At 32.6% G+C, this 72,089-nt stretch overlaps 3 protein-coding genes across 3 annotated transcripts; 1 reads left to right on the top strand and 2 right to left on the bottom strand.

Moving 5' to 3' along the window:
• The first annotated feature begins 2,445 nt into the window (after positions 1 to 2,445).
• Positions 2,446 to 4,044, top strand: LOC139851879 (uncharacterized). The gene is made up of 4 exons (XM_071841067.1): positions 2,446 to 2,623; positions 2,848 to 2,911; positions 2,977 to 3,745; positions 3,859 to 4,044. Exons 1-4 carry the CDS (start codon positions 2,446 to 2,448, stop codon positions 4,042 to 4,044), a joined length of 1,197 nt encoding a protein of 398 aa, XP_071697168.1.
• Positions 4,045 to 28,625: 24,581 nt separating this feature from the next.
• LOC139851864 (G-type lectin S-receptor-like serine/threonine-protein kinase SD1-1) lies at positions 28,626 to 61,114 on the bottom strand. Its single transcript, XM_071841048.1, is given in 8 exon segments — positions 28,626 to 28,931; positions 30,668 to 30,818; positions 30,914 to 30,952; positions 56,226 to 56,238; positions 59,696 to 59,755; positions 59,758 to 59,880; positions 60,419 to 60,629; positions 60,814 to 61,114. Coding segments are annotated over 8 exon segments (1,020 nt in total). The 5' UTR covers positions 60,931 to 61,114.
• Positions 61,115 to 61,149: 35 nt separating this feature from the next.
• LOC139851854 (S-locus-specific glycoprotein S13-like) lies at positions 61,150 to 62,449 on the bottom strand. Its single transcript, XM_071841036.1, has one exon. It carries the CDS (start codon positions 62,447 to 62,449, stop codon positions 61,445 to 61,447), a length of 1,005 nt encoding a protein of 334 aa, XP_071697137.1. The 3' UTR covers positions 61,150 to 61,444.
• Positions 62,450 to 72,089: the final 9,640 nt, after the last annotated feature.

Below are 72,089 nucleotides of genomic sequence, written 5' to 3'. Positions count from 1 at the left end.
TAACTTGTTATAACACGTAACCTTACAGGTCACATTTCCAAACATTTACATTATTAGTCCTTCATATTTGTAAACCCTAATTTCATTGGTCCTTCATGTAACTTCCCAAATTTCTTTAACCTATTACCTTCATCCATCTTCATCCATTCATCATTATTTAGTATAAATTCATATCTGTAAATTCTTTAACTCAACATTATAAAATATAATTCATATACGCTTAAAAAATCCACCCAAATTCACTTTTATAAATCCAACATATTTGAGTTTACGGGCATAAATCCATCAAAAATCATACATCACAGATTTAAATCAGATTTCTACTTCATCATCATTCATCTTCAACACTAGAACGAAGCAGATTCTGAAATCGTTCATCATCATCATCATCTTCGTCGTTCATCATCATTATTAACAGATTTAGGTGTTTTTGATTTTGAAGTTATATCAACAATCTGATATCAGGATCTGAGTTCCTAAAGCTAAAACACACCTTCTTTAACCATCAGATTCATTTAACAACTCCAAAGTTGTTTTAGATCTAGAAGTCAAATTTGATTGTTCTTCGATCAACAATTTAATTCGAGTAGATTGCTTGCTGAGTTTTGGATGCTATGATTTAGTTTCGCGTGTTTATCACTGACTATGAAGGCTTGAGGAACTGATTTTCATGATTAATTTCATCAATTGAAGATTTGATGTTCATAGCAATTTTTGAATGAACTCTTGCAGGAAAAGAATTGAAATTTTTAATTTCATCAATTGAAGATTTAATTTCATCAATTGAAGATTTAATTTCATCAATTTCTAAATTGGTATGAATTAATCTATGTATTTGTTTTGATGGTTTGTGAGTTTGACTTACCAGTATTGTTATGAGACCCATTGAAGTTCCTTCATAATCTCCTGAAACAATTAGAATTCCCTCCACAAACTATGAGTTTGGTGTTAACTTTATAGACTCAAAGGTAGTTTATTTAAATTACTATATATAATTAATATAAAAAAATGACTTTCTCTCTCCTGGAGGTTAGGCGATTATGGAGAGATATTCTCCTTCCATTTTTGCCCTAATTTCAAGCTTTTTTCGTTCAATTTCCTTCGATCGATATGATTTTCTGCTGCTAATTCAATTATTTCGGCTCTATTATACTAGTATTTCATCAAATAATGTCTCCTAATCGTAGATCGCGTAGAAAAATCAAAGTTACGAATAAATTTTCAAATTCTGTTCATAACCTAAAATCTTCTACGATTGATAACAATACAAGTGATGATGATCATCAAGCGGCATCAGTTCATGCATCTGAAGGTGATGAAGAGAGTTACATGGAGGAAAAGTGTGATAATACTGATAAGACAAATTATGCGCATAATGATGATCAATTTCCACCGTTATCTCCGATTACTGTTCCATCCATTGAAAGAGGTAAATGATTCTAAATCCTATGATACAGTTGAGAATGATGTGAATTGCAATAAAATGAATGACAAACCAGTTACAATTTCGTATGCTAAGGTTGCTAATGATGATATAGATAAGAAACTATCGTTTATTCCTTTAACTGTTAAGGATGGTGATGAAATAGTTGTTTTGATAAGGCTTATGTGGAAGAGAGTAGTAATAGATGGAAAACACTGCATATGGTTATGTAATAGGAGGTAATATGGTAATATGTCTGTGGGAATGTTAAGGTTCAATTTAAGGAAAATCTGGAGTAAGTATGGTATAAGAGATATCATAATGGATGCTAAACAGATATGTTACTTCACATTTAAGGATGTTGTAGGAATGAATGTTGTTATTGATCAAGGACCATGGATTGTTAATGGCAAACCATTATTTGTTGCTAAATGGAGTCCAGACTTGAATATTGAAAAGATTGAACCTACTAAGATTCCTGTTTGGGTCAAGTTGTCAAATGTGCCTCTTGAAGCTTGGAACAACAAAGGTATAAGTGCCATTGCAAGTAAATTGGGAAAGTCAATTGTGATGGACAAGTCAACTGCCACAATGTGCCAAAAGGGTATTAGCAGGGTTGAATATGCAAGAGTTATGGTAGAAATGGAAGCAGGTTATACTACTGATCATGTAGATATACATTACAAAGATAAGATGAATATTACAAAAGGAATTAAGAAAGTCAAAGTTGACTATGATTGGAAGCCTGCCCTATGCTCTCATTGTGCTGTATTTGGGCATAATCATGATAAATGTGTGGTTAGGCCAAGAACAAAGGATGAAATAGAGGCAAAAAGTGTTAAAGAAGATCAAGATAATGAAGGCTTCAAGCATATTCAGTATAGGAAAAAAAAACCAAATGTGATGGTGGCAAGCAACAAGTCAAGCAAATTTATGTTCCTAAAAAAGTCAATAGCCTGAATGCATCAAACCAAAACCAATGGAAATTGAATGAGCATCATAGCAATGAATTAAGGAAAAGTATGAATAAGTTTGCTGTTTTGTCTGATAATGAGAATGAAAAGGATCCAAGTGACTGGGAAGATATTGATAAAAATGATAACTCATTAAATGATGAGGATGTATTCTCAACTGAAGATGATACAACTAATAAAGCTAAAGGTAATTTGTGTGACAATGAATTGCAGGGGCTGGATCCAGGTATTCTGGGCAGTAAATACTAATTTTCCATGGATCTTAAAATAGCCAGCTGGAATATAAGGGGTATGAGTACGGTGGATAAGCAAAGTGAATTAAAAAAGTTTATTAGGGAATAGAATATTAGTGTATGTACAGTCCTGGAAACTCATTTAAAGCCTGGTACTATTACTAAGGAATGCAATTATGTGTTTGAATCATAGAATTGGCATTCAAATATTAACCAGCAGTAATAGCTGCAGAATTATTATTGGATGGGAACATAATGTGGTTAATGTTATGGTTATTCAGGTGTCTAGACAAGTGATTATGTGTCTTATTAAGACTGTGCATTCTAAAACAAAGTTTTATTGCAGTTTCATCTATGCTAGTAACGTTGGCAAACAAAGGCTTCTTTTATGGAAAGAGTTACATGTTCATGCTACCATCACTAATAATTTGCCATGGGTTTTGATGGGGGATTTTAATGTTACTAGAGCCCTTAATGAACATAGCTCTGGGTGTTCAATGCTGTCTAATGAAATGAAGGATTTTAATGATTGTGTCAATGATATTGAAGTGGAGGATATTGGAAGTTCTGGATTTCATTATACATGGACCAAATCCTTGAGGAATCCCCAATGTAATACTCTTAAGAAGCTTGATAGGATTCTTTGCAATGAGGATTTTATTAATACTTATCATGATGCTAGTGGTACTTTTATGCCTTATTTGGTATCTGATCACAACCCTGCTATTCTGTATCTTCCTAAGGGTTCAAAAAAGAAGAAAAAGTCATTCATGTTCATGAATCATATAGCTAGGAAAGATGAATTTCTTCCTATTGTTGTTAAGGGATGGAATGTTATTGTTAATGGGTACAAAATGTACCAAGTTGTGACCAAGATGAAGCTATTGAAAAAAGATTTGAAGAATCTTAATTGGTCTAATGGGAATGTGTTTGACAAAGTCAATGATCTTAGGGTCAAACTTAAGAAATGTCAAGCTGACATTGATTCATACCCTCATGATATGAGTTTAAGAAATGAAGCATCTTCCATATTGAAACAATATGAATCTGCTAAAGTTGATGAATTGATTCTTCTGCAGCAAAAAGCTAAGTTACATTGGCTTACTTCTTCCACAGTATGCTAAAAAGTAGAAAACAAAGAAGCGGGGTGGATAGCATATGTGATGAAAGTGGTACCAGGTTCAATGGTGACCAAGTTAATGAGCAATTTGTCAAGCATTTTCAAAAGTTTTTGGGTCATAATGGTAACTGCAGGCCTATTGAAGATCTTGGTGATATTTTCACTAAGAAGCTTACCAGTTTGGAAGCTAAAAATATGGTGACTCCTATTACTGATGATGAAGTCAAGACAGCTTTATTTGACATTGATGATAATAAGGCCAGTAGCCCAGATGGCTATTCTCCTGTCTTTTAAAAAAAAGCATGGAGTATTATTGGGTCTGAGATATGTGGTGCTATCAAAGAATTCTTTGTTACTGGCAAGCTTCTTAAGGAGGTTAACAATACTTTAATTGCTCTTATTCCTAAGCTTGATACCCCTAATAAAGTCTCGGATTTTCGATCTATTGTGTGATAACCCATAAATTTCCAACCAAATTTAAACTTTAATCTTTATATGTTTCCGACACGATAAGCAATATTTGTTAAGTTAAATTTTAAGAATTTTAAACTATGTTCATACATTCATTCAACCTCGACCAAGTTCCAACGATTCACGAACCATTAAACGAATATGATTATATATGTATATGTGTATATATATTATAACTTGAAACGTAAACAAAATATTAGATTAAATACTTTATATGATTGTATCTGTTTCAAAATGTTTATCAATGGAATTGGAAGATAAGATAAAATGATTGAATTATCAGATATATTGAATTATGATTACATGTCTCTGTTGAAAGGCCCACGTTGATTTGAGAAATCTTTCCATTTTAACAATATTCGGAAAATGGTAAAGTGATTTATAAATAAGAACAAATTGTCAATCATTGAGAACTAGACAAAAGATAGTGGAAGATTGAATCTCATAAAGACTCGATTGATCTATTTAGTTTCAAACGTACAAAAACGTTTTCAGTTTAAAAAGAACTTTATTATTAAAACGTATATAACTTTTATAAATATCTAGAACCACTTTTGACAACTCATTACTTAACTAGTATGATAAAGATAACGATATTTATATTTTATTTTATTAAATATATATAACGATTTAAATTAATATTATATATATTTATACGCGTATTATATGTACATAGTTTTATACTTTTACTATACTTAAACTTTACCTTTACTTTATTTTTACTTTACTTTAACTTTAATAATTCACTTTAATAATTCATACTTTAATAATTCACTTTAATAATTCATACTTTAATAATTCACTTTAATAATTCATACTTTAATAATTCACTTTAATAATTCATACTTTAATAATTCACTTTAATAATTCAAAAATCTATTATAAATAGAATTCAATAGGTTTCATTATTTCATAGAAACTTGAAAATTTTTTCTCTAAACTCTCTCAATCGATTTACATATATATATTTACTCCGTATTATTTCAAGATATTATTAGTATACATAAAATATTACGATGGAGTGCTGTCCGAGTGGTTTCGAAATTGTTTTTCGAGTAGGATAGGATTAAGGAAATTATAGGTTATAGCTATGGAGGTGATTGAATATGGTTCATGGGTATGCTCGTGAGGTCAATATAGTGTTTATCATTTCCGTTGCGTCTACGTACCTTTCCTGCAATATTGAATCTCAATATTGATACGTGAGTACTCATAATTTAACTTTTACATACTAATAGTGTATCCCGGACTAGTGCTCGAGTATTTAGGATTATGCATGCTTGTACTTTTAATATTGCCCTTAGACAGGTTAGGTTGAATCTTGAATTAGTTACACTTGCGGTTGAGATAAGGTATAAGATATGCATGTCCTTGGAAACCTAGCGAAAAATTAAGAACATTTTCCTTTAGATATCGAATGGTTTCGATGAACGGATTAGAAGTTATAATCAATTGAATTTTCGATATTTTTATTAAAAATGATTATTATTATTATCGTCATTTTTATCGTCGTTCTAGTTTTATCTTATTATTATGATTATTATTATCTTTATCAATAAAAGAGATTTATCATTAAAAATTGTTATTTTTTTTATTATTACTATCGTTATTATCGTAAAAGTTATAATTAGTATTATTGTTATTATTATCCAATTATTATTATTATTATTGTTATTAGTATTATTATTATTATTATCATTATTAATATATATATCATTATTTAAAAATGGTTATTGTTATTATTATTATTACTATATTATCATTAAGATAATTATTAGTATTATCGTTAATAATGTTATAGTAACTATCATTATTAATATTAGTGTAATTAAAACAAATATTTGTAACACCTAATTATTTTGATTACTATTATTATCATTATTATGAACACGATATAAAAGACGATTAAAAGCTATTAAATGAAACGATTAGGAAATAATGAGTAAGAGTATCATGATGAAATTAAAATATTATAAGATATTGATTTAGATAAAATTATCGTTCTTATTATTTTTATCATTACTATTATTATTAAAAGTATCGTTAGTATTAAAACTATCATTTTAACAAAAATTATCATTTTAATAGAAATGTCATTGTTACTATAAAATATCATTATTATTATTATTTTAAATAGAATTATTATTTTAAAGATAATATTAAAAATTATCGTAAATATTAAAGTTATCATAATTAGAATTATCGTTTTATCATAATGTCATCTTAGTAATTATAAATATTGATATTTTTATAATAATAATTATTATTAAAAAATAATACAACTTTTACTTACTATCATTATAGATATTATTTTATCAAATAAATATGTGATACAAACATATTTTACTACGTGTAATAACTTACTTTAATAATACATATCATATTATCTTTATGATATTAAATGAACCCTATAAATTTTATTACTTAATATATATAAAAGTATATTTTATTATATAAATTTAATATAAAATTTTATTTATTAATAAATAAATTATATTATTTACTCTAATAAATCTTGTAAAAATATTTAAAAATATAAAACGACGATATTTAAACTATATATTAATCATGTATAGATTTTTGGAAATTATTTTGAGTCAAATTTACTTTTGTTGACTTTTGCATATTAGTCTCGAGCATTAGGATTGTGGTACACTATGACTTGACCTAATTTGTTAGACAAATATTGACCAACACATAAATATATATAATTAATTTAGGTTCGTGAATTCGAGCCCAACCTTACACTTGTTCAATGACGTTATATGTATTTTTACTACGAAATACAGTATGGTGAGTTTCATTTGCCTTTTTACCCTTTATATTTTTGAGACTGAGAATACATGCGCTTTTATAAATGTTTGACGAAATAGACTCAAGTAATTAAAACTACATTCTATGGTTAAATTATCGAAATCAAATATGCCCCTTTTTATTAAAGTCTGGTAATCTAAGAATTAGGGAACAGACACCCTAATTGACGCGAATCCTAAAGATAGATCTATTGGGCCTAACAAACCCCATCCAAAGTACCGGATGCTTTAGTACTTTGAAATTTATATCATGTCCGAAGGAGGATCCCGGAATGATAGGGGATATTCTTATATGTATCTAGTTAATGTCGGTTACCAGGTGTTCACCATATGAATGATTATTTTTGTCTCTATGCATGGGACGTATATTTATGAGAACTGGAAATGAAATTCTTGTGGTCTATTAAAATGATGGAAATAAATGATTATGATAAACTAATGAACTCACCAACCTTTTGGTTGACACTTTAAAGCATGTTTATTCTCAGGTGTTAAAGAAATTTTCCGCTGTGCATTTGCTCATTTTAAAGATACTACTTGGAGTCTTTCATAGCATATTTCGAAGAACGTTGCATTCGAGTCATTGAGTTCATCAAAGATTATCATTAAATCAATTTATAGTTGGATAGTGGATATTATGAAATGGTATGCATGCCTGTCAATTTTCGATGTAAAGAAAGTTTGTCTTTTAAAAACGAATGCAATGTTTGTAAAATGTATCATATAGAGGTCAAATACCTCGCAATGTAATCAACTATTGTGAATCGTTTATAATGTATATGAACGAGTCCTTTGAGTTGGTATCAGAGCGGTGGTCTTAGCGAACCAGGTCTGCATTAGTGTGTCTAACTGATAAGTCGATATGATGCATTAGTGAGTCTGGACTTCGACCGTGTCTGCATGTCAAAAGTTTTGCTTATCATTTTGTGTCGAAAATTAACTACTTATCATCCTCAGGAAATTACCTGCTTATCATTTTTAGTCTAAGACACGTCTTGCTGCATTGATTGCATGAATAGTGTATAGACAAAAATTCATATCTTAGCATATCTGCTAAATCATATCTTATCGTATCTGTTACTTTAAACTTTGTCTGACATATCCCGCAAAGTCCTCTGTAATCTACGAAATCTTTTGATCTATATATATATATATATATATATATATATATATATATATATATATATATATATATATATATATATATATATATATATATATTCTATGTAATTAGAATACTATCCGTTAGCCAAAATCATTTCATATCGGAAAAAAAAATCCTTTATCCAATCGTACGAAATGGAATTCGTCATCAGTTCAAGTCACTCAGGTTCCGAAATGGAATCCCATTCAAGCTCCGAAAGCAGTGTGACCAGAATAGATCAACCAATCAGTCATCACCTATTCTGGATGAATTGGGGATGGGTTCGTAGCCTCCTCAATCATTGGAGACAAGAAGAAGGTGATCCCTTCCATCCACCACATTGCCCTCTTGACGAAGAACCTGAAGCACTTACCGGCGAACCTGTCTGAAACACCATTTTCTCGCTCATTTCCAGAGTATCTCGTCACGATTATATATTACATCAAATTTTATTTATCCGCTCGTCCGAACCGACAATCACCCCGGTGTAATAGAAGAAGTCAACGAGCTTCGCGCTCGGGTAGTGGCTTTGGAGAATATGGTGCAGAGATTACAAACACCAGCAGCAGCATCAGCAGCATAACCAGTACCACCATCATCAACGCCAACAGTACCATTACCACCTCCAACCACAACCGCGTCGTAAACCTCAACTTCACAATCTATCCCACGAGAATCAACCTCATACGCACCATAGATACCAAGGAGTACCAACAACAATAACTGACGAAGTATTAATTCATAACTTCATTGGAGAAACATTCTGCGGCGATTATGTAATCTCTAAAGTCTTAGAGATTATCTAATCTAACCCTAACCATAAATCAGTTAAGCAAACCAAAATGATAGAAGGAAGAGTAGAAACCCTGACAAAAATGGTGTGTGATTAACAAGCTAAACTTGTTTTACCAACAGCATCAACAGTACCGTCAGCGTTACAAGCATCGTCAGTACAGTCAACATCCGAACTAACAACACAGATAACATCACAAACTCCGTCAGTTCAAGAATCACTGTGGACATCATTACGAATCAATAACGTGTATATTGTATCATCGAGTTATGAAGAATTAACTCATTCCCTCTGAAGAAATTATATATATATATATATATATATATATATATATATATATATATATATATATTGAAATAAATCTTTCCGTGCTAAGCTATTGTGTGTGAATCTTAACTACTCGGTTAATTCATATTACAAATATGCAATAATGTACGTCCTTCGGCCACAAATTAACTAGCGTTAACTACAATCTTTGTCGCAATTCAACAAATTCCAATTCATAATAAATCAAGTATATATTTGATTTTACACTTTCATCATCGATGTACCCGAAACTTTTCAGATAACATCATTCGTACTTTTCGAAATTCACAAGAATTCCACGAACCGAACATCATACATCAACAAATAATGAAGTATTGATTCATAATTTCAATGTCATTAAAGAAATACTACGTAAAAGTTATGTACTTTTTAAAGCCTTTAGGGATTATTCAATTCTAGTTTCAACCGTAAATCAAATGAGTTTAATTTAACATTAACTCATTAAATCTATGTTACATTTGAAGAAAATATACATATATATATTTTCATAAAGACTGTAATAAAATTCTTTTGTACAAAATATTAATTGTGAAATTTTTTTTAACGGGTAGGTAATACCCGAGAGATATATAAATTCACAATTAATATGTTACATTCTTCGAATCTGATTCAACAAATCATCCATTATACTCCCTACTTTCACAACAATATACATTCTTTTATAGAAATCAAAACAACCATACTCATTCAAAATTTAATTACATATTCTGATTTTGAAATCTCAAAATTCAACTTGAGATATGACCAAAATCATCACTCTTAGATCCTTACATCTTTCACAAGCTATATTTTGACTTCAAAACTGTGTTAGAACATCAAATGTATGTTAACGATTACAATCTGTGTTCAAACCCTTCGAAAATTTCTGAAGACACTTCGAATGATGAGCAATCGAGATGATGATCCAACCACATGTTACCCACAGTTATGTACCCGAAAAACCTCTTGAAACCAAAGTAAAAGTTCCGCGTCAGATTCTTTGGCATTTATTAGCAAAAATAACTTTGCGACTCCTATTCAAAGTAGCCAGTTTTGTCACAGCTCCAGCAAGTCAACTTCTACTTTTTAGTCAGACTAACCTTATTATAACCTTGAGATATACACCATCATTACCAGGGAACCTTTTACATTCCACCACATTATTAGCAGATGTACCAACAACTTCATTACCCTTTGACTTTAGCCTCTCCAAAAAGTCATTATAATTATTCATTAAAACCCCATCATTTACTCATTCGCATCTTGTAATGAGAATTGTCATATGAATCATTGGGAATTAGCAATCAGTATTTTGAAATCTCGCAGCATGTCTACGCCAACAGTTATATGTGTATATATAACGTCTATCTTCTGGAATTATTTTGAATGTGAAGTTTCTGAAAAACACTCCGAACTACGAATTGGTTCTCTGAAAAGAAAAAAAAATGCTGATGAAGCAGCAAAAACTATAAACGACTTTAAATGGTAAAAGCTGGATGATAATGATGAAGTGTGCTGGCAAAGCGCAGAAAAGAGAAGTTTTGGAACTGAAAAATGGATTGAGCAAAGTAGGAAGGAGGATGTGGACAAATTACAAAGACTGAACCTGACTTCAAAGGATCCAAATGATTTAGTACCTGCTGAAGTCATTAACGAATACCTTGCTCCTGACTCTAAACCCTGCGGACAATATTCTTCATCATCCTCTGATATTAGAAATTCTAAAATATTATCATATCTTTCATTATAAATATCCTCCATATTTCTGAAGATATTTTCTTAATTTTTCTTATTTGAAATCATTTACCTCTTCGCGCTATATGTATTACATCATAAAAGAAACTATTTTAGTTTCTAAATTCTGAAACATTCAAGTTTAAAATAGGAATATTTTGAAGTAGTGTTGGGAACTGAAGCATGAATTAGTATAATGACACTTGATCAATGTGATTATATTACAGTAAGTCATGCTGAGTTTCTAAATGGAACGTGATGATTCACAGATCATAGCATCATCATGTGCCATGTTATACGACTCTTGTATTCTATTTAACCTCTAAGATATTAAGAAAATATTTCTTGATGATTCGGTCTTTTCCAAGGTATTCTAGTAATTTGACAAGTCAAGATCGTGCCATCACAATTTCCTTCCTAGAACATTAACAATGTTCATTCCAAAATTCATATCTGTCAATTCTGGACCATTACAAGCGGTGCTTAATCGCAAGAAGAAGAAACAAAAGGACAAAACTCCGAAATAGAAATTGGGGTATAAATTGCAGCAAATAAAAGAGAGCATTAACTGTGAATGATAATGATTATAGAAGACAGAAGCAGAGACTTTGAAATATAAGGGAACATATAAATCTCAACGACAAACCAGAAATTATAAACCATATATATCGATGCATATAGCAATATAAAGACACGGGAGAACTAGAAACACTATAAACCCAAGAGTATAGTAGAAGTAAATAGATTCTTCCAGCGGTAGATGAAAAAGAAGAATGACCGATATGAAAGTTAGAAGTATATCGAGAATCAGAACTGGATAGAGCATATTGATGAATACTTTAAAATATGAGTTGAGGGGGAAAGAATAGAAGGTGATGAAATATGACTAGGAACTTAGAAATCAACAGATTTAACTCACACAATAGCGGAATAAGTGAATCAAACCCTCTAGTGAATAGGTTAAGTTTTTTTTTTAATTAATTTAGTCAAACCACAACTAAATCAAGTGTGATTAGATCAACACCTAGAGCTATTATTCACCACCTGGGTGATTTGGACTGAGAGAGAATCGGAGGAGCTCACTAGATCTGAGTGTGTGTAATAAATGAGAGGCTTAACCTAAAATGAAGAACATAAGACTTTATTTACCCCTGCTGTTGACTCACCCATATGATTCATTCATCACACGTACAAGTTGGCTTCATCAACCGTACGGGTGATCACTCACTCGTGTCTTCTCATTTAGGTTGTAATTGTGACTTAGCTCAGCATTAACCGTGCGTATGAGCTTGTCATCCGTACTAGTGAGGCTTCACTCGTACGTCTGACTAAGTCTAACATAGTCAAACATCTAAATCTCGTTCCTGCAGTTCCTGTAACCACATACAAATACGGATAGGATAATAACGAGCAATCATGGTGGCCTGTAAATTATTGTACCTGCAATGGACGTGGGTAGATGTCTAGGGACTTGCATAAAATGCATCAACAGAAGGAGTGAGTTGTAAGGAAACGAAGGAGGTGAATTTATAAGAAAATCTCCGACATAACAATTAAAATGGACAATCGCATTTAAAGCGGATCCTAATTCCCTTGATTACCGGAGAGTCAAATCTTATTAAAAAGATTTTCTTCAAATCCCTTGAAATCTGGGAATCAATCATATCTACGTCAAATGATAAGATGAATCTACACTTACTCATTTCACTCTTCTATGTTAGCTTCATTCGTACTCTTCATATAAATGGATTGTTTATCCAAATTATTCGCTGATGATAAAACTCTAATTTTCAGCCCGTATATATCATGAAAACATACTTATTATCATTCATGACCTTTCCACTCAAATTTCGGGACGAAATTTCTTTAACGGGTAGGTACTGTGATAACCCGTAAATTTCCAACCAAATTTAAACTTTAATCTTTATATGTTTCCGACACGATAAGCAATATTTGTTAAGTTAAATTTCAAGAATTTTAAACTATGTTCATACATTCATTCAACCTCGACCAAGTTCCAACGATTCACGAACCATTAAACGAATATGATTATATATGTATATGTGTATATATATTATAACTTGAAACGTAAACAAAATATTAGATTAAATACTTTATATGATTGTATCTGTTTCAAAATGTTTATCGATGGAATTAGAAGATAAGATCAAATGATTGAATTATCAGATATATTGAACTATGATTACATGTCTCTGTTGAAAGGCCCACGTTGATTTGAGAAATCTTTCCATTTTAACAATATTCGGAAAATGGTAAAGTGATTTATAAATAAGAACAAATTGTCAATCATTGAGAACTAGACAAAGGATAGTGGAAGATTGAATCTCATAAAGACTCGATTGATCTATTTAGTTTCAAACGTACAAAAACGTTTTCAGTTTAAAAAGAACTTTATTATTAAAACGTATATAACTTTTATAAATATCTAGAACCACTTTTGACAACTCATTACTTAACTAGTATGATAAAGATAACGATATTTATATTTTATTTTATTAAATATATATAACGATTTAAATTAATATTATATATATTTATACGCGTATTATACGTACATAGTTTTATACTTTTACTATACTTAAACTTTACCTTTACTTTATTTTTACTTTACTTTAACTTTAATAATTCACTTTAATAATTCATACTTTAATAATTCACTTTAATAATTCATACTTTAATAATTCACTTTAATAATTCATACTTTAATAATTCACTTTAATAATTCATACTTTAATAATTCACTTTAATAATTCAAAAATCTATTATAAATAGAATTCAATAGGTTTCATTATTTCATAGAAACTTGAAAATATTTTTCTCTAAACTCTCTCAATCGATTTACATATATATATTTACTCCGTATTATTTCAAGATATTATTAGTATACATAAAATATTACGATGGAGTGCTGTCCGAGTGGTTTCGAAATTGTTTTTCGAGTAGGATAGGATTAAGGAAATTATGGGTTATAGCTATGGAGGTGATTGAGTATGGTTCATGGGTATGCTCGTGAGGTCAATATAGTGTTTATCATTTCCGTTGCGTCTACGTACCTTTCCTGCAATATTGAATCTCAATATTGATACGTGAGTACTCATAATTTAACTTTTACATACTAATAGTGTATCCCTGACTAGTGCTCGAGTATTTAGGATTATGCATGCTTGTACTTTTAATATTGCCCTTAGACAGGTTAGGTTGAATCTTGAATTAGTTACACTTGCGGTTGAGATAAGGTATAAGATATGCATGTCCTTGGAAACCTAGCGAAAAATTAAGAACTTTTCCTTTAGATATCGAATGGTTTCGATGAACGGATTAGAAGTTATAATCAATTGAATTTTCGATATTTTTATTAAAAATGATTATTATTATCGTCATTTTTATCGTCGTTCTAGTTTTATCTTATTATTATGATTATTATTATCTTTATCAATAAAAGGGATTTATCATTAAAAATTGTTATTTTTTTTATTATTACTATCGTTATTATCGTTAAAGTTATAATTAGTATTATTATTATTATTATCCAATTATTATTATTATTATTGTTATTAGTATTATTATTATTATTATCATTTTTAATATATATATCATTATTTAAAAATGGTTATTGTTATTATTATTATTACTATATTATCATTAAGATAATTATTAGTATTATCGTTAATAATGTTATAGTAACTATCATTACTAATATTAGTGTAATTAAAACAAATATTTGTAACACCTAATTATTTTGATTACTATTATTATCATTATTATGAACACGATATAAAAGACGATTAAAAGCTATTAAACGAAACGATTAGGAAATAATGAGTAAGAGTATCATGATGAAATTAAAATATTATAAGATATTGATTTAGATAAAATTATCATTCTTATTATTTTTATCATTACTATTATTATTAAAAGTATCGTTAGTATTAAAACTATCATTTTAACAAAAATTATCATTTTAATAGAAATATCATTGTTACTATAAAATATCATTATTATTATTATTTTAAATAGAATTACTATTTTAAAGATAATATTAAAAATTATCGTAAATATTAAAGTTATCATAATTAGAATTATCGTTTTATCATAATGTCATCTTAGTAATTATAAATATTGATATTTTTATAATAATAATTATTATTAAAAAATAATACAACTTTTACTTACTATCATTATAGATATTATTTTATCAAATAAATATGTGATACAAACATATTTTACTACGTGTAATAACTTACTTTAATAATACATATCATATTATCTTTATGATATTAAATGAACCCTATAAATTTTATTACTTAATATATATAAAAGTATATTTTATTATATAAATTTAATATAAAATTTTATTTATTAATAAATAAATTATATTATTTACTCTAATAAATCTTGTAAAAATATTTAAAAATATAAAACGACGATATTTAAACTATATATTAATCATGTATAGATTTTTGGAAATTATTTTGAGTCAAATTTACTTTTGTTGACTTTTGCATATTAGTCTCGAGCATTAGGATTGTGGTACACTATGACTTGACCTAATTTGTTAGACAAATATTGACCAACACATAAATATATATAATTAATTTAGGTTCGTGAATCCGAGCCCAACCTTGCACTTGTTCAATGACGTTATATGTATTTTTACTACGAAATACAGTATGGTGAGTTTCATTTACCTTTTTACCCTTTATATTTTTGGGACTGAGAATACATGCGCTTTTATAAATGTTTGACGAAATAGACACAAGTAATTAAAACTATATTCTATGGTTGAATTATCGAAATCAAATATGCCCCTTTTTATTAAAGTCTGGTAATCTAAGAATTAGGGAACAGACACCCTAATTGACGCGAATCCTAAAGATAGATCTATTGGGCCTAACAAACCCCATCCAAAGTACCGGATGCTTTAGTACTTCGAAATTTATATCTTGTCCGAAGGAGGATCCCGGAATGATAGGGGATATTCTTATATGTATCTAGTTAATGTCGGTTACCAGGTGTTCACCATATGAATGATTATTTTTGTCTCTATGCATGGGACGTATATTTATGAGAACTGGAAATGAAATTCTTGTGGTCTATTAAAATGATGGAAATAAATGATTATGATAAACTAATGAACTCACCAACCTTTTAGTTGACACTTTAAAGCATGTTTATTCTCAGGTGTTAAAGAAATTTTCCGCTGTGCATTTGCTCATTTTAAAGATACTACTTGGAGTCTTTCATAGCATATTTCGAAGAACGTTGCATTCGAGTCATTGAGTTCATCAAATATTATTATTAAATCAATTTATAGTTGGATAGTGGATATTATGAAATGGTATGCATGCCTGTCAATTTTCGATGTAAAGAAAGTTTGTCTTTTAAAAACGAATGCAATGTTTGTAAAATGTATCATATAGAGGTCAAATACCTCGAAATGTAATCAACTATTGTGAATCATTTATAATGTATATGAACGGGTCCTTTCATATTGCTTGCTGCAATGTTCTGTATAAGTGTATTAGTAAGATTCTTACTAATAGAATTAAAAATGGGTTGGATAAGTTGGTTGGATGCAGTCAAAGTGCTTTCATTCCAGGCAGAAATATTCATGACAACAATCTAGTGGCTCAAGAGATCTTTAAAGGGTATAATAGGGCTGCTGGTCCTAAAAGATGTGCATTAAAGATTGATTGCAGAAAGCTTATGATACTACAACTGGAAATTCTTGGATGATATACTCAAAAAAATTGGTTTTCATGAGATAATGGTTAGGTGGATTATGGCATGTATAACAAGTGCCACTTTTTCAATATGCATCAATGGTGAAATTCATGGTTTTTTTAAAGGAGGTAGAGGTTTGAGGCAGGTTGATCCCATATCACCATATATCTTCACTCTGGTTATGGAGGTTTTATCTTTAATCATGGAAGCTAATATTAAGGAGAGCAGGAGTTTCAAGTATCATCACAAATGTAAAGAGATGAAGTTATCCCACATGTGTTTTGCTGATGACTTGTTAATAATGTGTCATGGTGATGAAGATTCTATCAAAGTGATTAAGAAAGTGTTGGATGAATTTGGGCAAGTTTCAAGTTTGTTGCCTAATACGGGGAAAAGTACTATATTTTTTGGAAGTATGCCATTGCAGATTCAATTGAAAATGATACAAATCATGCCTTTCTCTCTTGGTAAATTTCCAATGAAATATTTAGGAGTTCCTCTGGTTAGCAAAAAACTAGGCAGAAAAGATTGCAGGAGCTTAATTGATAATGTTAAGAACAAGGTTTTAAATTGGAGAAACAAAAAGCTTTCTTATCCAGGAAGATTACAACTTGTCACTTCTGTTTTGGCAGCTATGCAAATTTACTGGATGTCAGTTTATATTTTGCCTCATGGAGTTATACAAGATATTGAAAGGGTCTTTAAAGGTTTTTTATGGTGCCAAGATGTTAATTCTAAAGGAAAAGCTAAAGTTTCTTGGAAGAATGTTTGTAGGCCAAAGGATCAGGGTGGATTAGGTATCAAAAACTTGATAGAATGGAATGAAACTTTGATAATCAAACATATCTGGAGAATTCTTACCCAAAAAGACACCTTGTGGGGTAAGTGGGTCAATTTAGTTAAGGTTAAAGACTCAAGTTTTGTGACGACTCGGAAATTTCTGACCAAATTTAAACTTTAATCTTTATATTATTCCGACATGATAAGCAAAGTTTGTTAAGTTAAATCTCAAGAATTTTAAACTGTGTTCATACATTCATTATAACCTCGACCAAATTCCGACGATTCACGAACCGTTATATATAAATAGATATGTATATGTATATATATATTATAACTTGAGAATATTAATAAAGTAATAAACGTATAATACTTTACACGAACGTATTTGTTTCAATATGATTTTCGACGAAATTAAAAATAATATATTAAATGATTGAATTATCAGAAACATTGAATTATGATTACAAGTCTCTGTTGAGAGGTCCACTATGATTTGAGAAAATATATTCCTCTTAACGATATTCAGAATAATTTGTAACGCTATTTATAAATAAAAACAAAAAGTGTCATTTACGAAAGTTAGACAAAAGTTAGTGGAGAATTGGTTTCCATAATATTCTATTAATCTATTTTCAAACGTACAAAGACGTTTTCAGTTTAAAAAGAACTTTATTATTAAAACGTATATAACTTTTATAAATATCTAGAATCACTTTTGATAATTCATTACTTAACCAGTATAATAAATATAACGATATTTATATTTTATTTCATTAAATATATATAATGATTTAAATTAATATTATATATATTTATACTCGTATTATACATACATAGTTTTTATACTTTTACTATATTTTAACTTTAACTTTATTTACTTTAACTTTAATAATTCACTTTAATAATTCATACTTTAATAATTCACTTTAATAATTCATACTTTAATAATTCACTTTAATAATTCACTTTAATAATTCACTTTAATAATTCACACTTTAATAATTCACTTTAATAATTCACTTTAATAATTCACTTTAATAATTCACTTTAATAATTCATACTTTAATAATTCACTTTAATAATTCATACTTTAATAATTCACTTTAATAATTCATACTTTAATAATTCACTTTAATAATTCATACTTTAATAATTCTCTTTAATAATTCAAAAATCTATTATAAATAGAATTCAATAGGTTTCATTATTTCATAGAAACTTGAAAATATAATTCTCTAAACTCTCTCAATCGAATTACATATATATATTTACTTAGTATTATTTCAAGATATTATTAGTATACATAAAATACTACGACGGAGTTATATTCAGACGATTTCAAAATAAATTTTCAAATGAGATAGAGCTAAGGAAATTATGGGTTATAGCTATGAAGGTTATGGGTATTGATCGAGGGTATTGCTCGTGAAGTCAACCTAACGTTTATCATTTTCGTTACGTCTACGTACTTTCCTGCAATATTGAATCAAAATATTGATACGTTCGTGAATCCGAGACAAACCCTGCACTTGTTCAGTGCCGTCATATACATAATTGCTACGAAATACAGTATTGTGAGTTTCATTTGCTCCTTTTTTAATTGCTTTTGCAATATATATTTTTGGGCTGAGAATACATGCGCTGTTTTATAAATGTTTTACGAAATAGACACAAGTACTAAAACTAATTCTACGTGGGTTTAAACCAGAAATATACCCTTAGCTTGGTAACATTAAACTACTTGTCTATGTACGGTAGGCGTGAATCCTAAAGATAGATCTATTGGGCCTGACAAACCCCATCCTGACTATGGGATGCTTTAGTACTTCGAGGTTATATTAAACACACCTGATCTGGTGTACTTCAGAGGGTACAACATGAATGTTAAGGCTTGTTACCGGGTGCCTACAACTTATAGAATACTTTTATACACTTGCGAGTGTACGGATATTTATAGAAACTGAAATCTTGTGGTCTATTACTATTACGAAAATGATGGATTATGATAAACTAATGAACTCACCAACCTTTTGGTTGATACTTTAAAGCATGTTAATTCTCAGGTATTAAAGAAATCTTCCGCTGTGCATTAGCTCATTTTAAGGATATTACTTGGAGTCATTCATGGCATATTTTGAAAGACGTTGCATTCGAGTCATTGAGTTCATCAAGATTATTATTAAGCCAATTATAGTTGGATGTATTATGAAATGGTGTGCATGCCGTCAACTTTCGTTGTAAAGAAAGTTTGGCTTTTAAAAACGAATGAAATGTTTGTAAAATGTATCATATAGAGGTCAAATACCTCGCGATGTAATCAACTATTGTGAATCGTTTATAATGTATATGAACGGGTCCTTTCAGTTGGTATCAGAGCGGTGGTCTTAGCGAACCAGGTCTTGCATTAGTGTGTCTAACTGATAGTTGTTAAGATGTATTAGTGAGTCTGGACTTCGACCGTGTCTGCATGTCAAAAGTTTTGTTTATCATTTTTAGTCTGAAATCATCTACTTACCATCCTTAGGAAATTACCTGCTTATCATTCTTAAGTCTAGACGCGTTTTCCTATATTTATTGCATAATAGTGTATAGACGAATTCTTATCTTAGCATATCTGTTACTGTGAACTTTGACTGACATCTTTCAAAGATTCCTCCGTAATTTATGGGATTTTGGTATTATATATACATATGTAAATTATGTATTGAAGAATACCAAATCTAAATTCTACAATCTATTTCATATCAAAAATTCTTTTCCTGATCATACAAGATGGATCCCTCAACCAGTTCGAGTTCCTCGGATTTCGACAGCTATGCCGATATGGATTTCCACATGAGCTCCGAAAACAGCGTGACCGGAATGGATCAATCAATTAGCCATCATCTATTCTGGATGAATTGGGGATGGGTTCGTAATCTACTTAACCATTGGAGATAAGAAGAAGGTGATCCCTTTCATCCACCACATTGCCCTCTTGGCAATGAACCCGAAGCACTTACCGGCGAACCTGTCCGAAACACCATTTTCTCTCTCATTTCCAGAGTATCTCGTCATGATTATATACTACACCAAATTCTAGATCTTATTTATTCTCTCGTCCGAACCGACAATCACCCCGGTGTAATAGAAGAAGTCAACGAGCTTCGCGCTCGGGTAGTGGCTTTGGAGAATATGGTGCAAAGGTTACAAACACCAGCAGCAGCACCAGCAACATAACCAGTACCACCATCAACAACATCAACAGTACCATTACCACCACCAACAACAACCGCATCGCAAACCACAACTTCACAATCTGTCCCATGAGCATCGACGTCATACGCCCTGTAGATACTAAGGAATACCACAACGATGAAGTATTGATTCATTACTTCATTGGGAAAACATTCTACGACGATTATGTAATTTCTAAAGTTTAGAAATTATCTATCCTAGCCTTAACCATAAATCAAGTGAGTTTAATTTAATATTAACTCATTAAATCTATATTACATCTGAAGAAATATACACATATATTTCCATAAAGACTGTAATAAAATTCTTTTGTACAAAATATTAATTGTGACATTTTTTTTAACGGGTAGGTAATACCCGAGAGATATATAAATTCACAATTAATATGTTACATTCTTCGAATCTGATTCAGCAAATCATCCATTATACTCCCTACTTTCACAACAATATACATTCTTTTATAAGAATCAAAACAACCATACTCATTCAAAAATCTAATTACATATTCTGATTTTGAAATCACCGAATTCAATTCAAGTTATCACCGGTATCATCACTCTTAGATTCTTACATCTTTCAAAGATATACTTTAACTTCAAAACTGTGTTAGAACATCATATGTATATTAACGATTATAATCTGTGTTCAGGCCCTTCGAAATACCTGAAGACACTTCAAATAATGAACAATCGAGATGATGATCCAACCACATGTTATCCACAGTTACGTACCTGAAAAACTCTTGAAACCAAAGTCATAATTTAACATGTATCCATGTCAGACCTTTTGGCATTTACTAGCTAAAATAACTTTTCAATCCCTTCTAAAAATAGACGATTTTGTCACAGCTCCAGCAAACCAACTTCAATAGTTCATTCGAATAAGCCTTATTATAATGATTACCCCTTCATCATTATTACCAGGGAACCTTTCATATCTCGCCACATTAGCAGTAAACTTATTAACAACTTCATTGATCTTTGACTTTCCGAAAAATCTTTATATTTATCAAAATCCCATCATTTACTCATCTGCATCTTGTAACGAGAATTGCCATACGAATCATCGGAAATTAGCAATCAGTATTTTGAAATCTCGCAGCATGTCTACGCCAACAATTATATGTGCCTATCTTCTGGACTTATATACTTTGAATGTGAAGTTTCTGAAAAACACCCTAAACTGCGAACTAGTTCTCGAAATACTGATGAAGCAGCAAAAACTATAAACGACCTTAACAGTAAAAAGTTTGATGATAAAGAGTAGTGTGTTGGCAAAGCTCAGAAAAAGAGAAGATTTGGTACTGAAAAATACGGATTGAGCAAACCATGAAGAAGGCTGTGGATAAATCACAAGGACGAAATCTACCTTCAAAGAATCCAAATAATTCCGTGTCTGCTGAAGTCATTATCGAATACCTTGCTCCTGACTCTAAACCCTTATGGACAATATTCTTCATCATCCTCTGATATTAGAAATTTTAAGATATCATCGTATCTTTCATTATAAATATCCTTCATATTTCTGAAGATATTTTCATAATTATTCTTATCTAAAACCATTTACCTCTTCGTGCTGTCTGTATTACATCATAAAAGAAACTATTTTAGTTTCTAAATTCTGAAACTTTCAAATTTAAAATAGGAATATTTTTGAAGTAGTGTTGGGAACTGAAGCATGAACTAGTATAATATAATGACACTTGATCAACGTGATTATATTACAGTAAGTCATGCTGAGTTTCTAAATGGAACGTGATGATTCACAGATCATAACGTCATCATGTGCTATGTTACATGACTCTTGTATTCTCTTTAACCTCTAAAATATCAAGAAAATATTTCTTGATGATTCTGCCTTTTTCGAGGTATTCTAGTAATTTGACAAGTCAAGATCGTGCCATTACAATTTCCTTCTTAGAAATTAACAATGTTCATTCCGAAATTCATATATGTGAATTCTGGACCATTACAAGCGGTGCTTAATCGCAAGAAGAAGAAACGAAAGGACAAAACTCTGAAATAGAAATTGGGGTATAAATCGCAGCAAATAAAAAAGAGCATTAATTGGGGATGACATTGATTATAGAAGACAGAAGCAGGGACATCGAAATATAAGGGAAGATATAAAACTCAACAACAACCCAGAAATCACAAACCGTATATATTAATGCATATAGCAATATAAAGACACGGGAGAACTAAAAACACTATAAAGCCAAGAGTATAGTAGAAGTAAATAGATTCTTCCAGATGCAGATGAAAAGGAAGAGCGACAGATATGAAAGTGAGGAGTATATCAAGAATCAGCACTGGATGAAGCATATTGACAAATACTTTAAAATATGAGTTGAGAATGTGTGAGTTGTAAGAAAACAAATGAGGTGGATTTATAGTGAAATATCTGACAGAGAAATCAAAATGGATTATCGCATTAATTCGAAGAGGATCATAATTTTCTTAATCGCCGAATAATCAAATCCAATATAGATTACAAAGATTTTCTTTTCGGAGATCAATCGTGATGACGTCAAAAGATACGACTAATCACTATTATCTTATTTCATTCATTTACGATAACTTCACTCACACGCTTCGAGTAATCGAATTATTTTATCCATTCTTCTTGAACATGATAAAACTCTATAATCGTTATAATAACATTCTCATTGTTAGTCATGACGACCTCTATCAAATTTTGGGGACGAAATTTCTTTAACGGGTAGGTACTGTGACGACCCGGAAATTTCTGACCAAATTTAAACTTTAATCTTTATATTATTCCGACATGATAAGCAAAGTTTGTTAAGTTAAATCTCAAGAATTTTAAACTGTGTTCATACATTCATTATAACCTCGACCAAATTCCGACGATTCACGAACCGTTATATATAAATAGATATGTATATGTATATATATATATTATAACTTGAGAATATTAATAAAGTAATAAACGTATAATACTTTACACGAAAGTATTTGTTTCAATATGATTTTCGATGAAATTAAAAATAATATATTAAATGATTGAATTATCAGAAACATTGAATTATGATTACAAGTCTCTGTTGAGAGGTCCACTATGATTTGAGAAAATCTATTCCTCTTAACGATATTCAGAATAATTTGTAACGCTATTTATAAATAAAAACAAAAAGTGTCATTTACGAAAGTTAGACAAAAGTTAGTGGAGAATTGGTTTCCATAATATTCTATTAATCTATTTTCAAACGTACAAAGACGTTTTCAGTTTAAAAAGAACTTTATTATTAAAACGTATATAACTTTTATAAATATCTAGAATCACTTTTGATAATTCATTACTCAACCAGTATAATAAATATAACGATATTTATATTTTATTTCATTAAATATATATAACGATTTAAATTAATATTATATATATTTATACTCGTATTATACATACATAGTTTTTATACTTTTACTATATTTTAACTTTAACTTTATTTACTTTAACTTTAATAATTCACTTTAATAATTTATACTTTAATAATTCACTTTAATAATTCACTTTAATAATTCATACTTTAATAATTCACTTTAATAATTCATACTTTAATAATTCACTTTAATAATTCACTTTAATAATTCATACTTTAATAATTCACTTTAATAATTCATACTTTAATAATTCACTTTAATAATTCATACTTTAATAATTCACTTTAATAATTCATACTTTAATAATTCTCTTTAATAATTCAAAAATCTATTATAAATAGAATTCAATAGGTTTCATTATTTCATAGAAACTTGAAAATATAATTCTCTAAACTCTCTCAATCTAATTACATATATATAGTTACTTAGTATTATTTCAAGATATTATTAGTATACATAAAATACTACGACGGAGTTATATTCAGACGATTTCAAAATAAATTTTCAAATGAGATAGAGCTAAGGAAATTATGGGTTATAGCTATGAAGGTTATGGGTATTGCTCGAGGGTATTGCTCGTGAAGTCAACCTAACGTTTATCATTTTCGTTGCGTCTACGTACTTTCCTGCAATATTGAATCAAAATATTGATACGTTCGTGAATCCGAGACAAACCCTGCACTTGTTCAGTGCCGTCATATACATAATTGCTACGAAATACAGTATTGTGAGTTTCATTTGCTCCCTTTTTAATTGCTTTTGCAATATATATTTTTGGGCTGAGAATACATGCGCTGTTTTATAAATGTTTTACGAAATAGACACAAGTACTAAAACTAATTCTACGTGGGTTTAAACCAGAAATATACCCTTAGCTTGGTAACATTAAACTACTTGTCTATGTACGGTAGGCGTGAATCCTAAAGATAGATCTATTGGGCCTGACAAACCCCATCCTGACTATGGGATGCTTTAGTACTTCGAGGTTATATTAAACACACCTGATCTGGTGTACTTCAGAGGGTAAAACATGAATGTTAAGGCTTGTTACTGGGTGCCTACAACTTATAGAATACTTTTATACAGTTGCGAGTGTACGGATATTTATAGAAACTGAAATCTTGTGGTCTATTACTATTACGAAAATGATGGATTATGATAAACTAATGAACTCACCAACCTTTTGGTTGATATTTTAAAGCATGTTTATTCTCAGGTATTAAAGAAATCTTCCGCTGTGCATTAGCTCATTTTAAGGATATTACTTGGAGTCATTCATGGCATATTTTGAAAGACGTTGCATTCGAGTCATTGAGTTCATCAAGATTATTATTAAGCCAATTATAGTTGGATGTATTATAAAATGGTGTGCATGCCGTCAACTTTCGTTGTAAAGAAAGTTTGTCTTTTAAAAACGAATGCAATGTTTGTAAAATGTATCATATAGAGGTCAAATACCTCGCGATGTAATCAACTATTGTGAATCGTTTATAATGTATATGAACGGGTCCTTTCAAGTTTCTGGGATATTACTCCTAAGTATGATGATAGCTGGGGTTGGAAATACCTATTCAGCATTAGATATAAAGTGAAAGTCCACATTAATGTTCAAAGTATAAATGGTGTTAATAGTTATTTGTGGGTGAATAATGCTGGTAAAAGGATGCCATTCTCAATTCAGTAAGTGTGGAAAGATTGTAGAACTAATACTAGTATTGTGGAATGGAGTCATATTATTTGGTTCAAGCAATTTGACCCTAAGATGGCATTTATCCTATGGCTTGCTGTTTTAAAAAGGCTGCAAACTCAAGATAGAATCCAGCAATGGTTGCCAAATGCTAATCTTAGATGTGTTTTGTGTGATAAGGAAAGAGATTCTATCAACCACTTATTTTTCAAGTGTGATTATAGTTTGGAAGTTTGGAAGAACTTGAAGAGATTCCTGGTTTTCAAAGGGATTCCAGACCAATTTTCTCAAATTGTGCAGGCTATGTCTCAATATCCTCATATGAATAATATTTGGAGTATTCTCAATAGAATGGTATTTGCAGCTAGTGTATACTACATCTGGCAGGAGAGGAATCATTGTATATTCAAAAATAAACACACGCCTGTTAATGTCTTGAGTGATGTGATCTTCAAATATGTGCAGATGAAAGTGCAGACCTTAAGTGTCAAAATGTCCCCTGCGGTGATGAAGGTTGCTGCTATGTGGAAATTGAAAATAGTGAAATCTAGATTTGTTGATTTGTAGTGATGTTTAGTGGGTTTTTGTGTATTGTTGGAGTTGTATTTTGTTTGTGGGTTTTGGGTATATCCAACCCTCTGTATTGTTTTGAAAAGTAATATATTTCACATTTCGCCAAAAAAAAAAAAAAAAAAAATTCTATATGATTCTTTTGCACATAGCTATCAGTCTCACTTATGCAGTGGTTTTTGGGTTTCTATAAGAATGTGCTATATATGATTACTACATAAACAATATGAATGTAAGAAGAATTGGAAATTTCCAGATAAAACACAACCCATTTTACCTGAAATGCCACCTGTAGATATGCTCCCTAGGATGGGAGGGCGAATTGACTGTTTTTGTTGTGATTTTCTTCATTTACCTTGTTTATATCTATTGTTGGAATAAGATTTCGTGTTTATAGTTTACCTTCAATTTGGAGGATGAAATTCGAATAATAGATAAATGGTAACTTTTTAATTTGGAGATGAATCAAGATGATGAATTGATGATGATGAAAAAAAATTTCTAAGAAAGGGATCAATGAAATTAGAGTTTACAAACATGAGGGAATAATAATGTAAATGTTTAAAAATGAAATTGAGATGACCTGAAAGATTACCTGTTATAATAAGTTAAATACATACAATAGAACAATTTAAATAGTTAAATGCATACGATAGGAAATTTGAAAGTAGTTAAATACATACAATAGAACAATTTAAATAGTTAAATGCATATAATAGGAAATTTGAAAGTTGATTCATACAATAGGAATTTGGTGAAAGTTCGATGCATTTCGAAACAATTTTCCCATTGGAATACATTCAATTGCATTACCTCAATATGCATTATTCATTGGAATATTATCTTAATAGTATGCTATCAGGCAAGGTTGCAAAAGAGTGAGACGGGATTGAGATGGTTGGGTCCTAAAAAGGTCGAGACGTTCGAGACGGGGTCGAAACGGACGTTGGCCAAAGTTGACTTTTAAATATATAAGTATATAAATGTATATATGTGTACATATTTTAAAGCTAAAAACATTAATTGCCTAATTTGTACTCATAGTCGCTATTACCGTTGATAAAATACAGAAAATTCAAATTAAAATACGAAAAATTTGACCGAATTTCTGGCTTTTCCAAATTTTGAGAGACTTTGACATGATTTTTTTCAACTTTGACCCGAATTTTGACCGTTGACTGTAATATTAGACGGTTTTCTTTGAGACGGGACGGGCTAGTCACCAAACCGTCGCAACGGGTGTCTCGAGATGGGGTGTTTTGCAACAGTGCGCTATCAGGGCTTATTTAGAGAAGTGGCTTTTACGCTGACTTTAGGCAAAATTTTGAGTTTCTAAGAACTTTTTGTATGATCATTTCAGGTCCACCAACATGTACAACATATAAGCTCATGAGTTCCAATTACTCTAAAACCAATTGGTGATAGATTGAGGTTCCCATAAGCTTATATACATACATTTCTTTCTATCTGTTTCCGATGTGGGACCATCGTGCATTTCCTTAACCGATTATCTCCAACAATCACCCCATTAATCGGTTAATCCATGCTGCTTGACGAACATCGATGATCATCCTTGCTCTTACTTTATCATCGAATTTGGACCATTGTGCATTTCCTTAACCGATTATCTCCAACACTTTTGAGTATGAATTTGGACTTATATACCAAAGTCTCATACTAGAACATGCAAGGAAGGGCAACATGCTGGTGCTACAGAGTATATATCAATTATAGTGACAACGTAGACTCGTAGTACTTAGTTGGGTTTTGTTATCATGTGCGGACACAAATTATCATTTTAGACGCTTTGTTCTGGAGACCTTTCCACATAATAATCTTATGTCTAATTTTATTTGCAAGTGTGCAGATTTGAAGATAAGAATATCGCAAACAAAACAGATAATACATATTTGAATTATATTTAACAAACATAAAAACAAACATTCTTTCAGCATACAACTTTCAACCACGGAGTTTTCAACAAACTTAAACGGACATACAACATTTTTAAAAACAAACAACACCTTATTATACTTGATAACCTAATATTTAATTCTACAAAGAGTTTTTTTGCAATTACCCAAAGACAGTTTGCCAGAAAGTGATAAAATCCATTATTTCATTATTAAACTATGGTAGTTGACTAGTTGGCTCTTTAATTATATTGTAAATTCTGCAAACCAAAGGCCACCTATCGAGCATCTAAGTCTGTAATTGATAGACCATTAATTGAACCTGTTGGATTAGAACTTGAAGAGAAGTCATCTTCTAATGAATCCCTTCCGGTGAAAAACCCTGGTTCTTTAGGTGTCGGTAATGCACCCTCGTCATCCAACATCTGAATAACAGATGACATGTTTGGTCTGTCTTCTGCATTTTGTTGCGCACATAACAACCCGATAGTGACTGATCTTATAACTTCATCTGGATGACATGATTCTGTTAAACTTGGATTCATCAATTCAATTGACCTTTCTTCGTTGTATAAACTCCATGCCTAAATATATTACAGAAATTAGTGTTTATTAGTTAAAGAAAAATTGTGAAAATGCTAATGTAAAATCCCCAATTTGTCAATGTGTGGTATATAATAGTCTATCTCTATTGGAAAGGAAACATAAAATCCAATTTGTGTCAAGAAATGAGTCTAAATCCAATTTAAGATATGTAGATTTTGCTTTAAAGATGAATTTTATTCGACTTTGTGTGTACAACAACAACAAAAAAACTCAATCCCACAAAAGTGGGGTATGGGGAGGTAAGATGTAGGCAATCCTTCCTCTATTCTAGAATAAATAAAAGTCATTTCTCCACTTAGAGTGAAACCACCGGAAAGTCCTCTCTCTCAATGTTCTATAGAAGAACAATTTGATCTCACACTCATTTTCTTGGCAAACTTGAATGTTACATGTATTCTTTGGTAAATAAAATTGAATCTTGCAAGCATGTCTTGCCAACAATTGAATATTACACACTTTTTTAACGAAATGGAAAAAAGTATATACCCTAAATTGACAAATCTTGGATTTTGTGTTACCTTTTTATGAAATTGTCCTTAGTGTTAAGTATACCTGACTATTGAAACTCATATATAGTCTTAAAGTTGGGTCAAGCTTTCGGGTCAATTGGATCTTGAGAGACCTTTAAAAAAAAAAAAAAAAATATTGGATCTTGAGAGAATTTAGGCATGACAATATAAACCAAAACTTAAAAAAAAAGTCTGAATTTTTCCCCTCCAATCTATTGGGTCTTATACAAAATTTAAAGGAACTGGTCCAATGGATATCAATTCCTAAAGCTCAATAAATATTGAGATAGGTCCAAAGGTTCTTTAAATGGGTCAAATGTATCAAGCATAACAAGTTTTGATGCAAAAGTTGGCCCATCTACTAAGCCCATGTGCCTGAAGAGGATACAGCTCGTTTGCATGGTTAATGAGCCAAGATTATTGCAGCCCAATACTCTCAGTCAAGTGCTTGGTGTAGTTATTTGCACCTGTTAGTCAAGAAGGAATATGTGTACGTGAAGATTGGAGTGGTCCTCATAGACCCACGTCTTCCATTATCTTTGCAAGCATGATTTCCATTAGCTTTTCATTATTATAGGTTTAGTTATTGACATTGTAAGTCTATTTCTAGAATAGCACTTATTTCCAATTCCAACAATTAGTATCAAGAAGGTCTAACTTAAATACGTAAGCACTTTTCATTATGAAATATTAAGAATAAAGTTGGCTTAAAGGCTTTCTGTGTTCCTCTCTATTTTCTGTGGAGTTAGCGGTCCACTCGAAGACACCGTATCAAGTTTCATTCATCATATATTTTTGAAAGCATGATAGTCGTGGTTATATCATTAATTATGTACATTAATCTTTCTTTTATATATATATATATATATATATATATATATATATATATATATATATATATATATATATATATATATATATATATATATATAAATTGTAATTACACGCAATCATAAATGTAAAAGTAGATGGGCTGTTTAGACCCATTGACTCGTTTGACCTATTACTCATTTCAACCGGTTACCCGACCCGACTCAACCGGACCCATTTGGACCTGTTTAATAAATTGACATGTTTGTCCCATGAGCCATTTCAACCCAAAATCGTTTTGACCCGTTACCTAAACCGATCCAACCTGACCCGTTTGCTAGGTATAGTTTTAAGACATCATGCAAGTTAAACAAGTAGTTTGTCATTGAACTTACATGTCCGGTATAATTATTTCCATGCTTGGTATGACTGAATCCTCTATTTCTCTTCCCACTCACTATCTCCAACATTAAAACGCCGAAGCTAAATACATCTGACTTTATTGAGAAAAGACCCTCATTTACATACTCCGGTGACATGTAACCACTGCACGCATCAAACTTGTTAACAAAAGATACTATTAAATATTAAATAAATTGAATAAAAGTTGGAAAATAATTAAGTTGTTCAGAATAGCATACTGTGTGCCAACAACTCTCTTTGTATTGCCTTGGGTCTCGCTGTTGACAAATGCTCAGACATATTATTCATTCGATTATTGCTAGTACATACACAAGGTTTATATAGGCTATAATGTAGCCCTAAAGATAAATGGGCCAAGCCCTTACAAATAATAGTCTAACATTCCCCCGCAGTTGTAGCGTGAGTCTTGCGAACGCTCAAACTGGACCGAAAATCGTCAAAGAGTGCATACGGGATTCCTTTGGTGAAGATGTCCGCAAACTGGTATCTAGAGGGGACATGAAGTACACGGACCTGTCCCTGTGCTACAAGGTCTCTGACAAAATGAATGTCAATCTCAATATGCTTGGTTCGTTGATGTTGAACCGGGTTGGAAGCAAGATAAACTGAACTGACGTTATCACAATACACTAGAGTAGCGGAAGTGAGGGGGGCAATGTAACTCACAAAGTAGGTTACGTATCCAACAAGTCTCTGCAACGGCGTTTGCCACACCGCGATATTCCGCTTCGGCACTGGAGCGGGATGGTGTATGTTGTCGCTTAGACGACCATGAGAGGAGGTTGTTTCAAAGAAACACACAATACCCAGAGGTAGAACGTCTGGTGGTTGGGCAGCCGGCCCAATCGGCATCGGGGTAAGCAACTAATGATGTCGGTGATGCTGAGTATAACTGAAGTCCAACGTCTGAGTATAACTGAAGTCCAAGGTCAGTAGTGCCCTGGATGTATCGTAGGATCCGTTTGAGCGCATGAAGGTGCTGCTCGCGCGGGTCCTGCATGAAAAGACAAATCTGCTGAACAGCATATGATATGTCGGGACGTGTAAAAGTCAAATACTGTAGAGCACCTGCAAGGCTGCGATATAATGTCGGGTCCTGTACAGGGGGACCGTGAGCAGTGAGCTTGGCCCCAGGTTCAACCGGAGTCCTGCAGGGATGGCAAGAGGCCATATCAGCGCGCTCCAGAATCTCCGTGGCGTACTGTTTCTGGGAGAGAAAAAGGCCAGTAGTAGATCGAGTGGCCGAAATGCCCAGAAAATAGTTTAAAGGTCCGAGGTCAGACATGGCAAATTCCCGATGAAGGCATGTAATGATCCGCTGAAGCAAGTCTGTAGATGATGCGGTCAACACAATGTCATCAACATATAGGAGTAGGTAAGTAGTGTCAGATCCCTGTCTGTAAATGAATAGAGAAGTGTCACATCGACTGTGGCAGAAACCAATCCGCTGTGCATAGCCTGCAAATCACTGGAACCAGGCGCGAGGTGCCTACTTGAGGCCATATAAAGATTTTTGCAATAAGCAGACGTGATCGGGATATCGAGGGTCCCGAAACCCTGGGGGCTAATGCATGTAGACAGTCTCGGAGAGCTGTCCATGGAGAAAAGCGTTCTTGACATCTAGCTAATGTACAGGTCAGTATCGAGGAATCGCCAGACTAAGAACTGTTCGTATCATGACCGGTTTAACTACCGGGCTAAAAGTCTCATCACAATCAATGCCTACCTGTTGGCTACGACCGTTGGCAACGAGTCGAGTCTTATACCTACTTAAATTACCATCTGCATTAAACTTATGCTTAAAGAGCCACATGGAGCGAACTATGTTCGTGTCCGATGGGCAGGGCACAAGTGTCCAAAAACTGTTGTTAATTAAAGCATTATATTCGTCAGTCATAGCTTGTTTTCAGTTAGGGTCGTTAAGGGCGGTAGGATAAGTGTGAGGGATGGGAGATATGACCGAGGTGTATAAGTTAAGGCGCTGACCAGGTTTGGTGGTACCAAGGCGAGTACGAGTAACCATGGGGTGGGTGGACTGGGATGTAGCCTCAGGCGGGAGAGGCTGTAGCCCCATAGTATTAGTGGAGGTGGTAGCGGTAGCCTCAATAGGAGGAGGCTGTGTCTCCGTAGGATGATTGATTGTGGTAGTCCCATTAGGAGGGGACCGTGTCTCCGGAAGAGTGGTAGATGAGTCAGAGAGGTGTATGGTGTGCTAGAATAAATTTGGTGGAGGATCCAGAAAGTCATAGGAAGGAGGCTGAGTGGGGGTCATGGATCCGAAAGGAAATGAGGTTTCATCGAAGGTGACATGGCGAGATATAATGATTTTATTTGTGGTGAGGTCGAGGTAGCAAAAACCACGTTGGTTAGATGGGTAGCCAAGGAAGATACACGGTGTGGAGCATGGGTCAAGTTTATTGGTGGTGTTAAGGTGAGGATAACATAGGCATCCGAAGACGCGAAGGGTAGTGTAGTTGGGTTTCTGTTTATAAAGCCGAGTGTGAGGGACTTCGTGGTTAATTGCGGATGATGGGAGAAGGTTAAGAAGATGAGCTGCCATATGTAATGCTTCGACCCAGTAAATGGGTGGCAAGTGAGCTTGAAAAAGTAAGGTGCGAATGAGGTTGTTAATGGTGTGGAGCATACGTTCAGACTTTCCATTTTGTTGAGACGTCTGAGTGCAAGATAGGCGGAACTGGATTCCATTAGAGCTAAGTAAATGATGGAAGGCGTTGTTGTCAAATTTGCCGCCTTGGTCACATTGGAATGCTTTTATTTCTTTTTGGAATTGTGTTTTAACGAATTGACGGAATGTACAAAGGTGTTAAATGCATCAGTTTTATGGCGCAAAGGGAATACCCAAACATAATGCGAAAAATGATCTAAATTATGATGTAATATTTTAAACCGCTAATGCTAGCAACGGGAGAAGTCCATAAATCAGAGTGAATAATATCAAAAGCAGAAGTAACATTATTACTAGAAACAGAAAACGGAAGCCGAACATGTTTGCCAAGTTGACATGCATGACAGAATAAAGGAGACATAGTTTTATTACAAATAATATCTTTATTGGAAACAAGTTTACGAAAAACATCATTCCCGGGATGTCCGAGACGTTGATGCCAGGTCACGGGTGAAATGTCCCGTTCTTATTGATTAAAAACGTTCCATATTAATTGATTTCGTTGCGAGGTTTTGACCTCTATATGAGACGTTTTTCAAAGACTGCATTCATTTTTAAACAAACCATAACCTTTATTTTATCAATAAAGGTTTAAAAAGCTTTACGTAGATTATCAAATAATGATAATCTAAAATAACCTGTTTAAACACGACCATTACATAATGGTTTACAATACAAATATGTTACAACAAAATAAGTTTCTTGAATGCAGTTTTTACACAATATCATACAAGCATGGACTCCAAATCTCGTCCTTATTTAAGTATGTGACAGCGGAAGCTCTTAATAATCACCTGAGAATAAACATGCTTAAAACGTCAACAAAAATGTTGGTGAGTTATAGGTTTAACCTATATATATCAAATCATAATAATAGACCACAAGATTTCATATTTCAATACACATCCCATATATAGAGATAAAAATCATTCATATGGTGAACACCTGGTGACCGACATTAACAAGATGCATATATAAGAATATCCCCATCATTACGGGACACCCTTCGGATATGATATAAATTTCGAAGTACTAAAACATCCGGTACTTTGGATGGGGTTTGTTAGGCCCAATAGATCTATCTTTAGGATTCGCGTCAATTAGGGTGTCTGTTCCCTAATTCTTAGATTACCAGACTTAATAAAAAGGGGCATATTCGATTTCGATAATTCAACCATAGAATGTAGTTTCACGTACTTGTGTCTATTTTGTAAATCATTTATAAAACCTGCATGTATTCTCATCCCAAAAATATTAGATTTTAAAAGTGGGACTGTAACTCACTTTCACAGATTTTTACTTCGTCGGGAAGTAAGACTTGGCCACTGGTTGATTCACGAACCTATAACAATATATACATATATATCAAAGTATGTTCAAAATATATTTACAACACTTTTAATATATTTTGATGTTTTAAGTTTATTAAGTCAGCTGTCCTCGTTAGTAACCTACAACTAGTTGTCCACAGTTAGATGTACAGAAATAAATCGATAAATATTATCTTGAATCAATCCACGACCCAGTGTATACGTATCTCAGTATTGATCACAACTCAAACTATATATATTTTGGAATCAACCTCAACCCTGTATAGCTAACTCTAACATTCACATATAGAGTGTCTATGGTTGTTCCGAAATATATATAGATGTGTCGACATGATAGGTCAAAACGTTGTATACGTGTCTATGGTATCTCAAGATTACATAATATACAATACAAGTTGATTAAGTTATGGTTGGAATAGATTTGTTACCAATTTTCACGTAGCTAAAATGAGAAAAATTATCCAATCTTGTTTTACCCATAACTTCTTCATTTTAAATCCGTTTTGAGTGAATCAAATTGCTGTGGTTTCATATTGAACTCTAATTTATGAATCTAAACAGAAAAAGTATAGGTTTATAGTCAGAAAAATAAGTTACAAGTCATTTTTGTAAAGGAAGTCATTTCAGTTGAAAGAACGACGTCTAGATGACCATTTTAGAAAACATACTTCCACTTTGAGTTTAACCATAATTTTTGGATATAGTTTCATGTTCATAATAAAAATCATTTTCTCAGAATAACAACTTTTAAATCAAAGTTTATCAAAATTTTAAATTAACTAACCCAAAACAGCCTGCGGTGTTACTACGACGGCGTAAATCCGGTTTTACGGTATTTTTCGTGTCTCCAGGTTTTAAATCATTAAGTTAGCATATCATATAGATATAGAACATGTGTTTAGTTGATTTTAAAAGTCAAGTTAGAAGGATTAACTTTTGTTTGCGAACAAGTTTAGAATTAACTAAACTATGTTCTAGTGATTACAAGTTTAAACCTTCGAATAAGATAGCTTTATATGTATGAATCGAATGACGTTATTAACATCATTACTACCTTAAGTTCCTTGGATAAACCTACTGGAAAATAGAAAAATGGATCTAGCTTCAACGGATCCTTGGATGGCTCGAAGTTCTTGAAGCAGAATCATGACACGAAAACAAGTTCAAGTAAGATCATCACTTGAAATAATATTGTTATAGTTATAGAAATTGAACCAAAGTTTGAATATGATTATTACCTTGTATTAGAATGATAACCTACTGTAAGAAACAAAGATTTATTGAGGTTGGATGATCACCTTACAAGATTGGAAGTGAGCTAGCAAACTTGAAAGTATTCTTGATTTTATGTAACTAGAACTTGTAGAATATATGAAGAACACTTAGAACTTGAAGATAGAACTTGAGAGAGATCAATTAGATGAAGAAAATTGAAGAATGAAAGTGTTTGTAGGTGTTTTTGGTCGTTGGTGTATGGATTAGATATAAAGGATATGTAATTTTGTTTTCATGTAAATAAGTCATGAATGATTACTCATATTTTTGTAATTTTATGAGATATTTCATGCTAGTTGCCAAATGATGGTTCCCACATGTGTTAGGTGACTCACATGGGCTGCTAAGAGCTGATAATTGGAGTATATATACCAATAGTACATACATCTAAAAGCTGTGTATTGTACGAGTACGAATACGGGTGCATACGAGTAGAATTGTTGATGAAACTAAACGAGGATATAATTGTAAGCATTTTTGTTAAGTAGAAGTATTTTGATAAGTGTATTGAAGTCTTTCAAAAGTGTATAAATACATATTAAAACACTACATGTATATACATTTTAACTGAGTCGTTAAGTCATCGTTAGTCGTTACATGTAAGTGTTGTTTTGAAACCCTTAGGTTAACGATCTTGTTAAATGTTGTTAACCCAATGTTTATAATATCAAATGAGATTTTAAATTATTATATTATCATGATATTATCATGTATGAATATCTCTTAATATGATATATATACATTAAATGTCTTTACAACGATAATCGTTACATATATATCTCGTTTAAAAATCATTAAGTTAGTAGTCTTGTTTTTACATATGTAGTTCATTGTTAATATACTTAATGATATGTTTACTTATCATAGTATCATGTTAACTATATATATATATATATCCATATATATGTCATCATATAGTTTTTACAAGTTTTAACTTTCGTGAATCACCGGTCAACTTGGGTGCTCAATTGTCTATATGAAACATATTTCAATTAATCAAGTCTTAACAAGTTTGATTGCTTAACATGTTGGAAACATTTAATCATGTAAATATCAATCTCAATTAATATATATAAACATGGAAAAGTTCGGGTCACTACAGTACCTACCCGTTAAATAAATTTCGTCCCGAAATTTTAAGCTGTTGAAGGTGTTGACGAATCTTCTGGAAATAGATACGGGTATTTCTTCTTCATCTGATCTTCACGCTCCCAGGTGAACTCGGGTCCTCTACGAGCATTCCATCGAACCTTAACAATTGGTATCTTGTTTTGCTTAAGTCTTTTAACCTCACGATCCATTATTTCGACGGGTTCTTCGATGAATTGAAGTTTTTCGTTGATTTGGATTTCATTTAACGGAATAGTGAGATCTTCTTTAGCAAAACATTTCTTCAAATTCGAGACGTGGAAAGTGTTATGTACAGCCGCGAGTTGTTGAGGTAACTCAAGTCGGTAAGCTACTGGTCTGACACGATCAATAATCTTGAATGGTCCAATATACCTTGGATTTAATTTCCCTCGTTTACCAAATCGAACAACGCCTTTCCAAGGTGCAACTTTAAGCATGACCATCTCTCCAATTTCAAATTCTATATCTTTTCTTTTAATGTCAGCGTAGCTCTTTTGTCGACTTTGGGCGGTTTTCAACCGTTGTTGAATTTGGATGATCTTCTCGGTAGTTTCTTGTATAATCTCCGGACCCGTAATCTGTCTATCCCCCACTTCACTCCAAAAAATCAGAGACCTGCACTTTCTACCATAAAGTGCTTCAAACGGCGCCATCTCAATGCTTGAATGGTAGCTGTTGTTGTAGGAAAATTCTGCTAACGGTAGATGTCGATCCCAACTGTTTCCGAAATCAATAACACATGCTCGTAGCATGTCTTCAAGCGTTTGTATCGTCCTTTCGCTCTGCCCATCAGTTTGTGGATGATAGGCAGTACTCATGTCTAGACGAGTTCCTACTGCTTGCTGTAATGTCTGCCAGAATCTTGAAATAAATCTACCATCCCTATCAGAGATAATAGAGATTGGTATTCCATGTCTGGAGACGACTTCCTTCAAATACAGTCGTGCTAACTTCTCCATCTTGTCATCTTCTCTTATTGGCAGGAAGTGTGCTGATTTGGTGAGACGATCAACTATTACCCAGTCCTTGGCAATTTAGTGATGAAATCCATGGTAATGTTTTCCCATTTCCATTCCGGGATTTCGGGTTGTTGAAGTAGACCTGATGGTTTCTGATGCTCAGCTTTGACCTTAGAACACGTCAAACATTCTCCTACGTATTTAGCAACATCGGCTTTCATACCCGGCCACCAAAAATATTTCTTGAGATCCTTGTACATCTTCCCCGTTCCAGGATGTATTGAGTATCTGGTTTTATGAGCTTCTCTAAGTACCATTTCTCTCATATCTCCAAATTTTGGTACCCAAATCCTTTCAGCCCTATACCGGGTTCCATCTTCCCGAATATTAAGATGCTTCTCCGATCCTTTGGGTATTTCATCCTTTAAATTTCCCTCTTTTAAAACTCCTTGTTGCGCCTCCTTTATTTGAGTAGTAAGGTTATTATGAATCATTATATTCATAGATTTTACTCGAATGGGTTCTCTGTCCTTCCTGCTCAAGGCATCGGCTACCACATTTACCTTCCCCGGGTGGTAACGAATCTCAAAGTCGTAATCATTCAATAATTCAATCCACCTACGCTGCCTCATATTCAGTTGTTTATGATTAAATATGTGTTGAAGACTTTTGTGGTCGGTATATATAATACTTTTGACCCCATATAAGTAGTGCCTCCAAGTCTTTAATGCAAAAACAACCGCGCCTAATTCCAAATCATGCGTCGTATAATTTTGCTCTTGAATCTTCAATTGTCTAGACGCATAAGCAATCACCTTCGTTCGTTGCATTAATACACAACTGAGACCTTGCTTTGATGCGTCACAATAAATCACAAGATCATCATTCCCTTCAGGCAATGACAATATAGGTGCCGTAGTTAGCTTTTTCTTCAATAACTGAAACGCTTTCTCTTGTTCATCCTTCCATTCAAATTTCTTCCCTTTATGCGTTAATGCAGTCAAGGGTTTTGCTATTCTGGAAAAGTCTTGGATGAACCTTCTGTAGTAACCAGCTAGTCCTAAAAACTGGCGTATGTGTTTCGGAGTTTTCAGGGTTTCCCACTTTTCAACAGTTTCTATCTTTGCGGGATCCACCTTAATACCTTTTTTGTTCACTATGTGACCGAGGAATTGAACTTCTTCCAACTAAAATGCACACTTTGAAAATTTAGCGTACAATTCTCCCTTCCTCAATACTTCTAACACCTTTCTCAAATGTTCACCATGTTCTTGGTCATTCATTGAGTAAATAAGTATGTAATCAATGAAAATAATGACAAACTTGTCAAGGTATGGTCCACACACTCGGTTCATAAGGTCCATGAACACAGCTGGTGCATTAGTTAAACCAAACGACATGACCATAAACTCGTAATGACCGTAACGTGTTCTGAAAGCAGTCTTTGGAATATCATCTTCTTTCACCCGCATTTGATGATACCCGGAACGTAAGTCAATCTTTGAATAAACAGACGAGCCTTGTATGAAAGGACCCGTTCATATACATTATAAACGATTCACAATAGTTGATTACATTGCGAGGTATTTGACCTCTATATGATACATTTTACAAACATTGCATTCGTTTTTAAAAGACAAACTTTCTTTACATTGAAAATTGACAGGCATGCATACCATTTCATAATACCCACTATCCAACTATAAATTGATTTAATAATAATCTTTGATAAACTCAATGACTTGAATGCAACGTTCTTCGAAATATGCTATGAAAGACTCCAAGTAATATCTTTAAAATGAGCAAATGCACAGCGGAAGATTTCTTTAACACCTGAGAATAAACATGCTTTAAAGTGTCAACCAAAAGGTTGATGAGTTCATTAGTTTATCATAATCATTTATTTCCATCATTTTAATAGACCACAAGAATTTCATTTCCAGTTCTCATAAATATACGTCCCATGCATAGAGACAAAAATAATCATTCATATGGTGAACACCTGGTAACCGACATTAACTAGATACATATAAGAATATCCCCTATCATTCCGGGATCCTCCTTCGGACATGATATAAATTTCGAAGTACTAAAGCATCCGGTACTTTGGATGGGGTTTGTTAGGCCCAATAGATCTATCTTTAGGATTCGCGTCAATTAGGGTGTCTGTTCCCTAATTCTTAGATTACCAGACTTTAATAAAAAGGGGCATATTCGATTTCGATAATTCAACCATAGAATGTAGTTTCAATTACTTGTGTCTATTTCGTCAAACATTTATAAAAGCGCATGTATTCTCAGTCCCAAAAATATAAAGGGTAAAAAGGCAAATGAAACTCACCATACTGTATTTCGTAGTAAAAATACATATAACGTCATTGAACAAGTGCAAGGTTGGCCTCGGATTCACGAACCTAAATTAATTATATATAATTATGTGTTGGTCAATATTTGTCTAACAAATTAGGTCAAGTCATAGTGTACCACAATCCTAATGCTCGAGACTAATATGCAAAAGTCAACAAAAGTAAATTTGACTCAAAATAATTTCCAAAAATCTATACATGATTAATATATAGTTTAAATATCGTCGTTTTATATTTTTAAATATTTTTAAAAGATTTATTAGAGTAATAATATAATTTATTTATTAATAAATAAAATTTTATATTAAATTTATGTAATAAAATATACTTTTATGTATATTAAGTAATAAAATTTATAGGGTTCATTTAATATCATAAAGATAATATGATAGGTATTATTAAAGTAAGTTATTACACGTAGTAAAATATGTTTGTATCACATATTTATTTGATAAAATAATATCTATAATGATAGTAAGTAAAAGTTGTATTATTTTGTAATAATAATTATTATTATAAAAATATCAATATTTATAATTACTAAGATGACATTATGATAAAACGATAATTCTAATTATGATAACTTTAATATTTACGATAATTTTTAATATTATCTTTAAAATAATAATTCTATTTAAAATAATAATAATAATGATATTTTATAGTAACAATGACATTTCTATTAAAATGATAATTTTTGTTAAAATGATAGTTTTAATACTAACGATACTTTTAATAATAATAGTAATGATAAAAATAATAAGAACGATAATTTTATCTAAATCAATATCTTATAATATTTTAATTTCATCATGATACTCTTACTCATTATTTCCTAATCGTTTCGTTTAATAGCTTTTAATCGTCTTTTATATCGTGTTCATAATAATGATAATAATAGTAATCAAAATAATTAGGTGTTACAAATATTTGTTTTAATTACACTTATATTAATAATGATAGTTACTATAACATTATTAACGATAATACTAATAATTATCTTAATGATAATATAGTAATAATAATAATAACAATAACAATAACCATTTTTAAATAATGATATATATATTAATAATGATAGTAATAATAATAATAATAATAATAATAATAATAATAATAATAATAATTGGATAATAATAATAATACTAATTATAACTTTAACGATAATAACGATAGTAATAATAAAAAAAATAACAATTTTTAATGATAAATCCTTTTTATTGATAAAGATAATAATAATGATAATAATAAGATAAAACTAGAACGACGATAAAAAATGACGATAATAATAATCATTTTTAATAAAAATATCGAAAATTCAATTGATTATAACTTCTAATCCGTCCATCGAAACCATTCGATATCTAAAGGAAAAGTTCTTAATTTTTCGCTAGCTTTCCAAGGACATGCATATCTTATACCTTATCTCAACCGCAAGTGTAACTAATTCAATATTCAACCTAACCTGTCTAAGGGCAATATCAAAAGTACAAGCATGCATAATCCTAAATACTCGAGCACTAGTCAGGGATACACTATTAATATGTAAAAGTTAAATTATGAGTACTCACGTATCAATATTGAGATTCAATATTGCAGGAAAGGTACGTAGACGCAACGGCAATGATAAACACTATATTGACCTCACGAGCATACCCATGAACCATACTCAATCACCTCCATAGCTATAACTCATAATTTCTTTAATCCTATCCTACTCGAAAAACAATTTCGAAATCACTCGGACAGCACTCCGTCGTAATATTTTATGTATACTAATAATATCTTGAAATAATGCGGAGTAAATATATATGTAAATCGATTGAGAGAGTTTAGAGAAAAATATTTTCAAGTTTCTATGAAATAATGAAACCTATTGAATTCTATTTATAATAGATTTTTGAATTATTAAAGTGAATTATTAAAGTATGAATTATTAAAGTGAATTATTAAAGTATGAATTATTAAAGTGAATTATTAAAGTATGAATTATTAAAGTGAATTATTAAAGTATGAATTATTAAAGTTAAAGTAAAGTAAAAATAAAGTAAAGGTAAAGTTTAAGTATAGTAAAATTATAAAACTATGTACATATAATACGCGTATAAATATATATAATATTAATTTAAATCGTTATATATATTTAATAAAATAAAATATAAATATCGTTATCTTTATCATACTAGTTAAGTAATGAGTTGTCAAAAGTGGTTCTAGATATTTATAAAAGTTATATACGTTTTAATAATAAAGTTCTTTTTAAACTGAAAACGTTTTTGTACGTTTGAAACTAAATAGATCAATCGAGTCTTTATGAGATTCAATCTTCCACTATCCTTTGTCTAGTTCTCAATGATTGACAATTTGTTCCTATTTATAAATCACTTTACCATTTTCCGAATATTGTTAAAATGGAAAGATTTCTCAAATCAACGTGGGCCTTTCAACAGAGACTTGTAATCATAATTCAATATATCTGATAATTCAATCATTTGATCTTATCTTCTAATTCCATTGATAAACATTTTGAAACAGATACAATCATATAAAGTATTTAATCTAATATTTTGTTTACGTTTCAAGTTATAATATATATACACATATACATATATAATCATATTCGTTTAATGGTTAGTGAATCGTTGGAACTTGGTCAAGGTTGAATGAATGTATGAACATATTTTAAAATTCTTGCAATTTAACTTAACAAATATTGCTTATCGTGTCGGAAACATATAAAGATTAAAGTTTAAATTTGGTTGGAAATTTCCGGGTTGTCACAGTACCTACCCGTTAAAGAAATTTCGTCCCGAAATTTGAGTGGAAAGGTCGTGAATGATAATAAGTATGTTTTCATGATGCTTACGGGCTGAAAATTAGAGTTTTATCATCAGCGAATAATTTGGATAAACAATTCATTTATATGAAGAGTACGAATGAAGCTAACATAGAAGAGTGAAAAGAGTAAGTGTAGATTCATCTTATCATTTGACGTAGATATGATTGCTTCCCAGATTTCAAGAGATTTGAAGAAAATCTTCTTAATAAGATTTGACTCTCCGGTAATCAAGGGAATTAGGATCCGTTTTAAATACGATCGTCCATTTTAATTGTTCTGTCGGAGATTTTCTTATAAATTCACCTCCTTCATTTCCTTACAACTCACACCTTCTGTTGATGCATTTTATGCAACTCCCTAGACATCTACTTACATCCATTGCAGGTACAACAGTTTACAGGCCACCATGATTGCTCGTTATTATCCTATCTGTGTTTGTATGTGGTTACAGGAACTGCAGGAACGAGATTTAGATGTTTGACTATGTTAGACTTAGTCAGACGTACGAGTGAAGCCTCACTAGTACGGCTGATAGGCTCATACGCACGGTTGATGCTGAGCTAAGTCACAATTACAACCTAAATGAGAAGATACGAGTGAGTGATCACCTGTACGGCTGATGAAGCCAACTCGTACGTGTGATGAATGAATCGTATGGGTGAGTCAACAGCAGGGGTATATAAAGTCTTATGTTCTTCATTTTAAGTTAAGCCTCTCATTTGTTACACACACTCAGATCTAGTGAGCTTCTCTGATTCTCTCTCAGTCCAAATCACCCAGGTGGTGAATAATAGCTCTAGGTGTTGATCTAATTACACTTGATTTAGTTGTGGTTTGACTAAATTAATCAAAAAAAAAAAAAAAAAAAAAAAAAAAACTTAACCTATTCACTAGAGGGTTTGATTCACTTATTCCGCCATTGTGTGAGTTAAATCTGTTGATTTCTAAGTTCCTAGTCATGTTTCATCACCTTCTATTTTTTCCCCCTCAACTCATATTTTAAAGTATTCATCAATATGCTCCATCCAGTTCTGATTCTCGATATACTTCTAACTTTCATATCGGTCATTCTTCTTTTTCATCTACCGCCGGAAGAATCTATTTACTTCTACTATACTCTTGGGTTTATAGTGTTTCTAGTTCTCCCGTGTCTTTATATTGCTATATGCATCGATATATATGGTTTATAATTTCTGGTTTGTCGTTGGGATTTATATGTTCCCTTATATTTCAAAGTCTCTGCTTCTGTCTTCTATAATCATTATCATTCACAGTTAATGCTCTCTTTTATTTGCAATTTATACCCCAATTTCTATTTCGGAGTTTTGTCCTTTCGTTTCTTCTTTTTGCGATTAAGCACCGCTTGTAATGGTCCAGAATTCACAGATATGAATTTCGGAATGAACATTGTTAATGTTCTAGGAAGGAAATTGTGATGGCACGATCTTGACTTGTCAAATTACTAGAATACCTTGGAAAAGGCCGAATCATCAAGAAATATTTTCTTGATATTTTAGAGGTTAAATAGAATACAAGAGTCGTATAACATGGCACATGATGATGTTATGATCTGTGAATCATCACGTTCCATTTAGAAACTCAGCATGACTTACTGTAATATAATCACATTGATCAAGTGTCATTATATTATACTAATTCATGCTTCAGTTCCCAACATTACTTCAAAATATTCCTATTTTAAACTTGAATGTTTCAGAATTTAGAAACTAAAATAGTTTCTTTTATGATGTAATACAGATAGCGCGAAGAGGTAAATGATTTCAAATAAGAAAAATTAAGAAAATATCTTCAGAAATATGGAGGATATTTATAATGAAAGATATGATGATATTTTAGAATTTCTAATATCAGAGGATGATGAAGAATATTGTCCGCAGGGGTTTAGAGTCAGGAGCAAGGTATTCGTTAATGACTTCAGCAGGTACTGAATCATTTGGATCCTTTGAAGTCAGGTTCAGTCTTTGTAATTTGTCCACAGCCTCCTTCCTACTTTGCTCAATCCGTTTTCCAGTTCCAAAACTTCTCTTTTTCTGCGCTTTGCCAGCACACTTCATCATTATAATCCAGCTTTTACCGTTTATAGTTTTCGCTGCTTCATCAGAATTTTTTTTTCCATTTTCGGAGAACCAATTCGTAGTTCAGAGTGTTTTTCAGAAACTTCACATTCAAATTAAGTCCAGAAGATAGACGTTATATATACACATATAACTGTTGGCGTAGACATCCTGCGAGATTTCAAAATACTGATTGCTAATTCCCAATGATTCGTATGGCAATTCTCATTACAATATGCGAATGAGTAAATGATGGGTTTTCAATGAATAATTATAATGACTTTTTGGAGAGGCTAAAGTCAAAGGGTAATGAAGTTGTTGGTACATCTGCTAATAATGTGGTGGAATGTAAAAGGTTCCCTGGTAACGATGGTGTATATCTCAAGGTTATAATAAGGTTAGTCTGACTGAAAAATCGAAGTTGACTTGCTGGAGCTGTGACAAAACTGGCTACTTTGAATAGGAGTCGCAAAGTTATTTTTGGTAATAAATGCCAAAGAATCTGACGCGGATACGTTGTTTAAACTTTTACTTTGGTTTCAAGAATTTTTCGGGTACATAACTGTGGGTAACATGTGGTTGGATCATCATCTCGATTGCTCATCATTCGAAGTGTCTTCAGAAATTTTCGAAGGGTTTGAACACAGATTGTAATCGTTAACATACATTTGATGTTCTAACACAGTTTTGAAGTCAAAATATAGCTTGTGAAAGATGTAAGGATCTAAGAGTGATGATTTTGGTCATATCTCAAGTTGAATTTTGAGATTTCAAAATCAAAATATGTAATTAAATTTTGAATGAGTATGGTTGTTTTGATTTCTATAAAAGAATGTATATTGTTGTGAAAGTAGGGAGTATAATGGATGATTTGCTGAATCAGATTCGAAGAATGTAACATATTAATTGTGAATTTATATATCTCTCGGGTATTACCTACCCGTTAAAAAAAATTCACAATTAATATTTTGTACAAAAGAATTTTATTACAGTCTTTATGAAAATATATATATGTATATTTTCTTCAAATGTAACATAGATTTAATGAGTTAATGTTAAATTAAACTCATTTGATTTACGGTTGAAACTATAACTGAATAATCCCTAAAGGCTTTAAAAAGTACATAACTTTTACGCAGTATTTCTTTAATGATATTGAAATTATGAATCAATACTTCGTTATTTGTTGATGTATGATGTTCGGTTCGTGGAATTCTTGTGAATTTCGCAAAGTACGAATGATGTTATCTGAAAATTTTCGGGTACATCGATAATGAAAGTGTAAAATCAAATATATACTTGATTTATTATGAATTGGAATTTGTTGAATTGTGACAGAGATTGTAGTTAACGTTGGTTAAGTTGCGGCCGAAGGACGTACATTATTGCATATTTGTAATATGAATTAACCGAGTAGTTAAGATTCACACACAATAGCTTAGCACGGAAAAATTTATTTCAAAATATATATATATATAATATACATATAATTTCTTCAGAGGGAATGAGTTAATTCTTCATAACTCGTTGATACAATATACACGTTATTGATTCGTAATGATGTCCACAGTGATTCTTGAACTGACGGAGTTTGTGATGTTATCGGCGTTGTTGATTCGGATGTTGACTGTACTGACGATGCTGGTAACGCTGACGGTACTGTTGATGTTGTTGGTAAAGCAAGTTTAGCTTGTTAATCACACACCATTTTTGTCAGGGTTTCTACTCTTCCTTCTATCATTTTGGTTCGTTTAACTGATTTATGGTTAGGGCTAGATTAGATAATCTCTAAGACTTTAGAGATTACATAATCACCGCGGAATGTTTCTCCAATGAAGTTATGAATTAATACTTCGTCAGTTATTGTTGTTGGTACTCCTTGGTATCTACGGTGCGTATGACGTTGATGCTCGTGGGACAGATTGTGAAGTTGAGGTTTACGACGCAGTTGTGGTTGGAGGTGGTAAAGGTACTGTTGGCGTTGATGATGGTGGTACTGGTTATGCTACTGGTGCTGCTGCTGGTGTTTGTAATCTTTGCACCATATTCTCCAAAGCCACTACCCGAGCGCGAAGCTCGTTGACTTCTTCTATTATACCGGGGTGATTGTCGGTTCGGGCGAGCAGATAAATATAATCTAGAATTTGATGTAGTATATAATCGTGACGAGATACTCTGGAAATGAGAGAGAAAATGGTGTTTCGGATTGGTTCGCCGGTAAGTGCTTCAGGTTCTTCGTTAAGAGGGCAATGGGGTGGATGGAAGGGATCACCTTCTTCTTGTCTCCAATGATTGAGGAGGCTACGAACCCATCCCCAATTCATCCAGAATAGATGATGGCTGATTGGTTGATCCATTCCGGTCACACTGCTTTCAGAGCTGGAGTGGGATTCCATTTCAGAATTCGAGGAACTTGAATTAATGATGAATTCCATTTCGTACGATTGAATAAGGATTTTTTTCGATATGAAATGATTTTCGGTTATCGGATGGTATTCTAATTACATAGAATATCCATAGATATAGAACAAAAGATTTCGTAGATTACGGAGGAATTTGCGGGATATGTCAGGTAAAGTTTAAAGTAACAGATACGATAAGATATGATTTAGCATATACGCTAAGATATGAATTTTGTCTATACACTACTCATGCAATTAATGTAGCAAGACGTGTCTAGACTAGTAATGATAAGCAGGTAATTTCCTAAGAATGATAAGCAGATGATTTCCGACTAAAAATGATAAGCAAAACTTTTGACATGCAGACACGGTCGAAGTCCAGACTCACTAATGCATCCTAACGACTTATCAGTTAGACACACTAATGCAGACATGGTTCGCTAAGACCACCGCTCTGATACCAACTGAAAGGACCCGTTCATATACATTATAAACGATTCACAATAGTTGATTACATTGCGAGGTATTTGACCTCTATATGATACATTTTACAAACATTGCATTCGTTTTTAAAAGACAAACTTTCTTTACATTGAAAATTGACAGGCATGCATACCATTTCATAATACCCACTATCCAACTATAAATTGATTTAATAATAATCTTTGATAAACTCAATGACTTGAATGCAACGTTCTTCGAAATATGCTATGAAAGACTCCAAGTAATATCTTTAAAATGAGCAAATGCACAGCGGAAGATTTCTTTAACACCTGAGAATAAACATGCTTTAAAGTGTCAACCAAAAGATTGGTGAGTTCATTAGTTTATCATAATCATTTATTTCCATCATTTTAATAGACCACAAGAATTTCATTTCCAGTTCTCATAAATATACGTCCCATGCATAGAGACAAAAATAATCATTCATATGGTGAACACCTGGTAACCGACATTAACTAGATACATATAAGAATATCCCCTATCATTCCGGGATCCTCCTTCGGACATGATATAAATTTCGAAGTACTAAAGCATCCGGTACTTTGGATGGGGTTTGTTAGGCCCAATAGATCTATCTTTAGGATTCGCGTCAATTAGGGTGTCTGTTCCCTAATTCTTAGATTACCAGACTTTAATAAAAAGGGGCATATTCGATTTCGATAATTCAACCATAGAATGTAGTTTCAATTACTTGTGTCTATTTCGTCAAACATTTATAAAAGCGCATGTATTCTCAGTCCCAAAAATATAAAGGGTAAAAAGGCAAATGAAACTCACCATACTGTATTTCGTAGTAAAAATACATATAACATCATTGAACAAGTGCAAGGTTGGCCTCGGATTCACGAACCTAAATTAATTATATATAATTATGTGTTGGTCAATATTTGTCTAACAAATTAGGTCAAGTCATAGTGTACCACAATCCTAATGCTCGAGACTAATATGCAAAAGTCAACAAAAGTAAATTTGACTCAAAATAATTTCCAAAAATCTATACATGATTAATATATAGTTTAAATATCGTCGTTTTATATTTTTAAATATTTTTAAAAGATTTATTAGAGTAATAATATAATTTATTTATTAATAAATAAAATTTTATATTAAATTTATGTAATAAAATATACTTTTATGTATATTAAGTAATAAAATTTATAGGGTTCATTTAATATCATAAAGATAATATGATAGGTATTATTAAAGTAAGTTATTACACGTAGTAAAATATGTTTGTATCACATATTTATTTGATAAAATAATATCTATAATGATAGTAAGTAAAAGTTGTATTATTTTGTAATAATAATTATTATTATAAAAATATCAATATTTATAATTACTAAGATGACATTATGATAAAACGATAATTCTAATTATGATAACTTTAATATTTACGATAATTTTTAATATTATCTTTAAAATAATAATTCTATTTAAAATAATAATAATAATGATATTTTATAGTAACAATGACATTTCTATTAAAATGATAATTTTTGTTAAAATGATAGTTTTAATACTAACGATACTTTTAATAATAATAGTAATGATAAAAATAATAAGAACGATAATTTTATCTAAATCAATATCTTATAATATTTTAATTTCATCATGATACTCTTACTCATTATTTCCTAATCGTTTCGTTTAATAGCTTTTAATCGTCTTTTATATCGTGTTCATAATAATGATAATAATAGTAATCAAAATAATTAGGTGTTACAAATATTTGTTTTAATTACACTTATATTAATAATGATAGTTACTATAACATTATTAACGATAATACTAATAATTATCTTAATGATAATATAGTAATAATAATAATAACAATAACAATAACCATTTTTAAATAATGATATATATATTAATAATGATAGTAATAATAATAATAATAATAATAATAATAATAATAATAATAATAATTGGATAATAATAATAATACTAATTATAACTTTAACGATAATAACGATAGTAATAATAAAAAAAATAACAATTTTTAATGATAAATCCTTTTTATTGATAAAGATAATAATAATGATAATAATAAGATAAAACTAGAACGACGATAAAAAATGACGATAATAATAATCATTTTTAATAAAAATATCGAAAATTCAATTGATTATAACTTCTAATCCGTCCATCGAAACCATTCGATATCTAAAGGAAAAGTTCTTAATTTTTCGCTAGCTTTCCAAGGACATGCATATCTTATACCTTATCTCAACCGCAAGTGTAACTAATTCAATATTCAACCTAACCTGTCTAAGGGCAATATCAAAAGTACAAGCATGCATAATCCTAAATACTCGAGCACTAGTCAGGGATACACTATTAATATGTAAAAGTTAAATTATGAGTACTCACGTATCAATATTGAGATTCAATATTGCAGGAAAGGTACGTAGACGCAACGGCAATGATAAACACTATATTGACCTCACGAGCATACCCATGAACCATACTCAATCACCTCCATAGCTATAACTCATAATTTCTTTAATCCTATCCTACTCGAAAAACAATTTCGAAATCACTCGGACAGCACTCCGTCGTAATATTTTATGTATACTAATAATATCTTGAAATAATGCGGAGTAAATATATATGTAAATCGATTGAGAGAGTTTAGAGAAAAATATTTTCAAGTTTCTATGAAATAATGAAACCTATTGAATTCTATTTATAATAGATTTTTGAATTATTAAAGTGAATTATTAAAGTATGAATTATTAAAGTGAATTATTAAAGTATGAATTATTAAAGTGAATTATTAAAGTATGAATTATTAAAGTGAATTATTAAAGTATGAATTATTAAAGTTAAAGTAAAGTAAAAATAAAGTAAAGGTAAAGTTTAAGTATAGTAAAATTATAAAACTATGTACATATAATACGCGTATAAATATATATAATATTAATTTAAATCGTTATATATATTTAATAAAATAAAATATAAATATCGTTATCTTTATCATACTAGTTAAGTAATGAGTTGTCAAAAGTGGTTCTAGATATTTATAAAAGTTATATACGTTTTAATAATAAAGTTCTTTTTAAACTGAAAACGTTTTTGTACGTTTGAAACTAAATAGATCAATCGAGTCTTTATGAGATTCAATCTTCCACTATCCTTTGTCTAGTTCTCAATGATTGACAATTTGTTCCTATTTATAAATCACTTTACCATTTTCCGAATATTGTTAAAATGGAAAGATTTCTCAAATCAACGTGGGCCTTTCAACAGAGACTTGTAATCATAATTCAATATATCTGATAATTCAATCATTTGATCTTATCTTCTAATTCCATTGATAAACATTTTGAAACAGATACAATCATATAAAGTATTTAATCTAATATTTTGTTTACGTTTCAAGTTATAATATATATACACATATACATATATAATCATATTCGTTTAATGGTTAGTGAATCGTTGGAACTTGGTCAAGGTTGAATGAATGTATGAACATATTTTAAAATTCTTGCAATTTAACTTAACAAATATTGCTTATCGTGTCGGAAACATATAAAGATTAAAGTTTAAATTTGGTTGGAAATTTCCGGGTTGTCACATTGTAGTTGATCAAATAAGTCGTCGATTCTCGGTAGTGGGTAGCGGTTCTTGATGGTAAGTTTGTTCAACTCTCGGTAGTCGATACACAACCTAAATGTACCATCTTTCTTCTTGACAAACAAAACAGGAGCTCCCCACGGTGATGTGCTTGGTCGAATGAAACCACGCTCTAAAAGTTCTTGTAATTGGCTTTGCAGTTCTTTCATCTCGTTGGGTGCGAGTCTGTAAGGAGCACGAGCTATTGGTGCAGCTCCTGGTACAAGATCTATTTGAAATTCAACGGATCGATGTGGGGGTAATCCCGGTAATTCTTTCGGAAATACATCGGGAAATTCTTTTGCAATGGGAACATCATTGATGCTCTTTTCTTCAGTTTGTACTTTCTCGACGTATGCTAGAACAGCATAGCAACCTTTTCTTATTAGTTTTTGTGCCTTCAAATTACTAATAAGATGTAGCTTCGTGTTTCCCTTTTCTCCGTACACCATTAAGGGTTTTCCTTTTTCTCGTATAATGCGAATTGCATTTTTGTAACAAACGATCTCTGCTTTCACTTCTTTCAACCAGTCCATACCGATTATCACATCAAAACTCCCTAACTCTACTGGTATCAAATCAATCTTAAATGTTTCGCTAACAGTTTAATTTCTCGATTCCGACATATATTATCTGCTGAAATTAATTTACCATTTGCTAATTCGAGTAAAAATTTACTATCCAAAGGCGTCAATGGACAACTTAATTTAGCACAAAAATCTCTACTCATATAGCTTCTATCCGCACCCGAATCAAATAAAACGTAAGCAGATTTATTGTCAATAAGAAACGTACCCGTAACAAGCTCCGGGTCTTCCTGTGCCTCTGCCGCATTAATATTGAAAACTCTTCCGCGGCCTTGTCCATTCGTGTTCTCCTGGTTCGGGCAATTTCTAATAATGTGGCCCGATTTTCCACATTTATAACAAACTACATTGGCATAACTTGCTCCGACACTACTTGCTCTGCCATTACTCGTTCCGACACCATTTGTTCCTTTCGTTCTATTAACCCCTGGTCCGTAGACCTCACACTTCGCCGCGCTATGACCTTTTCTTTTACACTTGTTGCAAAATTTGGTGCAGAACCCCGAGTGATACTTTTCACACCTTTCGCATAGCTGCTTCTGATTGTTGTTGTTGTTGCGGTTATTATTGTTGTTGGGATGATTGTTGTAGTTGCTGCTGTAGTTGTTGTTGTTGTTGTTGTTGTTGTTGTTATTGTTGTTGTTGGGCCGTTTGTTGTAGTTGCGATTGATGTTGCGATTGTTGGGATAATTGTTGCGATTATTGTTGTAATTGCTGTTGTTGTTGTATTGGTGATTCTTATCACCGTTTTCCTCCCACTTTCTTTTGACTTGCTTCACATTGGCCTCTTCAGCAGTCTGTTCTTTAATTCTTTCTTCAATCTGGTTCACTAGTTTGTGAGCCATTCTACATTCCTGTTGTATAGAGGCGGGCTCGTGTGAACTTATATCTTCTTGGATTCTTTCCGGTAATCCTTTCACAAACAAGTCGATCTTCTCTTCCTCATCTTCGAATGCTCCCGGACACAATAGGCACAATTATGTGAATCGTCTTTCGTACGTGGTAATATCAAATCCTTGGGTTCGTAACCCTCTAAGTTCTATCTTGAGCTTATTGACCTCGGTTCTGGGACGGTATTTCTCGTTCATCAAGTGCTTGAATGCTGACCACGGTAGTGCGTACGCATCGTCTTGTCCCACTTGCTCTAGATAGGTATTCCACCATGTTAACGCAGAACCTGTGAAGGTATGCGTAGCGTACTTCACTTTGTCCTCTTCAGTACACTTACTTATGGCAAACACCGATTCGACCTTCTCGGTCCACCGTTTCAATCCGATCGGTCCTTCAGTTCCATCAAATTCCAAAGGTTTGCAGGCAGTGAATTCTTTGTAGGTGCATCCTACACGATTTCCTGTACTGCTAGATCCAAGGTTATTGTTGGTATGTAGCGCAGCCTGTACTGCGGCTATGTTTGAAGCTAGAAAAGTACGGAATTCCTCTTCATTCATATTCACGGTGTGTCGAGTAGTCGGTGCCATTTCCTTCAAAATAGTCAAATGGAACAAGTTAATCATACAGAATATTAAGAGTAGTTAATAGTATTTCGTAGCATAATATGAACTCATTTATAAAAGTTTTTTCTTCATATTAGCATTTTATAAGTTTAAATTCGGGTAGTACCTACCCGTTAAGTTCATACTTAGTAGCTAATATACAATTCAACTACTACAATTCTATATGAAAAACTGATTATAATAATATTTCGCGTTCAAACTTTTACACAATATTTTACAAACTTTCAATACCGCTTATTTTACATATAGCATGAAATATAGCACACAATAAATTTGATACAAGATGGTTGTGAAGATAATTCTAGCTAGTACACAAGTCGTTCAGCAAAGGCAATAAAGACACGTAATTCATACGTCCAGAAACAAGTCATGCATTCTGGTTTTACTAGGATTACTTCCCATCCTTGGTCTTGTGGAACATAACCGTTATGGCCGTTGATAAGACAGCGTGTTGTAACGTCGTCAAAGGGACGAGGGTTACGTAATGTCCAACAGTCCCGTAAGAATCTAAAAACCTCATTTCTTACCCCAATTACCGACTCCGTCACTTGTGGGAACGTTTTGTTTAATAGTTGTAGCCCGATGTTCTTGTTCTCACTTTGGTGAGAAGCGAACATTACTAATCCGTAAGCATAACATGCTTCTTTATGTTGCATGTTAGCCGCTTTTTCTAAATCACGAAGTCCAATATTCGGATATATTGAGTCAAAATAATTTCTTAACCCATTGCGTAAAATAGCATTTGGGTTCCCCGCAATATATGCGTCAAAGTAAACACATCGTAACTTATGGATTTCCCAATGTGATATCCCCCATCTTTCGAACGAAAGCCTTTTATAAACCAAGGCATTCTTGGAACGTTCTTCGAATGTCTTACAAACTGATCTCGCCTTAAATAGTTGTGCCGAAGAATTCTGACCGACTCTAGACAAGATTTCATCAATCATGTCTCCGGGTAAGTCTCTTAAAATATTGGGTTGTCTATCCATTTTGTGTTTTTATACTGTAAAATAGACAAGAGTTAGATTCATAAAAAAAATACTTATTAATACAAGCAATTTTTACATATATCATAAATCATAAGCACACTATATTACATATATTACACCACACGAATACAACTATCTTATTCCGACTCGCTTGTTTCTTCTTCTTCGGTTTTGGTTCGTTTTGCCAAGTTTCTAGGGATATATGATGTTCCCCTAATACGAGCCGTCGTTTTCCACATTGGTTTAGAAAAACCTGGTGGTTTAGAGGTTCCCGGGTCATTGTTACAACTTAAGGACTTCGGGGGTTGACGATACCTATAAAGTTCATCGGGGTTGGAATTAGATTTCTCTATTTTTATGCCCTTTCCCTTATTATTTTCTTTTGCCTTTTTAAATTCAGTTGGGGTAATTTCTATAACATCATCGGAATTCTCGTCGGAATCTGATTCATCGGAGAATTGGTAATCCTCCCAATATTTTGCTTCCTTGGCGGAAACACCATTGACCATAATTAACCTTGGTCGGTTGGTTGAGGATTTTCTTTTACTTAACCGTTTTATTATTTCCCCCACCGGTTCTATTTCTTCATCCGGTTCCGATTCTTCTTCCGGTTCCGATTCTTCTTCCGGTTCCGACTCTTCTTCCGGTTCCTCTTCGGGAACTTGTGAATCAGTCCACGAATCATTTCAATTTACATTTGAATCTTCATTATTATTAGGTGAGTCAATGAGAATTGTTCTAGAGGTAGACATCTATCACATAATATCAAAAGCGTTAAGAGATTAATATATCACATAATATTCACATGTTAAAAATATATAGTTTCCAACAAAATTTGTTAAGCAATCATTTTTCAAGTAAACACGGTCGAAGTCCAGACTCACTAATGCATCCTAACAAACTTGATAAGACACACTAATGCAAAATTCTGGTTCTCTAAGACCAACGCTCGGATACCAACTGAAATGTCCCGTTCTTATTGATTAAAAACGTTCCATATTAATTGATTTCGTTGCGAGGTTTTGACCTCTATATGAGACGTTTTTCAAAGACTGCATTCATTTTTAAACAAACCATAACCTTTATTTCATCAATAAAGGTTTAAAAAGCTTTACGTAGATTATCAAATAATGATAATCTAAAATAACCTGTTTAAACACGACCATTACATAATGGTTTACAATACAAATATGTTACAACAAAATAAGTTTCTTGAATGCAGTTTTTGCACAATATCATACAAGCATGGACTCAAAATCTCGTCCTTATTTAAGTATGCGAAAGCGGAAGCTCTTAATAATCACCTGAGAATAAACATGCTTAAAACGTCAACAAAAATGTTGGTGAGTTATAGGTTTAACCTATATATATCAAATCATAATAATAGACCACAAGATTTCATATTTCAATACACATCCCATACATAGAGATAAAAATCATTCATATGGTGAACACCTGGTAACCAACATTAACAAGATGCATATATAAGAATATCCCCATCATTCCGGGACGCCCTTCGGATATGATATAAATTTCGAAGTACTAAAGCATCCGGTACTTTGGATGGGGTTTGTTAGGCCCAATAGATCTATCTTTAGGATTCGCGTCAATTAGGGTGTCTGTTCCCTAATTCTTAAATTACCAGACTTAATAAAAAGGGGCATATTCGATTTCGATAATTCAACCATAGAATGTATTCTTGAGCTAGCAAACTTGAAAGTATTCTTGATTTTATGTAACTAGAACTTGTAGAATATATGAAGAACACTTAGAACTTGAAGATAGAACTTGAGAGAGATCAATTAGATGAAGAAAATTGAAGAATGAAAGTGTTTGTAGGTGTGTTTGGTCGTTGGTGTATGGATTAGATATAAAGGATATGTAATTTTGTTTTCATGTAAATAAGTCATGAATGATTACTCATATTTTTGTAATTTTATGAGATATTTCATGCTAGTTGCCAAATGATGGTTCCCTCATGTGTTAGGTGACTCACATGGGCTGCTAAGAGATGATAATTGGAGTAAATATATCAATAGTATATACATCTAAAAGCTGTGTATTGTACAAGTACGAATACGGGTGCATACGAGTAGAATTGTTGATGAAACTAAACGAGGATATAATTGTAAGCATTTTTGTTAAGTAGAAGTATTTTGATAAGTGTATTGAAGTCTTTCAAAAGTGTATAAATACATATTAAAACACTACATGTATATACATTTTAACTGAGTCGTTAAGTCATCGTTAGTCGTTACATGTAAGTGTTGTTTTGAAACCCTTAGGTTAACGATCTTGTTAAATGTTGTTAACCCAATGTTTATAATATCAAATGAGATTTTAAATTATTATATTATCATGATATTATCATGTATGAATATCTCTTAATATGATATATATACATTAAATGTCTTTACAACGATAATCGTTACATATATGTCTCGTTTAAAAATCATTAAGTTAGTAGTCTTGTTTTTACATATGTAGTTCATTGTTAATATACTTAATGATATGTTTACTTATCATAGTATCATGTTAACTATATATATATCCATATATATGTCATCATATAGTTTTTACAAGTTTTAACTTTCGTGAATCACCGGTCAACTTGGGTGCTCAATTGACTATATGAAACATATTTCAATTAATCAAGTCTTAACAAGTTTGATTGCTTAACATGTTGGAAACATTTAATCATGTAAATATCAATCTCAATTAATATATATAAACATGGAAAAGTTCGGGTCACTACAACGGGGCTGGTGATGAATGCATGTTGTGGCGAGTGGGTAGTGACTGGGTATAAATCTCCGGTGCTGTCACATCGGAGAAGAAGATGGCGCGTCAGATAATCCTTCACAGGAAAAATCAAAAGGGTCAAATTCAACAGATACAATGTTATCACGAGTAAATTGGCGTACAGAAATAAGATTTTTTACAATGTTAGGGGTTACAAGGACGTTATTTAAGTGAAGCGGTCGGTGTGGGTTAGGTAACAAGCTATGGCCGTTGTTGGTAACGGGAATGGTGTTTCCGTCACCGACAACGACTGACGGATATTTACAATTATTAAAAACAGTACTAAGATTATTAATGCTAGAGGTAAGATGAGTAGACGCACCTGTATTCATATTCCACCCGGCGTTCCCATAATCTTGAAGAGTCATAGCACTGAACGCTGTCGGTAGAATAGTCTCCTGTGTTTGGGTGTTTGGATCAACAGTAAAGGGCCCAATGGGAGTGAAGGGAGCTCCATAATAACCATGAGACTGAGGCCCAACATTAGTGACCTGATTCGACTCGACTGAACTGGCCCAACTGGCGGCTGTCTAAAATGAGTGTGGGTAGCGGCAAGCCCAACAGGATGGTGCGTGAGCTGTTGCGGCCCAAAAGTAGCTAGCTGAGCCCCATTAAATCCAGGTGGCGGGTATGGCAGGCCACGTTGGGCTGGGGCAAGGTGTGAACTGGGCTGCGATATTGGGCCATAAGCTGGATAATTAAACTGTTGCTGGGATGAAGTATTGGGCCGAGGGTGCTGCTAGGTTGTTGGATTCTGTTGTTGGGCCAATAATAAATTTAATAACTGGGCCTGAGTAATACCTTGAGCCTTGTTATTTTGGCTTGTTCCTGGTGAATAGTGGTTGCGTCTATTGTTATGATTATGGTGAATAAATCAACAGCTCTCGCCATACCTACAAAAACCTTTCAAAAAATTGCGACACAGTTGAGGAGTGTTGTTTGGTGATCGATTGCTTGAGTTTGCTTGAACCATGAGGGCGGATGGATGTGACGCATTGAGCGGGGTTTCACTGGTGCTTCTTTGTTGGCGATTGAGGGTCATTTCCTCCATGGTTAACATTTGGAGAACAGTGTCGAGAGTAACGGTTCGCGGTGAATAATAATGTGTTTTGCGTGTGCATATTTGTCTCGAAGACCCGTAACCGCATACATAACAAGTTCTTGGTCAGTGGTATTGGTGCCGAGGTTGCGAAGTTGTGTAGCAATATTATCAATTTTACGAAAATATTCATCAATGGTTGAGTTACCTAGTTCCAGGCCACGCAATTCTGTTTGTAATTCGAGTGTTTTAGATTGTTTATTGTCGAGGAATAGTTTGGCCAGGAAGGTCCAAGCCGCGTGTGTTGTAGCAGGCTTGGTGTTGAGGAGCCGTTTGAGTAACGATTCCGAGATGGTGAGGTAGATCCATGTGGTTGTGACTGCATCAGCTTTGATCCATTCCGGATCGAGTAGTTCTTCGGGTGTAGGAGCACGCGAGATGAGGTGTGAAACATCAAACCCCGCACAATGTTTTGTGAATATGTTCTTCCAATGAGTGTAATTGAGTTTCCCTAGATCGAGTTTAACCGGGATGAGATGGTGGATGGAAGTGACGGTATAAATCTTGTCATATTTACTTGGTGCCATGGAAGTTGAATATTAGAGAAGAAGAGGATGAAGGTGAGTGTTGAGTTTGCAATTGAAGAAAGCGGCTGTGAATAGCCGAGACGAATGCGTACGAAAAAAAAAGAAAAGAAAAAAAAAAGAGGGGTTTTAATTAGGGTACGGCTCTGATAACCATGTTGACAAATGCTCAGACATATTATTCATTCGATTATTGCTAGTACATACACAAGGTTTATATAGGCTATAATGTAGCCCTAAAGATAAATGGGCCAAGCCCTTACAAATACTAGTCTAACACTCCCTTCCTCCAAAACTTCGAGCTAGGCCAAAGTCTGATATCTTAGGGTTCATATCATGATCTAGAAGAATATTGCAGCTTTAAGATCTCTATGAATGATTCTTAATCGTGAATCCTGATGCAAGTAAAGAAGTCCACGAGAAATTCCTTTGATGATGTTGAAGCGCTTTTTCCAGTCTAGGAGCACACTTCGGTTTTCATCTGCCCAGTTTGATTGGTTAGCTATCTTTATAAATATTTCCCAACTTAGTTCTTAGACAGTTGCGAGTGAGATTAAAAAACCGATTACCTAAAAATGCGGCGATTCAGACTCTGACTCTTAAATGACCTTAACTCTTTCGAGTCGTGTTATGTTATGACTCTTACGAGTTATGAGTCATAATATAACACAATATTTCAAGGTAATATCAAAGGTTAAAGTAGAAAATACAGAAAGAAATAACTCTGTTTTGAATTGACTTGTTGCGTTATTGCCCCTTGATGTCCTGGTGAGCTAGGTCCTCTCCTTACTCTACTTTACATGAAAACAAAGATCTTAGAAGTTTTGACTGATAAAGGAGTCAAGCTTTTACAATAGCGTCACAGTAGCTTAATTACCCCTGCCTGATATCAAATTTTTTACTTTCTAAATTTGTAATATATGGAGTATATTCTTCATACTTTATTAGTGTATGTTGTCGACTTCAATGGTTCCAGGTAGCAGCAGCAATTGAGGGGGGTCTGCATATATAATTCTTACCAAATATGAATGAGTCTAAGCTTTTATTGGGCATGCACTCATAGATTAATAACTTTTCATCTCCTTTTATGCAACAGCCGAGGAGCTTCACCAGATTACGATGCTGAACTCTCAAAATGCATATGACTTCGTTCTTGAATTCCTCAACTCCTTGGTTGGAATTCATGCAGAGACGCTTAACTGCAATCTCTAACCCGTCTTCTAGCACTCCCTGAAGAATAATACCGTTTTTTATATGAGTACTCTGTACTCTCACAATCTTATATGTTCATTTTCTTAAATCACTTATTTATAATGTGTAAATTTCAAAAATTTTACCTTTCTAAAAAAGTAAATTAATAAGAAAATGTGTACAGTCATTTTCTTGTTATTACAGTGTTATTGTCATTGGTTACCTTATAAACGGCTCCAAATCCACCCTCTCCAAGTATATTTTCGGTTGAAAAACTGGCAGTAGCAGTAGCTATTGTAGTAAAGCTAAATAATGGTACTTCTTCATTTCCTTCCTCCATTAATTGCTCATTATTCTTTTTTCTCAGTACATTATTCTTTTTTCTCAGTACGTACCACAACCATATCGAGATGAAGCCTATGATAAGAACCCCCGGAACGACTACATTTAAGATCAATTTAATGGGTGCTCCTTTCTTTTTGGAAGCTGATAAAGCAAGTGTATCATATTAGAAAAGAAAATAATGTTAGTTTGAAATCATGAAACAGTAATGTAACATGTGATTTGTAATTTTACCTAACTCAGATGAAGCCATTCTCACAAAAATATCGTGACCATCACTAGAATACACACGCATGTCTATAAGATCATTGAACCAAAGCACGCAGCCCTTTCCTTCTAAACTGTCATCGAGAGTTGCATAAGCCATACAAGTACAATTCTTTAAGCATTTTGCTTCACAATCATCCAAAGTCATGCTCATGTTGAACCATGTACCCTCTGTGTCTGGAAATTTTAAATTAGAGTACTTGATAAAACCTTCTGTTCCGTTTTTGCAATTTAAGGGTGTTCGTCTAACACAACCACCCGACCAATCTGCCATTCCCCATTCTTTTTTGGTTTTTGGGCACGAATCTTTTCTCATCCAAGCAAGCACACGATTGTGCGTTCGGATCAGCACTGTTGGTTCCATAAGCACCACAAAAGTTATACTTATCAAAGATATTTATCGGAAATTTGTAGCCAAGAAGCCACTTATTACCATCTTCTGGCCATGCCCAATATTGTAACTCCCCTGAAGAACTCAAAGTGAGCCTTCCTATGAGAGAACTGTTTTCAACGTACCAGGTAAAAGGCTCCTCCCTCTCATTGATAACTACACTGTATATCAGAGTCAAGTTTTTGTCGAATTTAGAATCACTACCCCGGTTGTTTCTCCATGGTCTAGCCCGAAATTTCACCACTCCACCTTGTTTTAATTTGCTTTCTGGATAACCGTGGGCGTCGGCCCCCCATGTGAAATCACCTGGAGCTGGATCTTGATTAGTCTTCCATGATGATAGATGCCATTCGATGCCCCTCGTGTAATCTCTCCCCAGCTTCATGTGATAAAGAAGAGTGTCAGTTGGATAATCAAAACTCTGCCACATCATCTTCCCCTGTTGATCCATCAACACTAGATTTCCAGTGTCAAGAAGCTTTGCTGTCGCATTTGCTGATGTCATCGTTGCGTTGGATGACCATGTCATGCTGATGTTGTTAAAAATGCTGAGAACTCCTGGATCAACAATTTTTAACACAAGCGGCGATGCACCTGGGAGAGGTTGGTTTCTGTTGGCAACCCAAACGATCGTTCTTGGAGAAATCTTCTTGTACCAAATACCAAGATATCTGTTCTCCGTGTTATCTGGCCGGAAAAATCCAAGTTCGAAAATTCTAGGGCCCGTTTGGCTCGTGGAATGTTTTTGGATGGAATGGAATGTGTCAAAGGAATTGGAATCCGAAGGAATTGGAATTGATAAATTCCATGGAATGTGAAAAATGTATTCTATTTTACATGGAATGGAATTGAATTTCATTTTATAAAATAATTAAAAAGTTATAAAAAGAATTACGTTTCTAAATTTTGTGTTCATTTCTAGACTCACTTTTTTAAAAAAATAAAAAATTTAGATTCGCGATTTGAGAACGCGTGTCGAAAACACGCTTTTTCTGCTGTGAAAAAGAGCCTTTTCGGGCGCGTTGCAAGATCGCGCGTTTTCGGATGCGTTGCGAGATCGCGTGTTTCGTATGCGCTGCGAAAATGCGTTTTTCTGGACGCGCTGCGAAAACGCGCGTTTTTGCAGGGGATCCGAAAATCCGCATTTCTGGACGCCCTGCGAAAACGCGTGTTTCAGCAGGGGATCCAGAAACGCGCGTTTCCGGGCGCCCGCGATAACGCGCGTTTCCGGGCGGCCCGCGATAACGCGCGTTTCCGGGCTGCCCGCGAAAACGCGCGTTTCCGGGCGCCCTCGATAACGCGCGTTTCCCGGCGCCCAGCGAAAACGCGCGTTTCAGGGCGCCCGCAATAACGCGCGTTTCCGGCGCCCTCGATAACGCGCGTTTCATGCGCCCGCGAAAACGCGCGTTTCCGGGCGCCCGCGATAACGCGAGTTTCCGGGCGCCCCGCGATAAAGCGCGTTTCCGGGCGACCCGCGAAAACGCGCGTTTCCGGCGCCCCGCGGAAACGCGCGTTTCCGGCCGCCCCGCGAAAACGCGCGTTTCCGGGCGGCCCGCGAAATCGCGCGTTTCCGGGCGCCCGCGAAATCGCGCGTTTCCGGGCACCCTGCGAAAACGCTTCACGAAAACTTGAGCTGAAAATGCGCCCCGTAAACACGCTTTGAAAACGCGACACGAATACGCGCACCAAAAAAGTGACCCGATCCTCGAAAAAACGTCTCAAAAACACGCCTCGAAACGAGCCACGATAACGCGCCACGAAACGCGGCATAAAAACGCGACTCGAAAATGCGGACCGAAAACGCGACCCGAAAACGCGGACCCAAAAATGCGCGTCGAAAATGCTCCGTAAAAACGCGCCCCGAAACCGCGCGCCGCATAGCTCCCTGAAAACGTGCCTCGAAATTGAGTGCCAAAAAGGCGCTCTAGAGTCGCGACCCAAAAAATTCAATGTTGAAAGGAATTCAAATCCATCAACATTTTGAAGGAATGAACATTCCATAGATGAAGGAATCTCAAGATTCCAAGGAATATAATTACTTTCAAATTATGTCAACCAAACAGAGCGGTCTAAGGAATTCAATTCCAATTCCATCAAATTTCTTTGGAATTCCGCGAGCCAAACGGGACCCTAGTTTCCGAGACCAACGTATCTCGTTCTGTCAAGAATTGGGAATTGGAAATGATATCGAGTTCAGCTGCATTGATTTTGTTTAATAAAATTACCAAAAACAAAAAGAGAAACGTGGATATTCTCTCCATTTTCAGTATTTACGGATTGATTTAGTTGTTGTAATAGAATATTTTAATTTAATTGAGTACATTGATTTATATGTCGGACTGGCATTTGGGTTGACCATTGACGTACTGTTCGGGTTCTAAAGTTTCAGGTCCACCATCACCTTCATTGGCATTTAGCGCCTTAAATTTGCCAGTATTATAACCTTTGAAGTCTTCAATGAATTGTAATTGTGCAACTGACCAGGTCACTCATATGAAGGTAAAAATTGACGATACTTTATATACTTCGCAAATTCAGGTGACAGTCTTCCGACTTCCGACTGTTTTTCAACTTGCCTTTTATAAGACCATTTGTAACTATATAGGCGTTTCTTACTAGTGCTTCTTGCCTTTTTTGCACTTTTTTTTAACGAGTAGGATATGTTTCTTTTTTGAGAGGAGCATTGGTGGTGTTGATTTTTAGTGTTTCTTTTTAATGGAATGCTGGCATTTTATTTTTCCTTTTTCTATTTTATTTATTTGTTTTATATTACATATGTAAATAAAAAAATTACACATATTATAAATTAAATAAAAATTCACTAATTAATACTACCATTACTAATAAAAAAAATACATAATTAAAAATTCTAAAAAAAAGAAAATTACATTATTTAAATTCTTAAAATAAAGACGTACAAACATAAACGTCTTGAAATTAGTCCTAGTGTGACGATCGCTCCAAATCCATATGGACGAACACGTCATTCATTGATTTCATTGCGAGGTATTTGACCTCTATGTGATACATTTTGTAACATTGTATTCGTTTGAAAAGGTATTTCATAAATGAATATATAAATTTCAGGTTTTTAACATCTGATGATTCCTACGTATAGACAATCACCATTTAAATGGTTTACAATAATACATCTGTTGACAATACAGTCAAAATAAGATACATGGTAATGGTTTGGTGAATGCAAGTTTCTTGTATATAGCATGTATGACTCCAAGCACATATCTTGTATCACGTATAAGCAAACAGCGGAAGACTTCTAGAAACCTGAGAATAAACATGCTTCAAGTGTCAACACAAAGGTTGGTGAGTTCATAGTTTTAATATTACACATAATCCGTATATCAATGTGGATTACAAAAGTTCAGTTGTTTTATTCAAAACGTTTATCAATAGGTTTTACATAAAAGGTGGATCTCAAGATTTCAGTTGTTTCATTCGAAACGTTTATCAATCGGTTCTACAAAATTGAGCACCCTGGTAACTAAACTTTAATGTTTATATAATTTGTACCCTTTGTATAATCATCTTAATAATACACGCAAACCAACGTGTACGCTTCTCAAATAGCATACGTCCGTTAAAAGGCTAGCGCTCTAGCTCGGACGGGGATATCAAGCCCTATGGATCCATATACGATTATTCGCGCCCACCAGTCCACATCCTATGTACTAGCAGCTACTAGTTACCAAAGCTAAGGGATTTTCGGTTTAACTCAGTGTAGAATTAAGTATGTACTTGTATCCATTGAGTTTAAAATAAATTGCATGTATTCTCAGCCCAAAAATATTTAAAGCATTTAAAAAGGGATCTATAACTCACGCATATAAATATTGTATATCGGTTAATAAAGCATTTGCATGTATTCTCAGCCCAAAAATGTAGAGAGTAAAAGGGATCTTATGAAACTCACAGTTTAATATTGATATACAATATTGCAGGAAAGCACGTAGACGCATCGGAGATGATAAACACGAGGTTTGATTCACAAAAATACCCCCGAACATTACCCATAATTTCCTTGGCAATAACTCATATTTTCCTTAGCTCTTTCCCGCTCGAAAACATATTTTGAAAATTACTTGGACAGCACTCCGTCGTAATATTTTTTGTACATTATTATTTTTGTATCGCAAAAATAATAACACTAATAATAATAAAAAATAATAAGATTAATAATAATCTTATTAATAATAATAATAATAATAATAATAATAAATAATAAATAATATTACGGAGTATATATATATTTGTGTATGTGTGTGATTTAAATCGAGCGAAAACACTGAAATTTATAGATGTGGCCTGAAATCTGGAGTTATGCGACTCGCATGGAAATGGCCTTCTGGCCATGCGACTCGCATGAGGACCAGGGACAGCTCACATTGTTTTGGCTCCTAGCTTGTCGACATAATTAAATATTAATATAATATATATAATTTAAATAATTAATTATATATTATATTAAATTCACGTGCATAGTTGACTTGTAATTTTTGTTCCGATAAGTCGTACGTCATCACTCGACTTATGTCCCGGTTCTGGTTTTTCGAATGTCCTTTCGTACGCTGAGAAAACTTGCATTTTACGTTTCGTGACACGTACCTTTGTCAAGATATAGCCTTAAGTTATCCATAAACTATACCACTCATAGTATATCTTAAACTTTCGAGTATTTTGGTCATTTACTTCTATAAATCATCGTCTCGTTATTTGTTAAAAATACATTTTAAAATAGTGTTTTACTGTAGCAAAGTTACTGTAGCAAATTCAAATTTTACTGTAGCAATTCACTGTAGCAAAGTCAATTTCACTGTAGCAAATAGTGATTTTCGAAAACACTGTAGCATTTTGAGTAATGTGGCAATTTGAAAACACTGTAGCAAATTAGTGTTTAACTGGTTCATCTTAAACGCTTTAGTTAACTTATCTAAATATCAATTGAATCAATAAACGAATGTTACTATCGTTTATTATATATATGTATATATCTTTTTAATATACATAAATCAATTTTTAAATACACATTGGACGTTATTTATAAATAAATTTTAATAATAAATATTTCAACTTATCATATACATTCAAATAGATATTTAAACCAATAAGTTTAATGTACGGTATCAAACAATTAATACATTGTTACCTTTTCATGTTATAGTATATATGTATCTTTTTACATATAATTGTTCGCGAATCGTCGAAAACAACCGAAGGTATTTAAATATATAAAAGTAATTCAAAAATTTTGAGATTCAGTTTTACAGACTTTGCTTATCGTGTCGGAAATGTTAATCATACAAAGATTAAGTTTAAATTTAGTCGAAATTTCTGGGTCATCACACCTAGTCATTCGGAAGGGAAGTTGTAATCCGCCATCTTGCTACGAACATACTTTTTTTGATTTTGAAGACGTACCACGTCTTCGGGGTCTTCTATTATGGCTGACGATCTCCCCAACAAATCAATATGTGTTAGCGCGGTTTGCATACAAACATACTCATTGAAATTGTCAAGTGACTCCGTCTTTTTTGATGTCACCACTTCCATTTTGTCCATAAACTCGTCCACCATTGACGAACTCGAACTATTACCACGAGAAGACGCTCCCGCGTCCGAAGAACCCGTAGTCTTTTGTGCTTTCTTTGCCTTATCGCGTCCCATTGGACGCGTCATCGGTACGTTCCCAAACAACTCTGCCTCAAAGTCTTGAGAGAGGCTTACCGGATCTCCTTGACTTTCACCAATACCGGATACATCAACATGATAGTCTTCAGGATGGTTAACAACCGACTCTTTTGGCACCATCCACTTTGAATGTTCTTTCAAGAAAAAAAAATGCCTCCTTCAAATTAAATTGTTTCCCATATGCATTGTAATGTGATTGCAATGCGTTTGCGTAAACATCATTGTCATTTGCACCACTATGCCAATTATCCTTTATATCATTATAAATTGGTAAAAACTGCGTCCAATGCATGTTCACAAATCGCCATTTCGAAGATAAAGAATCTTTATTTCGTGTCCATCCATATTCATTATCTTTAAACTCTTCCATTACTGTGCCCCAAAAACTTTAATGCTTTTGGGATCGACCAACAATTGAATTCTCCGAAGTATCACAAAAACATTGCGCCAACCATACAAGCTCTTTTTGAGACCACACTTTTTGTGGTTTTTGCCTCAAACTTCCTTCGTCCACCTCTTTCCCTATAAATTTTTATCAACATTATACTATCAATAATAATAATTAATTATACGACTAATTTAAATATATATATATATATATATATATATATATATATATATATATATATATATATATATATATATATATATATATATATATATATATATATATATATATATATATATATATATATATATATATATATATATATATATATATATATATATATATATATATATATAATAACTAGTGGTAAGGCTCGTGCGTTGCACAGATTTCGGTACGATTCAACATTTAAGAACATTATCATTAGTCCTATTTTGAGGTTTAACTCGTGAAACGAAATTCTGTGATACTTAAGGTATTTAAGAATTCAAAAATATAGTTATTTTTAAAGTGAATTGTTAAACCCCTACATACCTTGTCCGAGATTTTTACATGTCATTTCCAGTTTATGTGTCAAGATATTAAATAATAACGACCAGTCCAAATCCATATGGACGAATACATCAATATTTGGTCCCATTACGAGGTACTGACCTCTATATGATACGTTTTACAAACATTACATTCTATTAAAAGACACATCGTATATAAATCCAAGGTTTTTGACAACTGATGACTTCTACGTATAGACAATCATCATAAATAACATTTTACAACGCAACAACTGTGATGATTGAAAGGACCCGTTCATATATATTATAAACGATTCATAATAGTTGATTACATTGCGAGGTATTTGACCTTTATATGATACATTTTACAAACATTGCATTCGTTTTTAAAAGACAATCTTTCTTTACATCGAAAATTGACAGGCATGCATACCATTTCATAATATCCACTATCCAACTATAAATTGATTTAATAATAATCTTTGATGAACTCAATGACACGAATGCAACGTTCTTCGAAATATGCTATGAAAGACTCCAAGTAATATCTTTAAAATGAGCAAATGCACAGCGGAAGATTTCTTTAACACCTGAGAATAAACATGCTTTAAAGCGTCAACCAAAAGGTTGGTGAGTTCATTAGTTTATCATAATCATTTATTTTCATCATTTTAATAGACCACAAGAATTTCATTTCCAGTTCTCATAAATATACGTCCCATGCATAGAGACAAAAATAATCATTCATATGGTGAACACCTGGTAACCGACATTAACAATATGCATATAAGAATATCCCCTATCATTCCGGGATCCTCCTTCGGACATGATATAAATTTCGAAGTACTAAAGCATCCTGTACTTTGGATGGGGTTTGTTAGGCCCAATAGATCTATCTTTAGGATTCGCGTCAATTAGGGTGTCTGTTCCCTAATTCTTAGATTACCAGACTTTAATAAAAAGGGGCATATTCGATTTCGATAATTCAACCATAGAATGTAGTTTCAATTACTTGTGTCTATTTCGTCAAACATTTATAGAAGCGCATGTGTTCTCAGTCCCAAAAATATAAAGGGTAAAAAGGCAAATGAAACTCACCATACTGTATTTCGTAGTAAAAATACATATAACGTCATTGAACAAGTGCAAGGTTGACCTCGGATTCACGAACATATCAATATTGAGATTCAATATTGCAGGAAAGGTACGTAAATGCAACGGAGATGATAAACACTATATTGACCTTACGAGCATACCCATGAACCATACTCAATCACCTCCATAGCTATAACCCATAATTTCCTTAATCCTATCCCACTCGAAAAAACAACTTCGAAATCACTCGGATAGCACTCCGTCGTAATATTTTATGTATACTAATAATATCTTGAGATAATACGGAGTAAATATATATATGTATATCGATTGAGAGAGTTTAGAGAAAACTATTTTCAAGTTTCTATGAAATAATGAAACCTATTGAATTCTATTTATAATAGATTTTTGAATTATTAAAGTGAATTATTAAAGTATGAATTATTAAAGTGAATTATTAAAGTATGAATTATTAAAGTGAATTATTAAAGTATGAATTATTAAAGTGAATTATTAAAGTATGAATTATTAAAGTGAATTATTAAAGTATAAATTATTAAAGTTAAAGTAAAGTAAAAATAAAGTAAAGGTAAAGTTTAAGTATAGTAAAAGTATAAAACTATGTATGTATAATACGCGTATAAATATATATATAATATTAATTTAAATCGTTATATATATTTAATAAAATAAAATATAAATATCGTTATCTTTATCATACTAGTTAAGTAATGAGTTGTCAAAAGTGGTTCTAGATATTTATAAAAGTTATATACGTTTTAATAATAAAGTTCTTTTTAAACTGAAAACGTTTTTGTACGTTTGAAACTAAATAGATCAATCGAGTCTTTATGAGATTAAATCTTCCACTATCCTTTGTCTAGTTCTCAATGATTGACAATTTGTTCATATTTATAAATCACTTTACCATTTTCCAAATATTGTTAAAATGAAAAGATTTCTCAAATCAACGTGGGCCTTTCAACAGAGACTTGTAATCATAATTCAATATATCTGATAATTCAATCATTTGATCTTATCTTCTAATTCCATTGATAAACATTTTGAAACAGATACAATCATATAAAGTATTTAATCTAATATTTTGTTTACGTTTCAAGTTATAATATATATACACATATACATATATAATCATATTCGTTTAATGGTTCGTGAATCGTTGAAACTTGGTCAAGGTTGAATGAATGTATGAACATAGTTTAAAATTCTTGAAATTTAACTTAACAAATATTGCTTATCGTGTCGGAAATATATAAAGATTAAAGTTTAAATTTGGTTGGAAATTTCCGGGTTGTCACAGTACCTACCCGTTAAAGAAATTTCGTCCCGAAATTTGAGTGGAAAGGTCGTGAATGATAATAAGTATGTTTTCATGATGCATACGGGCTGAAAATTAGAGTTTTATCATCAGCGAATAATTTGGATAAACAATCCATTTATATGAAGAGTACGAATGATGCTAACATAGAAGAGTGAAATGAGTAAGTGTAGATTCATCTTATCATTTGACGTAGATATGATTGATTCTCAGATTTTAAGGGATTTGAAGAAAATCTTCTTAATAAGATTTGACTCTCCGGTAATCAGGGGAATTAGGATCCTTTTTAAATGCGATCGTCCATTTTAATTGTTCTGTCTGAGATTTTCTTATATATTCACCTCCTTCATTTCCTTACAACTCACACCATCTGTTGATGCATTTTATGCAAGTCCCTAGACATCTACCCACGTCCATTGCAGGTACAACAGTTTACAGGCCACCATGATTGCTCGTTATTATCCTATCCGTGTTTGTATGTGGTTACAGGAACTGCAGGAACGAGATTTAGATGTTTGACTATGTTAGACTTAGTCAGACGTACGAGTGAAGCCTCACTAGTAAAGCTGACAGGCTCATACGCATGGTTGATGCTGAGCTAAGTCACAATTACAACCTAAATGATAAGACACGAGTGAGTGATCACCCGTACGGTTGATGAAGCCAACTCGTACGTGTGATGAATGAATCGTATGGGTGTGTCAACAGTTGGGGTATATAAAGTCTTATGTTCTTCATTTTAGGTTAAGCCTCTCATTTGTTACACACACTCAGATCTAGTGAGCTCCTTCGATTCTCTCTCAGTCCAAATCACCCAGGTGGTGAATAATAGCTCTAGGTGTTGATCTAATCACACTTGATTTAGTTGTGGTTTGACTAAATTAATCAAAAAAAACTTAACCTATTCACTAGAGGGTTTGATTCACTTATTCTGCCATTGTGTGAGTTAAATCTGTTGATTTCTAAGTTCCTAGTCATGTTTCATCACCTTCTATTCTTTCCCGCTCAACTCATATTTTAAAGTATTCATCAATATGCTCCATCCAGTTCTGATTCTCGATATACTTCTAACTTTCATATCGGTCATTCTTCTTTTTTTTCATCTATCGCCGGAAGAATCTATTTACTTCTACTATACTCTTGGGTTTATAGTGTTCCTAGTTCTCCCGTGTCTTTATATTGCTATATGCATCGATATATATGGTTTATAATTTCTGATTTGTCTTTGGGCTTTATATGTTCCCTTATATTTCAAAGTCTCTGCTTCTGTCTTCTATAATCATTATCATTCACAGTTAATACTCTCTTTTATTTGCTGCAATTTATACCCCAATTTCTATTTCGGAGTTTTGTCCTTTCGTTTCTTCTTCTTGCGATTAAGCACCGCTTGTAATGGTCCAGAATTCACAGATATGAATTTTGAAATGAACATTGTTAATGTTCTAGGAAGGAAATTGTG

Source organism: Rutidosis leptorrhynchoides, chromosome 1 (genome assembly GCF_046630445.1).
Source record: "Rutidosis leptorrhynchoides isolate AG116_Rl617_1_P2 chromosome 1, CSIRO_AGI_Rlap_v1, whole genome shotgun sequence".
Classification (NCBI taxonomy): domain Eukaryota; kingdom Viridiplantae; phylum Streptophyta; class Magnoliopsida; order Asterales; family Asteraceae; genus Rutidosis; species Rutidosis leptorrhynchoides.
The sequence above is the reverse complement of the archived record's forward strand: the minus strand, read 5'-3'. Positions and strand labels throughout refer to the sequence as shown.

Coding starts and splice junctions, on each gene's coding strand:
- LOC139851879 (XM_071841067.1), top strand. CDS start 2,446: ATGAATAAGTTTGCTGTTTTGTCTGATAATGAGAATGAAAAGGATCCA. Junction 2,912..2,976: donor TTAATGTTATGGTTATTCAG/GTGTCTAGACAA, acceptor GTTTTATTGCAG/TTTCATCTATGCTAGTAACG. Junction 3,746..3,858: donor ATTGGCTTACTTCTTCCACA/GTATGCTAAAAA, acceptor CATTTTCAAAAG/TTTTTGGGTCATAATGGTAA.
- LOC139851854 (XM_071841036.1), bottom strand. CDS start 62,449: ATGAAATTCAATTCCATTCCATGTAAAATAGAATACATTTTTCACATT.